Consider the following 72,089-nt stretch of genomic DNA (forward strand, 5'->3'; position numbering starts at 1 on the left):
TGAGAAAGAAGAGGTTAGACACAGCATCTGACTCTCCGGGTCAGATGCGCGCTTGCTGAGCGCAAGATGGCGGAGTGCTCCTCAGTGCTCTGACTACGTCCCCCCACTGACCCCACTTAATGAAACTCTGCTCTCATGGTTTTTGGGTCCTGACCTGGGTGCATTTTGCCATTTTGAGATGGTTTACATCGATGCCCAAGACCGAGTCCGCCATTTTGTGGATTCTTGTCCTTTCCTTTGGTCCATTGGATTCCATCCTGCCGACCTTCAGTCATTTCTCTTTTGCTGGACTGCCTTATCTCTTTCTCCCCCTCAGGTCTCCCTCTCTCCTCTCACAATCAATCAATCAATCAATCACGGCATTTGTAGAGCACGCTACTCACCCGGGAGGGTCTCAAGGCGCTGGGGGAGAGGGGAAAGTTACTGCTCGAACAGCCAGGTCTTGAGCTGCTTCCTGAAGGAGAGATGGTCTTGGGTTCGCCGTAGGTGGGTGGGGAGGGAGTTCCAAGTCTTGGCCGCCAGGTAGGAGAAGGATCTTCCTCCGGCGGTGGCTCTGCGGATGCGTGGTACGGTGGCGAGGGCGTGGCTGGTCGATCGCAGCTGGCGGGTGGGCGTGTAGAAGGTCAGGCGGTCGTTGAGGTACTTGGGCCCCAGGTCATGGAGAGCCTTGTGTGCGTGGGTGAGGAGTCTGAACGTGATTCTCATGCTGACGGGGAGCCAGTGCAGGTCTCTCAGGTGTCCAGTGATGTGGCTGTGTCGAGGGATGTCCAGGATGAGTCGTGCGGAGGCGTTCTGGATGCGTTGGAGTCTTTTTTGAAGTTTGGCTGTGGTTCCGGCGTAGAGGGTGTTCCCGTAGTCCAATCAGCTGGGGACGAGTGCCTGGGTGACGGTCTTCCTGGTTTCGGTGGGGATCCATCTGAAGATCTTGCGGAGCATGCGCAGGGTGTTGAAGCATGAAGATGAGACGGCGTTGACTTTTCTGGTCATCAACAGGGAGGAGTCCAGGATGAAGCCCAGGTTGTGTGCGTGGTCCGTTGGTTTGGGAGCGGTGCCCAGGGCCGGGGGCCACCAGGAGTCGTCCCAGGCGGAGGGTGATGATCCCAGGATGAGGACTTCCGTCTTCTCTGAGTTCAGTTTAAGGCGGCTGTTCTTCATCCAGTCGGCAACGTCTTTCATCCCTTCGTGTAGGTTGGCTCTGGCGGTGGTGGGGTCGTTGGTTAGAGAGAGGATCAGCTGGGTGTCGTCGGCGTAGGAGATGATGTTGAGGTTGTGTTGGCGTGCGATGGCTGCGAGGGGGCTCATGTAGATGTTGAAGAGGGTTGGACTGAGTGAAGATCCTTGTGGTACGCCGCAGATGACTTCGATGGCCTCGGATCTGAACGGAGGGAGGCGGACTCGCTGGGTTCTTCCGGCGAGGAACGAGATGATCCACTCCAGTGCTTTCTCTTGGATTCCGATGTTGCTGAGGCGTTGAACTAGGGTGCGGTGGCAGACAGTGTTGAACGCCGCAGAGAGGTCCAGGAGGATGAGGGCCAATGTTTCCCCGTTGTCGATCAGGGTTCTGATGTCGTCGGTGGCTGCGATTAGGGCAGTCTCGGTGCTGTGGTTGGCCCGGAACCCGGACTGCGAGGGGTCGAGGGATCCGTTCGTCTCGAGGAAGGCGGCAAGCTGTCTGTTGACGGTCTTCTCGATGACTTTGGCCGGAAAAGGAAGGAGCGAGATCGGACGGTAGTTCTTGAGGTCGGTGGGGTCCGCCGTTGGTTTCTTCAGGATGACGGTCAGCTCGGCGTGCTTCCAGCTCTCCGGGAAGGTGGCGGTGTGGAAGGAGGAGGTGATGATGTCTCGGAGATGGGGTGCGATGATGGCGTCGGCTTTGTTGAAGACGTGGTGTGGGCATGGGTCGGTTGGTGATCCGGAGTGGATGGAGTTCATCGTGCGGGTGGTGTCTTCTGTGCTGATCGGGGTCCAGTTGCAGCGGGTGGTGGTGCCGGGCGTTGGTTCGGCGGTAGGGTGCGTGGTCTGTGCGTCGAAGCTGTTGTGTATGTCGACGATCTTGCGGTGGAAGAACGAGGCGAGTGAGTTGCAGAGGTCTTGCGAGGGAGTGATGTCGTTATTTCCGGTGCTGGGGTTGGAGAACTCTTTGATGATGCTGAAGAGTTCCTTGCTGTCGTGGGCGTTGTTGTCCAGTCGTTCTTTGAGTGCCGTCTTCTTGGTTGCGCGGATCAGCTGGTGGGGTTTGCGGGTGGCGTGCTGGAGGGCGGTCCTGTTGTCTGTGGTGTGGTCGAGCCGCCAGGCTTTCTCGAGGGTGCGGCAGTTCTTCTTGGATTCCTTGCGTTCATTGGTGAACCAGGGGGTTTTCTTGCTGCCGGGTCTGCTGGTAGGGTTCTTTAGTGGTGCGAGGTCATCGGCGCAGGCGGTCAGCCACTTGGTGAGGTTGCTGGCTGCTTCGTTGGGGTCCGTTGTGTGGTGGGGGTGTTCTGGTTGAGGGAGGCGGTGAGCTGTTCGGCGGTGATCTTGCTCCAGCTTCGGCGGGGAACCTGTTGCGGGTGGTGGTGAGCCGTAGTTCTTCTGAAGCTGAAGTGGACGCAGCTGTGGTCGGTCCAGTGGAGTCCGGTGGCGTGGCTGACGGAGATGTGCTTGCTGGATGAGAAGACGGGGTCAAGCGTGTGGCCGGCGTAGTGGGTGGGGGTGTTCACCAGTTGCTCGAGTCCGCGGTTGGCGAGGTCGTCCAGCAGGGCGGTGGTGTTTCGGTCGTTGTTGTTCTCCAGGTGGAAGTTGAGGTCCCTTAGGAGGATGTAGTCGGCGGAGGGCAGGGCGTGCGGGCTGATGAAGTCTGCGATGTCTTCGCTGAATTGCGTGCGTGGTCCCGGTGGTCGGTAGATGAGGGTGCCTCGGAGGGTGGTCTTGGGGTCGGTGTGTATCTGGAAGTGCAGGTGTTCGGCGGCGGTGAAGGTTTCGTCGGAGTTGGTCGAGATGCGGATGGTGTTCTTGTGTATGATGGCGATGCCTCCTCCCGTCTGGTTGATGCGGTCCTTCCGGGGGATCTTGTATCCGTCCGGGATGGCTATGGCGATGTTGGGCGCTGAGGAGGCGTTCATCCAGGTTTCGGTGAGAAAGGCGACGTCCGGTGCTGTCGCGTCGAGCAGGTCCCAGAGTTCCACGGCGTGCCTGTGAACGGAGTGGGTGTTGAGCAGGATGCACTTCAGGTGGTTGCTGCTGGTGCTCGACTTGGTGGGGGTGGTGCAGGTCCGGTAGCAGGTGAATCGGCAGGCTTGGCAGGCGAAGGGTCCGTGGGTGCGTCTCGGGGTTGCTGGGTAGCAGGCAGGGTTCTGGCCGGTATTGAGTGCGTAGAGAGTGGCGGCATCGTAGGTCTGTCGGGTATTCTTGCATCGGCGGCTGGGGCCAGGGGTTCTGGCGCTGGGAGCGGTCCAGGCGCGGACGGGCGCAGACGGGCTTGCCTTTGGTGCACATTCGGCGTGCCCGCTGCGTGTGAATGCTGCGCGGGGGTGACATAAGAGGGCAGCCGGGAGGAGGGTCGGCGGCGGGTCGGCCAATGGGCTGTTGGGGGGCGGGGCCGCAGGGAGGCAGCGGCGGGAAACTCTGGTGCTCTGGCGCGGGCGAGCGGCTCAGCGGCGGCTGGGTCGCCCGGGCGAAGGCAGGCAGGCAGGCAAGTGAAGGCAGCAGGAGGAGCGTGGGGGCGACCAGGCCACAGGAGTGGCACAGTGGATGCTCCAATCACCAATCTTAGCCTCCGACTCTTCTCCCCCACCTACCGCTCTTTACCCCTTTTGATTTCTTTTAATTTCCCCGTCAACTCTGTAAATATGTGATATATACTTGTCGAGCCTAATCGCTAGTAAAATGTAATCCTGAGCAAATCTACTATTTGTATATATATGTATATGGAGATAACTCTAACCACTAGTATATGTAGTAGACCCTTGTACTCACTACCATTCCTAGTTTATCCATTTGTATCTCTTCCTTGAGTAACTTTACAACTTGTACATTTGCAATTTTCTCTGTTTGGATCTCTTCCTTTTGTGACTTTACAACGTGTACATTTGCATTTTTTTCTGTTTGTATCTTTTATGTAACTCATGTAATCCTAAATCCTTATGTATCGCAACTGGTTGCTTTGTAAAGCACTCTGACACCTTCGGGTAATGTTCGCGCTATATAAAATCGCATTAAATAAATAAATAAATAAGTAAGCCAGGCCTCCTCGCACAGGCAGACTGTTCTCTGCTGGGAGCTGGGCAGTCCAATCGAGTTTCGGTCACTGCTTCATATCCCCAGACCCGGCACAATAACATCTGCTTAGTTTCAATTAACAGCACATCTGGCGTCCGACATGCTCCAGTCGCCTGACAAGGTTATCTATTCCAGGGTTTCCAACCCGATAGGGACAGGTACAAATATGGCGGCTGCGTGTGTACTGTCTGGATCACAGACCGACAAGAACAACAGAGAGGCCAAGGCCTACACTCAGAGAAGACTGGAGAGTGGAAATATCATGTTCAATGCGTCATGCGGATTTGAGAGCAGTTCACGTCAATCTGTAATTTAAAGTCATAGGGTATTACTAGATTAACAGGTGTTAATACCACGTTGTAGCATGGGAAGGCCGGGCCTGCTAGCTGAGAAGAGTGTGCAATAAGTACATGTAGAAAGATTTACGTCAGCATTCCTTCAGCTTGGTATTCGCTAATAACGGTCAATTTGCGGTATTATCACGAATACCAGTTGAGATAAAACAGTTATTGAATTATGCTATTGAAGCAAACTGACCACGAAAAAAATGAGAAAAAAAAGAAATAATCATGTTGATATGAGGTGCCTTTGAAAAACTAAAAAACTATTATGCATCATGCACACAGCTGTGCCTGAGTCTGAGGGGTCTCTAAAAACTAGCAGCATCCTTCTCTAAGGGATGTTTCGTGCACCTACATACACTGTCTTGCTCATCTCTATTCCAGAACAGCTCCCTGGGAGTAAAGACAAAACTTTTCTGGAAACATCGAGATTTAAGATGAAAAAAGCTCTCAAACATTCCTTATTTTTGAAATGCAGTTATGGGGTGGACTTTAGGACAATTACGCCCTACGAGGTATTTTAAAAGAGCTGAAACCCCTGCTGTTAAAGCTCAACTTCCAGCGTGAAAGACCTTTTCCTCTTTTCTGCATCTTCCTGCACTGGACTCTGGACTGGATAATATTAGAGCCTGCTCTTTGACCTGTATTGGATAATTCCATTCTATGCTATAGTTTCAGAAAGGTGTGCTGTATTTTCAAAACAAAAAAGCTTGAACCCACTGCATTCATTTCAAAGTCCATATTCGGTTAATTTATACAACTGTGACGTATACTTTGATCATATTTTAAAATGTATTCTGTCACTTTAGATATTACAGGAGAGATTACAGAACGCCCTCTTCTGATTGGACAGTTCTGTTCCTATGCAAAGCGCTCTGTCCCCCCCCCACCCCCAATTCGGTTTTGTCCCTGCTGTATGAAAAATGAATAACCAAATAAATACAAAAGAAAGAAACAGCAGAACGGATACTTCAGTGCAGGATGCACAACAAAGAAAACTATGTAAACATGTGGAAAACAATTTAGTTTAGCTAAAATGTTTATTAACAAACCATATAATCTATTTTGTAACTTGCATATTCGTTGGTGGAATGCTACCTTTTAGAGATAACAAGGCACAAATGATTTCATTTTGCAAGACTGGGTAGACCCTTACATTATAAAAAAAATAACATTATTTAACCAATCTACAAAAGTCACATAATCACATTCCAACATCAAAGCAATTACAATTACAAACATGATCCTATACCAAAAAGTGTTGGATAAATGTTTCTATGTGGATTTTTTTGCAGATCGCATTAGTTGCCCCTCTTTCTTTTCAGAATGACAGATGAACCCCAAGACCCTATCGAGGAGCCAGCAGAGGTTGGGGGCCTGTATTAACCTGGCGCCCTGGTCCACAACAACATGGGGCAGGACATGCTGGTGGGGAGAGAGGACAGGAAGTGACATGGGAGAACAGCAGAACGACTAACACCTGAGATCAGAGAGTCAGTTATGTGTTTTAGGTTGGGTCACTTACTAAATCTGAAAGTTGTTAGGTTCTTGTTGGTCTTTGTGAGCCTTGTGAAAGCTGGTCACTTTAAAAATTTGCAACTGAAAATACCACATTGTGTTTTATTTAATTGCCATGGCCTGAGACATCACACGAACTGCTTTGAACCTAGAGTAGAATAGGCTGCACTGATGATTGTGACGCCATAGCACGTCTCAAGAATTGTGGCACTATCATGGCATAATTTTCTACAAATACTTTTTAATGTTTTTAAAACAGTGTGAGCATCAAACAATTTGCTTATAGGTTTGCTTTCAAAAGCGAGAATCCACTATAAAAAAAGATTCCTTGTGTGGGTGATTCAGTACAATACCTTTCACCACCTTTGGAAATCCCCTGTCCATAGCACAACAGACATGGTTTCATATAACTTTGTAACCCACTAATGAGAACACTGTAGCTCAGAGGTTTTACAACAACATTGTTTCCTAAATACGCTCAAGAACAAATATTGTATACAATACTAGTGTCTAACATAAACAAGGCTTGGGGCGCCAATCTGTCTCACCTGCGAAAGGCCGGCCTAATTGCTTTTCCAAAGCATGTTTACTGTGGCATTTTAGCGAATGCCAAAATTGGCAACAGTGCACCACGAGACACTCTCACCCAGGCCTCGGATGCATGCACGCGCAGGCAGGCCCTCAATGGCAGAATGGACTTTAGCAGGGGCGGCTCTAGGCTCATGGCGGCCCTGGGCAGGGAGTGTAGGTAGGGGGCCCCGGAAGAGGGGGTCTGGGCAGGGTGGAGCGAGGAGGCCAGTGAAGGGGGGGGGGGGTCAGGGTGTTTAGAAGTGGAATAGAGCCGCAGGCCGCCAAATCCACGCAAATATATATCCATCCTCAAAGGGTTATTATATTAAGGATATATATTGGTGCGGTGGCCCCTGGGGTTTGGTGGCCCTGTGCAGGTGCACAGCTTGCACATGCCTAAGGCCACTCCTGACTTGTGATGCAGCAGCGGCCAGTCTTTAATTTTTAATTGCCTGTTTCAACATGACCGATGGCTATTTTATGACGGCAAACTAAAAGTGAAACAAGTGTGCCAGACTGCAAAAAAACACGATAGAGAGCAGCCCGGGACCACTTTTCAAGAGTCGGGTTCTTGTTAAAAAAAACAAAAATAAAACCAGAGAGCAGGATGAGGAAGTCCTGGGGAGCAGAGCACGAGCAGGGAGTGGTGTGAAGATGTCATGGAAAGCGGAACAGAGAAGCAACATGGCGGAGTTTTAGAAAGCAAAAAGAGAGAGCAGGGGCATGGATGCCAGGGGGAGGAACAAGTGGGTGATGAGGAGAGCAAGGGAGGACATGCAGTCCCATACTGTGTTGAAAGGGAGAGAAGAAAATGTTCCCACAATACAGGAGTAGAAGGATACAGCTCATCAAATCTGAATCCGAAAGCTGAAATGTTGCGGGTGGGAAAACATAATGAGGAAAGTCATTAAAACAAGAGCAGACCCAAGACTGAAAACATAAACAATCCAATGATGGGCCGGGGGTGACACAAAGTCACTCTAGGGCCCTCATAACACGTTGTGTTTTTTTTTACCCTTAATGTTAATTCCAGACAAAATAATGCACCTCAAAATTACAAGTGTGCCAGGACTCAGAAATTTTGTGTCCCAGCACTTGGGATTCGATAATTCCCTGACCAAAGACGCTAGTCCTGGGAGAATTGCTTCAGGGCAGGTGCTGAGACCAACAGCACCGCCCGGGCCCACCCAGGCGTGCTTGCCCACTACAGAAGAATGGCGGAAGCTTACAGTGTTCCCAACCGACAAGCAAATGCATGACTCGAGCCACTGCAGCCTACCCCTCCACGGACAGTCCTGCATACACTTTCCACCCCCACAGAACAGGCGTAAAACAGAGGTGGCCTTCACGCCGAAATGATGAAAAACTACACCGTAAAACAACCAGTAGAGCTGGGTGTCTACAGTTATTCTCAATTTCTGGGCAAAAAAAGCAGTAATGGGTGGACTTCGCATTGGAGATACCAACTGGTAAATTTAATTCTGGCCTACCAGTATCTCCGCTGCAAAGTCCAGCCACGTCCTAATGAGGCCTGACGTGTATGTAATGTATTGAAAACAATAGTTCTGGGACAGTCAGCTGTCTTCAGTGAGACCTAAAAAGGAGAGTGGTATCTTTAAGAAAAATACTTTGCCCCAGCTATGTAACTACTTCTGATAAGAGGAACACCTGGCTACCAACAAAACCGGAGGGTTTCTTCACTTGCAGCATGTGCAACATCTTCCCCTATGGCAGAAATAGGACTAACAGCTTTATGTACAACACAACTCAATAGTATATTATCAGACATTTCGTTAACTGTTACACAACACATGTTATTTATGTACTGGGTTGCAAATGTGGGTTAATCTACGTGGGGAGCATGACACGTTGCCTTAAAAATAGAATTCAGGAACATCGCAGGGCAATACAGTATAGAGATACCAGATGTCCCATGACTGACCACAACAGAACCACACACCCAGACGACACTGATTTCTGGTTCCATGGCATTGACCATATCCCCGTTGGAAAAAGGGGTGGAAACAGAGAATTAGTATTAAGGCAGCTGGAGTCAAAATGGATTTGCCGTTTGAGGGCAATGATAGAAGGTCAAAACACTGAGGGTGAATTACACTACTTTCTGGGAACGTAAAGATGTAGCTGTTCCATTTGGTTCTTTCACTCAAACATTTAGAAGATCTACATGCTATCAATATTTAGGCAATTTTTGCTTGCTGCGAACTGAGTACTGCTTATTTTGCAGGTCTGTGCAATTATGTTGTTGGGTATATGACTAACCCTCTTGCCAGCTTTGTTCCGCTTACTGAATAATATTGTCCCTTCCCTTCCTAGTGATACATATGAATTTTGGTGTATAATCATATAACTCTGCTATAATTTATGCATTCCTACCATTTCAATATGGCGTTACTGTCCATTGATACATCAAAGGTAACTCACTGAGCATATTCATTTGTCTCCATAGAATGTACTGTGTTATTCACACCATGAGTCACACGAGGTTGGGGGAATTATTTGTCCCAATAACATGTGACCGCTTATTCACACCTATATTTATCAATTGAAATTCCTATAATTTTCGGTAGTACATGGTTTCAGTGCCTTCCCTTTCTATCAGATATATATGCGCGTTGAACATTACCGGAGTGTGCTATTTTCGAGTTGAGACTTTGATTAATTACTCATAATGCTATGAAATATCCTAATGTAATTTGGCCTTCGTAACACACTAGCCCTTTCAATCGTTTAAAGATGGCACTATATTGGGCACACATGCCTACGTGACCGACACAGTCATGATTAGGCTTACATCAATTTCTTTACGCACGCCCAACATTTTCAACATTGTGCTATTATTGCTTTGGGATTTGGATTTCACCATGTTTTGAGCAATGCGTTACTTCAGTACCTTTTGGTCTTTTATTTACACAAGCGCATATAACTTTTCAGAGATGGCGCGTCTCATCGAAATTGATGCCCACGTGACCGACATAGTCCCGGAAGATGCTTACGTCAGTTGTCTCACTTTTCCCAGCTTCCCTTTATAAAACTGCCGGCATGGCGCATTGGGGAAACTTGATTTTGGGTGATCCTGCCCACGCAGGGAATCCCGAGGACTCGAGTGTGTTTTATTTGGAATCAGGAGGCTTTCCTCCCCTTCTGTTCCATGCCTGTTACTTGCATGGTTTATTGGGTTAACTACATAAATAGATACCCTGGCAGGTCCTCACCTAATTGTCCCCAAGCGCCATGCTCGGGCTATGAGAACTTTGGTTTCTCTCCGTGTCCCCAAAGGAGTCTAGCTACCTTATCTTGGCCTCACCCCACTAGAGGAGGTATATGGCCACCATTTTTAGAGCCTATTACGGGATGCATGTTCTAAGATTTAAAAAGCATGTTATGCATTATTTACGTGCCAAGTATTTATTTATTTTTCCAATTACGCATGTTGCACTTGTTTAGTTTAATCATTCATATGGAGTGCAGGTTTATTGGCATTATGGTTGTGCTTTTGTCATGCGCTTCCTCATGTGTAAGGTCTACTCAAGGGATACATTGCTCCAAGATTTAATATTCATATATTCCCCTATTTCGGTACCTTGTGTTTATTGATTAACCTTCTTGCACATGTTGCACTTGTTTAGTTAAATCACCCGTATGGTGTGCCGGTTCACTGACTTTTGTATTGGGCACTTGTCACGTGTGCTTCTATGTTTCCCTCCCATATATATGTAAGGGGGGATCAACTTCAAGCTCGTTATTTCCACAATTGGTTCGTATTAATTATCAGGGGTGTATTTGTGTTGTGCCATAATTGACTCTTGCGGCCATATACTATCGCACATTGATGTATACACCAATTCAGCTGCACTTTGTAGCTTTGGTGCTTTCATCTTTTTGGAATTTGGCGACGATTACCATGTACAGTTTATAAATATAATGTGTGGTGACCACCATATTTGCATTATGTTTGAAGTTTTTTAAACATTCGGTAAATTGGGTGTGCTTGTACCTAATAGTTCTGTTATTTATATAGATCTTGAGGTGGGACAGGAACCTTCCTTACACCCTGATATTGGGCTGACAATCCTGGTGCTGTTACTGTGACCTTTACCAACATACGAGAATATACTATTTAATAGTTGGAGGTGAGAATTTTCTCTATTTGATATGGAAATAGGATGGGGGCATTACCTTGCCCCTTTGTATTACTCATGGCCTTCTGTAGGTCTTGCTTATACTTTGCTATCCACCGTCACCTTACCGTGGGTCTTTCTTGTACACATGGATTTCCAGCACAATACGTATTGCTCTAATATTCACAATGCAATGTGGTTTTAGCATGCACTGCATCATTTTGGATTTTTATATGTGTTTCTCCTTTGTGCTACTGTGTGTGTTTATCCCTTGTATTTTAAAATTCAAATAATTCACCATGTATGGGCTGTGGGCTGTCTATTGACATACTACAGATATTGTGACCTTTTCAATGTAGTACGTCATGTATGTTTTCTCTATGTTTTCAGAGTGTGATCCTTATGGGACATATATGGTTTAGGATGTCTTGTGTATTTTTATGTACGTATATGTGATGTCAGTTTTACATGTTTTTATGTGTGATGATTTATACTGTGTTTTATGTGATATTTTCAGCACTGACGAAGTTCCTACTTTGGAAAGGAAGGAAACGTGTTGTCTGATGGCTGATTTTAAAGCTTATGATCTATAATGTTCAATAAAAGAAGATGATGAACTGACACTGGCAGTATTGAATCTATTTCTGGTGCACCTTCCTTTTGGTTTATATCTGGCAGTCAGCTGTCTTTAGTGAGGCCGATAAACACCTCTACACGTCGCTGGCATTGAGAGAGACATGGTAAACACTACTGCTCATTCTATAAGTAAGCATCCCCGCCCTCTAATAGATATTGTCCCTTCTCTTTGCAAGACAGTAGCAGACAAGGCAGGGTAGAAGAAATGAGGACCCTCTTTGGGGCAGCCACTGAGCTCCATCACTTGCTCAAGACTGAGGCTGCGGATTCGGGCTTGCGGTCTCCTGACCTGCCCTGTGTACAGCCTTCTGATCCAACAAGCTAATTCATTTTCCGCATAACAAATGTAAACGGAAGCAATGCGTTCGATTACACGATGTTAAAAATAATAGTGTCCCTGTATATCCTGTATGAAGGAGTGAACTTTAGGCAGGTTTGGAAAATTCCATTTGAATTAGGGGTGGACAAAAGAGCATACTACAATAAAGACATTAATAGCCAATTATTCTACCAAAGTTTGAACGCTGAGCCAAATAGAGGCAGTTTCACATTAAAGTTTCAAGCTCGATAAACATGTTGTTAAACTCTAATATATGCTTCCATACTCTTTCACTCTAACGTTCCCTTATCTCTTTCCTTGTCAGCATAACGCTTGTTTAAAGACTAAACAAAATATCACCAAGTTTGATTTTCATTTGCAAAAACAGATTTCTGAGTGAGATTTATTTAGTCTTTACTATCAATTAATTAAGAACGTTTTTTTCCGTTCTGGGTTGAACATGTGCATTTAGATGCATGCGAATATTTGCTCTTGGCAAACTTGGCTGAATAATCATTATCAGGCAAACTATGCTGAATTTGATTCCTCTACTCAAATATAGTTGGACTCAGCCCAAGGTAACCCAAGGAAAAACTAAACGTGTGCATTGTTGTAGTACACAAATGTAAGTACTTGTATTTATAATTACACCTTTGCCTTGGCAAAGCCATGCTAAGGAAAAAAATCAATATTGGAACTTATATTAAGAATGCACACGTTTAGTTTTTTCCTTAGGTTGCCTGAGGCTGAGTTGCATTGCATATTGTCTTTGGATTTATTTTCTTCCAAGAACATTAAATATCTAAAATTACAAAACATGATGAAAAAGATATTTTCGAAATCAGAATATATCAGTCCTATTCAGTATCGACGCCATGCAAATGCAATCATTTTGTTTATTCACTGTGACGTTTTGCACGAAGTGGCTGAAGTAACCAGTTAGGTGGAAGGCGGACGCAGACCTCTCTTTACTTACCCGTTTCCCTTCCCAGAAGAACATGTTTAGCGCCAATACAGACTTTCAAATGCTACATACAACATGATGTCTTTGAAGTTGAAAAGGATGTTTTTGCGACGGGTTAGACTTTCTTTATGTATTTCACTAGGTGGCGCTGCAGGATGGTTGATCAGTAGATCGCCTCGCTTGCCTCATACTCTGTATTAAAATCTGTTAGAAATGTGCATCATATGTCCAAGAGTTGACATTGTGATTGACGGTCAGTGACCAAGTGATTGCTTAAAATTTTTGTTGCTTGTCAAGTGGTCTGCGTTGCATTTATTCTGTCCATAGTGCACAATGTGATGCCTCACTACCCAGTTGTATGTTTCATTAATGTTATAAATTCGTTTAACCACTTGCCTGCTAAGTCTACCCCTACTGCTAAGCTCTTATTTGGATGTTGGGATAGTTCGTGCTTAAACCTTCATCATTTTTTTCCCCACAGAAAGGTATTCAAGACCAATGGGCATCCTTTTTTCCAACAAGTGGGAATTCTAAACGTACCCTGAGCTTCTAGATTTCCCTGGAAGAAAACTGGGAAAACTGCCAAAATATAGTAAAATGTAGTTTTTTTGTGTGGAAAAATGGCAAAAAATGCTGTTCAAGAAAGCTTATGTTATTTTTGAGCTCAGGGCCGGACTGGCCGCAGCGGGCACCGGGCAATTCCCCGGTGGGCCGCACGGGAGGGAGCCGGTTTTGGGCCCCTGGGGGCCGTTTTTGTTGCAGGGCCGTTTTTTGCAGCATAATCGGCCGTGTAACAAAATCGGCCGAAAACCGGCCCTGGCAAAGAGCTCGGCGGCACTCACAACCCCTGGGGAGGGGGGCCGGCAGAGCACTTTTCCACCAGGACCGGTTTTGGTTCCCAGTCCGGCCCTGTTTGAGCTGGTATCAATGAAAGGCTGGCTGTGCTAGGATTACCATCTTCCCAGTTTCACGAACTTGCACAGTTGCATGAAAAACATTTTTTACACCAGTTTTTGCATTTTTCCAAAAACCCATTTTTCATTTTTTTTGTGGTTCGAAGCTTCCTGCAGTTTGTGAAGGAAAGAGGCGATAAAACCTCAAAACCTATACATTTCTGCAAAGTAGACAAAATTATGTATTCAGTATGCAGTGATTTCTGTATATCCCTCAAGGTTATTCCAAAGAAAGTAATCAAACAAAAACAAAATGATGAAAATGAGTATCAAAAAATAACCTTTGTTTCCAATGCTTTCCTGTGCAATTTTTTGTCACAATGGCAGATTTACAAAAGCAATAAACTGTTACATCTGATGACTATTCTGGTTGTGGAGATACATAGGGTTTGTAGGTTATCCAAAAATATACACTGCTAATAGGCAAAAACTGAATATATGATTTTTCAATTTGTAACAACCATACTGCAATTTATATGGTAAAATATAGTGAACATAAAATAGGTGTGACTAAAACATGTTTCATGATCATTGTATGCGCACTTAGTACAGACTGGTAGTTAGTATATAGACCCCCGGGTTCTTCTGTTTGTTGACATTTTGAGATTAGGGACTAAACCTGTGGCAGGTCTTTAACCCCTTCCGTGCGGGGCACGTTCAGCAGACTTCGAGTGCATTACCTCGGTAGTGCTGCACACGTCCTCTGAACGTTCCGGCCCCGCCCGCACAATAGAACGTTCCGCACCAGCGCGGAACGTTCGGCGCAGCGGAGGGGTTAAATTCCCTAAGAACCCCTTTGTTTGTTATTATAGATCCATGCAAATCACAACAACTTGGACTCCCCCAAGTGTCTAGTTTTTGTAGATGACTGAGTGGGAGTTTTCCCTGTGTGGCGGTTGAGCTAGGGCCCAAATTCCACAACTACCCATATTGTAAACAAAAAAAGTGGATTTTAGTGGCTGAAATGTGATATCTCTCAGTCGTGTTTAGGCATTTAATTTCAGAAGACATGTGAGAATGCAAATTAGTAGAACAATTGTTATTTCCAATGGGATTTCTCTGCATTTTTGGCTTGCATTGTAATCCAGTATACAAGAAAGACATTTTGTAAATGGCCTCAGATTTACAATAATATGGGTAACCCCAAATTCAGAGGTGTACAAATAACTACTGTTTCTAAACTCTGTATCTTGTGTACATTTCAGATGAACCCAATAACCACCCCAGAGGCGCCATCTGGCTACCTCTCTGGGTGTTCGTTTTCGCTTTCTTGCCCTTTCAGACACTTCCGTACCGGACATTGAATCTGTGCTGTGAGCCACTTTTTTGATAGAGTACAGTTTTTTTCATAGAGTACGTTCTTGATAGAGTCCGGTTACACACGTAGAAACACCATGTCATGCTAAACTGCTCAGTACGCATAGACTCACACCTCAATAATACTGTATAAACGCTATCACCACGATGTATTTATGCTTTAGGGTCTTTCCAGGCCGTCTGTGTTTCCGTGTTCTGGTCCTAATAAACAGGGTTGCAGCACGATGATAGCGCCCTGTGGAAATAGGGTCAGTCTTTGACAACCTGCCAGTCACAATATGAATATCATTTCTCACATGCTGGGAGGTTTCGCTTTGAGCAACGTAATTGAGACTGTCCAGCAGAGAACAAACGCTAAGGTTTTTTTTTTGTTCTTTTTTTCCCCTGTTTTCTTTCTTTTTGTCTACATTTCTAACCGGACTCTTATCTATCCTAGGAATACTACACAACAAGTGTGCTAGTCATTCGCCCCACCACATTTATTCTTTGGCAAAGTAGGTGTATATATGTGGGATTTGACACAAGATAGGGTGGTAATCTCTGAAGATTCTCTAACGAGATGTCTTGATTGTGGCTCTCCTTGTTCTTCTCTTTTCCTCTTCCACATATAATAGAGCGCGGCCTCCTGTACCTGAGCTGTGTTCCAGGCGAGGTGAGGCCTATTCCTCCTATCCCAAGGGGGAGCAAGACAAACTTATTTATGTTTGAGAAATACTAAGTTATTTCTAGTTAGAGGTTGTAAATGTATTTAGACCTCGAATCATCGGTCTGCTTGCGCCAAATAATGATTTTTGTCTGTGACTCATTGTATCATTACCATGCACGATCTTCTCTATTCTAGGTATATTCACACCTTGTAGATACAGAGGATACACACTCGAAAGGTGAGATTGTATTTATTCCAATCTGCACGTTGCTAAAACATTTCTTGAAAAAGAAAGTTGAAAAAAATATTTTTGTTTGCACTGAGTACACAGTAAACACCGATGCAGTAGCAACACAACAAGAAGGTCCTGATGAAAGCCAGGGACAAATAGTCCCGCAGGCTGAAACATGTTTTGAAACATGTTGACTGTATAAGACAGGCGGTGATGTATGAAACTGCCTGGATGCACTGTTTTTAATGAGGATTATAACCAGATACTTCAATAAATTCTTTCTCTGCTATAAATCCTTTTTTAATCTGCACTTACACCTTTGCACTGCATGCAACATTCCTATCATAACATCTTTTTGTAGGACCACTTTTGGTAGGGTCTTTTTGCACTTGATCTATCCCTTTCATTGTGGTCTCTTCTGAAGACCCCCTTTATGATATAATCCACAGCTGAATCCTCATTGATCAAGAGCAGAAGTGGATGGAAGGCTGGATACCCAGATGATAAGATTGATCAAGTTTGCGATTTTGATGGGAATCCAACTACTTATAAGGGTTGTGTTTCTATTCTATAGTTTTTTTGGGTAGTTATTGGTTCATGATCATTGTATGCGCACATAGTACAGACTGGTAGTTAGTATATAGACCCCGGGTTCTACTGTTTTTTGACATTTGCATGGATCTCACAGCATTTCTGTACCCAGAAACGTTTGCAAACCTCAACATTTGGCTAAAAACACTTTTGTGAAATCTGCGGGGATCTACACATTTCTTACAACTCAGCATTCCCACGCGACTCCCTACTGGCTAGTGGGCATTCTGCCTCCCCAGTGGTCAGATTGGGTCAATGCCCCTATTTGGAACCCCAGGGGGTAGAAAGATTGTATTGCCTCCTTTGGCGTGAGGGCAAGGCTCCTGCCATGGTGAGCTGACACCAACCTTATTAAAAAAAGGGCTCTCTGAACTTTCTACTACCCCCGTCACCCTCCCATGAGGCAGAGTGGGGCAAACCTCCTCCATGCTGCCACTGGGGGAGGGGCTGAACGACTTTATTTCCCACTTTTGGGGTGGCCCTACATCATGGCAGTCACCACTGCTTTTTTAGGTCAAAGCCTACCGGACAGCACAGCTGTCTGGTTTGCTAAAACATCCTGGAGACATTCATAAAGTTTCTCTGCAAAAGAATTCTGCCCTTTGCTTATGATTGGCTTTGTGGTTTGTAACTCACATTTTCTGGTTTTCTAATTGCGGACTTTATTTGTTTTAGGCTGTCCAGGTTCAGTTTGTTCCTCCCAAAGAGTAAGGCCTTTTCACACTGCCTCTCCTTATACTCTTCCATGAGTGCTCCTTCCTGTAAACATGTCTGTAAATCTTGTTCTTATCTTGTCACATTTGATGTGCATTCAAAGACAGAGGTTAAATGTCTGGTTCTGTCTTCTGAGGGAGATTGGTGTTTGCTTTTCTTTCTCGGACTACAAAGTGGAAACATTTATGTGACAATCTTGCTGGATACTGGGGGTAGAGGAAATGGGTTTGTTCTAGCACACAACAAGATTTAAATGAACTGTGCAAGTTTTTCAGAATATATGAGAATTATCAAAGCATAGCTGAACCACATTTTTTATTATTTCTGAAGTTTGGTGGGAACAAATGCTTTAATATGATCAAAACAAATCAATTACCGTCGATGATGCAATTTCCACACATTTTCATTTGTGCGCTGTACAGTTTTATTAGTAAAACTGTATGTCTGTCCAGACATAATGGTCATTTAAATCAAAAATGCATACCACACCATGCATACGCCACTCTAGACCAATGTACTCTACTCTGCACCACTCCACTCCACTCAATACCACACAACTGCACTCTGTGGCACTGCACTCTAGTCTCTTCTGTGCCACTCTACACCTCTACACCACAGAACTCTTCGCCACTTCATTCAACACCATTCCAGTCTAGGCCACTCCACTCTATTATGTACAACTCCACTCTATGCCACTCTACTCTGCAGCACCACACTCTATGCCACTGCATCCTATGCCACTACACGCTATGCCAATCCACTCTATAACACTTCACTCTACGCCTCTGAACTCTATGCCAATCCACTGTACGTCACTCTAACATACTCTGCACCACTGCACTCTATGCCACTCTACTCTACGCCACCGCACTCCACCCGGCACCACTGCACTCTATGTCATTTCATTCTATCTGCATCACTCCACTCCACACCACTTCACTCTACTCTGAAACAATCTACTCTAAATCACTGTGCTCTACACCACTGTACTTCACTCTGTGTCAACTGCACTCTGTACACTCTACTCTACGCCACTTTAGTCTATGCCACTCTACACCACTGCATTCTACGACACTCTTCTCTGAGAAACTGCACTGTCCGCCACTAAACTCTCTGCCACTTTTCTTTGCAACACTGCAATCTCTGCCACTGAATTCTACACCACTCCACGGTGCACTACTGCACTCTACACCACTGCACATCTGCAGCGCTCCACTCTACGCCACTGCACTCTATGCCATTCCTCTCTGCACACTATACTCCACTCTGCACCACTCAACGCCACTCTACTCTACACCAGTGCACTCTATGCCACTCTATTCTAATTCACTCTACCCTACTCTGCCCCACTGTACTCTGCACCACTCCACATTTCGTGACTGCACTCTCTGGCACTGCACTCTGCTATGCACCACTCTAATCAGTGCACTGCATTCTACATTGCTCCATTGGACATCACTGAATTCTACGACCCTGCACTCTACACCACTATATTCTGCAGAACTCTATGCCAATGTATTCTAGACTTGTCCACTCTAATCTACACAACTGCACTCCATTGAGCACCATTCAATGCCACTGCACTCTATGCTGCTGAACTCTACGCCACTCTACTCTGCATGCCTGCATTCTATGCCAATGCACTCTACACCACTCTACTCTGCTTCACTCCCCTCTATGCCACTGCACTCTGCAACACTCCACTCTGTTCCACTGAACTCTGTGGCATCATACTCCACTCTGCACCACTCTATGCTAATCTAATCTACACCACTCTACTCTTCACCACTCTACGTGACTGTCTTCTATGACACTGTATTCTGCACCACTACACTCTATACTACTCTACTCTACTCTGCAGCACCCTGCTGTGCACCACTGCAATTATGCCACTGCATTCTACTATGTAACACTCTAATCTACGCCACTGCATTCTACGACACTGCATTGTAAACCGCTGAATTCTATGCTCCTGCACTCCACACCATTGCACTCTTCACCACTACACTCTGCATTACTCTAGGCCGATGCACTTGGCACCAGTCCACACTACTCTACTCCACTCCACTGAATGCCTCTCTAAGTGACTCCATTCAATGCCACTCCAATACACAACACTCTATGCCACTCCACTCTATGATACTCCATGCCACTCTCCTCTATGCCACTAACATTTAGCCATGTTGAACAGCAGCCACGCTGGTGTACAGCATGGCTAAAACACTTTGGCAAAGACAATAGCTCTTGCATAGGCGAGATCTATTGTCTTTGCTATTGCTTGTTTAATGAATTTTGCTTTCCTGGTGGCTAGCGGACTTTCTGCCCCCAAGGGGAGCAGATTGGTGGTAAACATCTCATCCACCCCCTGAGGAGGAGGGGAGAGCAGAAAGACTGATTTTCTGCTCATGGAGAGGAAAGAGCATACGCCCCTTGACCTCAGGCCCCTACCCTTCTTTTACAAATTGCCCCCAGGTTATGCAATACCAGGGGCCCAAAATGGGCTCAGGGAGTGGGGCACATTCCCAATAGTTGTTAAAAAATCATGGTGGGCTGCCATTTTCTTTATTTCTGCAACCCTGCAGTAGTCCTGCAGGACAGAATGCCCATTTTTTTTAACTGTTTTGTTCGTGGGGGTGAGGGGTTGGGTCCTTCTGGGACCCGACCTGAACATGGGCTATGGGGGCAGGATATCCCTATCCTGGCCCCTTATATATATTTTTAACATTTTCAGGACAGGGGATAATGTCTCTAAGTCCTGTAATGGCTGCCAGCAACATTTTTCTTCATTTTTTTTTTTTTGTTTGAATATGTTTATTATATTTTGTCATTATACAACAGTACACATATGCAAGCATAGCTAGTGAAAGACGCTGTCACTTAAGTCATGAAGTCCCAGAGTATGCGGATCATCCCCCCCCCACACAGAAGCATGGCGGTAAGGAGCAAACTATAGCGGTGCACAGGTAGACCGCATAACAAAGTGGGAATGCAATAGCTGTTGTGTATTACATTTACGTCCAGTAATGACAGTGCCCAGTAGCGGCGTAAAGGAACTGCTGCATTGTGTCAGCATACCTGAGACTCGTTTCGTATAGCGCTCAAAGCATACCATGACCGGAGAAACAGAGCTAGCATTGACATTGGCAACATATTACACATTTCAAAATTGCATCAGTAAACTAGTAACTATACAAAACAATTCCAGATACATAGGAAACCATAAACCAGGTGGTGTCTGTCATCAGTCATGGGTGTGTGTGTGGAGCTGGCGGTGCGGTGAGGAGTGTCATTCAAATGTGTCATAACAACAGAAATGTAATAGTCGTAGGAATCAGCACCCGTGCAGCGGGGTGTGAGGGAAGCGCCGCGGAGAAGGGGGGGGGGGCAGGGAGGAGGGAGAAAGAGGAGGGGGGGGGGAAGGCTGGGAGCAAGAGGAACATTGGATGCGTCACAGGCGAATATGATGTAAACACTCATTCAATACCATTCCGCAGGCACTGCCGGTGGTAGGCCACCAGGACACCATCCCACTCCAGCGCAATAGGGTACATCCGGAGACCCGCCGTCTCCTCCCGGTGCAATGCCACACTCTCAGCACTCGCCCAAGCATCCAGTGAGCGACGCCACTGCACCGCCTGGGGGGGCAGACCATGCTTCCAACGCCTGGTAATGAGACGTTTCGCCGTTATCAGGCCCAGATCCCAAAATCTCGCTTGGACTTTAGTCTGCTTCGTCCTTTTAAACAGCCCCAGCAGGCAAGCTTCCCATGTGTGTGGTAAGGTACCTCCCGTCGCCCCCGCCAAGACAGACGACACTGCAGTCCAATACGGCTGTAGTAGAGTGCAGGACCAGAGGACATGCAGGAACTGCGCGTCCACTAGACCACATTTAGGGCATCCTGTCGTGGTGAGTCCAAAGTAGCGATTAATTTTGTCCGGGGACAGATACGCTCGATGGATCACATAGTACTGTAGGATCCTGAAGCGCGCATTACGTGGGACATGTAGAGCTCCGGCTAGCACCCCCGCCCACTCCTTGTCTGTCCAGTCCCGTCCTCTATCAGCCACCCATTTGTCACGTAGGCGCTGAGGGGAGAATTGAGTGTGCGTGTGCAACGCCTGGGCAATCCAATGTACAAGGTGAGAGCCATGTCCCATCACGTGTAAGTATTGAATGAGCAGGTGTGTTGGTGGTTCCTCCGTCAGCGGTCCCCAGGCGTTCGTCAGTGTGTGTAGCAGCTTCGCATATGTCAGGAACTGTCCTGCCGGCAGTCCAGTGCTAACTGTCAGTGCCTCGAAAGGGAGCAACGCACCCTCCTCGAATAGAGCGCCCAAGCTCTCTAAATCTGCCGCTCCCCAGCTGTCCAGCAGAGGCGCCGCAAGCATCTCGGAACCCCAAGGCGTGCCCAGCAATGGCAGGTTAGGCGCGTAGGGTGTCACCGCAGCAGTGAGTTTCAGGCTTCTCAAGAAGCACCTTCTCGCCACCTCAAGGTGGAGTGGGGTCTGAACAGGCGGCCTAGCCAAAGGATGAAACAACGCATGCACCTGCGGGACCGTCAGGATAGTCGTCATCGTGGCCGTATCGCACAAGTTGCGCCCACTCAGCCAGTAGGCTACCCATTGCAGCTGTGCTGCCAGGTAATACAACTCGTGATTGGGAACCGACAGCCCGCCACTATCTGTCGCGGCATATAGGGTTTTTAAAGCTACCCTGGGGCGACCTTTGTTCCAAATCAGTCGCCTGTGTATAGTCTCTAGCTCGCGAAAGGTGCGAACCGGCACATATACCGGCAGGTTTGCATAATAGTACAGTAGCCGAGGCAAAACAACCGCTTTCGCCAGGGCAATACGGCTGGGCACACTCAGCGGGAGAGTATTCCAGAAGGAGACCTGCGCCGTAATCGAAGAAATCGCTCTCGTAAGGTTGCCTTCCAGGAGGTCCGCGGGGTTGCGGTACACATAAACTCCTAGATAACGGAACACTGTGGGGTACCAGAGGAGCCGCTCGCCCATTACCATGACGTCGCACTCCGGTACATCTGCTGCAAAAGAGTACACCCCCGACTTTGCCCAATTGACGCGCAACCCTGACATTTCACCAAAGCTGCTGAAAATGTCCGTGAGCGCTCGGGGGAAGCAGGTCAGGTCCCTGACATAGAGTAATAGATCATCGGCATAAAGCGACACCGAGTGCATCCCATCCATCAATGGGATCCCCCAATTCTCACCAGAAGCGCGCAATTGCGCCGCCAGTGGCTCCATCATGAGTGCAAAAATCAGGGGGGAGAGGGGACATCCCTGCCTCGTGCCCCTGCGGACACGAACCCGATCTGAGAAAAGCTTGCCCGTTCGAACCCGCACCACTGGTGCAGAGCAACATTTTTCTTCATGCTGCTGGCAGCCAATCAGAGTGAAAGCCTAAGGGGAGAAAAGCTCCCTAGGACAATCAAAATGCCTTATTTTTTTTAATTGTGTTTGAGGGACTCCCTTGAGCCCAACTATCAAGATATACAAATATTTTTGTACCTTAAGATCTCCAAAACTACTGCACTGATTTACACCAAATCACAAAAAGCAGTGCTTTTGGTCCAAGATCTAGCTTCCTGCCAAATTTACTGTAGTTCGGTTCAGCAGTATTTGCGATAGTGCTGCCTAAAAATCATCTATGGAAAATGAAAGGGGAAAATTGGTTTTGATACGCTTCTTTTTTCTCGGCCCCCACTTGACAGATCACCCTGAAACTTTTCAGGAAGGAAGTGAGGTGGATTTGCTTTTTTTCCAAATGTTTTGTGAAGATTTGTGAAACGGCCCCATAATTATTAGCAAACCAGAAAACGCTCAGGGACTTATTTATGAACCCTTGCGTCACTTTTGCACCGCTGGTGCGTCACTTTTTGTGACGCACCAGTGGCGTAAAAAATGTGCCATGTTGCGTCATATTTACAAAGTGACGCATCTAGGTAGATGCGTCACTTTGGAAACCCCTTCGCCACATTATACCTGCGCCACGCATAATGTATGCAAGGTGGGCGTTCTGACTTAAGTAAGCCTCGTTGAAGTGACGCAGTGAAACCTACGAGATTTTCTGCGTCACTTCTAGGATGCAAATGCGTCAATATCTTACGCCTGCCTCAAAGCAGGTGTAAGACTGACGCAGGCACATTTGAAATGGGATTTGCCAATGTGAAATGACCCATTGATGGAGTTGTGAGACTTTCATGACACACTCCAGCAATGCATAATTTTTGCGCCTAAAGATACGTCAGAAATACTGACGTATCTGTAACGCCTTGCGACATGATACGTCATACTGTAAATATGACGCATCCAGCATGTCGCAAGGAGGGCGCAATGAAAAGTGACTCATCGCTGTTTTCATACAGCGATGTGTCACTTTTCATAAATGAGGCCCTCAGTCTAAGTAAAAGAAGTCCAGATTAAAACTACCCATATATATAATTTTAGTTAAATCAAAATGTCTTAGCTAGCGCCAGACCCTAAAAAGGAACTGGGTTGACCAAAGTAGACTGTACAAGTTCCAAAAAAGCTATTTATTCTGAAAATTTCAGTGGCAGGAGCTGGAGTCAATAGCCTTTCTTTTCTGAGGCACTTTTATTTGCTGATGAAAACTATTTCTCTCTGGTGTATTCACTGCTTGTGCGGTTCCAGGTCGTCTGTTTACAACGTTGTGTGTAGACTGCTGCTTCCCTGCTCTGCCACCTGTTAATTTCCAGAGCAGGGGTGGTTTGCAGTTTTATGAGTCTGAAATACATTAAGTGAATACAAAGACTCGAGACCTGATAATGGGCCCTCATTTCATCCTTGGAGAGTGTATTGCTCCTGTGGTATTCTCATCGACTATTTGGGAGCGAGTGGTCATTGTGAATGAGGCAGATGCGGTAGCTTCATTTTGCTGCAGATTGAAATAGCATATTTTCTTGTATAGCGAACACTGAAAAAGACATTGTCTAGAGGTAATCTCATATATTTTTTTCAAATAATGGAAGTGAAGCACATGGACACAAACTGGTTTGTCAGGGATCACAGACATTCTGATCTTGGCCTTTCCACGCGATATATTGTATGATCTCAGTGGGGGAAAAAAAGTAGGGGAACTGTGGGTGGAGCATCAGGGGGCAGGAATAATCTGAGGATTGGTCAGTGGGCGGAGTCAGAAGTGTGGCTAGAAAGAGCAAAACAACCCGATTTTTACTATGTTTGGCATTTCACTGAGTTACAGCTTATAACGTTATTCAATGCAACCAATAGATACACGTTTATCCAAGTGCACTGCTGCATTTTTCATCAGCCTAGCGCCAACGCAGGCACCCTTACAGTACACCATGGTGCAAGGGTGCCTCCGTTGCATGCAGGATTGTTTTTGTGCAGGAAGGGGCACCTTCCTGCACAAAAACAATCCAGAGAGGCTTTTTCCTCTTTTGTTGTGTGCTGCACATATAGATAAAGGAAAAACAGGGATAAATTAAGATATTTCTCCTTGTTATGCCTCCCTTGGGGAGGCGGAAGATTTTGATGCAGTCCCAGGTTTACTTTCCATTGCGTAAAAAAACGGAGAGTTGAGTGGGAACACCCACTGCAATGCCTCCCTTGTGCAGAGTAACGCAAAGCAGCAATTTGCGCTGTATTGCATTACTCCATATTTATGAAACCATTCAAAGCCATGCAAAGTGGTTAAGCGTGGCTTCATAAATATGACTTGCAGATTTGTGTTGTGCATTTACTACTTTCCCTGGTGCAAGCATGACCTTCAAGGCTTTTCAAAACCAAAGATCAGCTGTGCTGTATGCATTCATTTAGTTTATGGTCAATGGTTAAAACCACCCGTGTGGTAGAAATATTTCAGTTTTGTTGCATCAAATGAATGGTGAATAGGTCCATGGAGCAATAAAGACCCGATGGGGGGATGGGCAGGCTGCAGCCCCCCACCCCCTCACATGATTCTTTTGGGTTAAATGGAATATAATATGTTTGCTCTAGCTGACAGTTTACATAATATCACCAAAACCGCATAATACCAGAGGCGAGAGGAGACTTGATGTAAACTCAGAGCTTTAAGTAGAAGGGTGGGTAGGCCATCTCAGAATGTGGGCAAAAAGACTCAGCATTTATATACTGTCACAGCTAGCTGAAGGCTGTTTTTGGGCTCGTGTTATAAGGGCTGGTATAAAAATAAAGCTGCCCGGCAGAGAACCGTTTTTTGTTTCCGTAGTGGACATCTATGGTTACTTGGTTGCTTTATTGTACGTTCATAAAAACCATCACAAAAAAATACAAATCACTTAGTACCGTCTGAAATACTATTCTTGGTATTTTCAATTATTAAAATAATGAATTATGAATTAAAACACTAAATAATTCTATCATAAATGATCCATTGCGCAAAAGCTTCCTAAAACATTCCTCGACTCGCTGTCCTTTGAATGCTGATCAAAGATCTTCTTTTTCGAACAGGGGAAGTGTGGAATAAATAAGTGATCCAAACTGATGACCAATTCCATTTCTTCAATACGTGGTTAATAGCCTAATGGCTGTGCAATTAAAGCAAGGACATAATGCCGTTTTCCTTTGTGGCATCAACACACAACTGGCAAATTCCCTTTTGTGCTCAGACAAATTTGGGTAGAATGGCACAGGTCCAGCATCTTTTAGGAAAACAACTAATAAGACATTAAACATTTTCCGCAGTTATTTTTAAAAAAGCGCCAAGGTTTGGTCTCTGTCTACCAGGAATTACGAATTGTTTGTGGCAGCGTCTGTCTGGGTGAGCACGAAAATGATGGGCAGATGGGTTCAAGGGCGGGGCTGCCAATGTGTTCTGATGTGACCATTGTATTGGTCACAGTGGGGCAGGTATGTGGCCTCCTCACTAAATGAGGCGCATCCGCGGCCGGTAGTGGGAGTACCGGCCGGGCCGTGACGTGGGGAGGGGCAGGGTGGGCAATAGTAATGTATGGAATCCGGACCTTAACAGGTAAGTAAACATAAAAATAAATCAACCGAATTTCGTTGCGCGCACTGCATCGTATTTGGTGATGCAGTGCGCGCAACGAAATTCATTTTTAAAATGTTTATGTTTACTAACCTGTTAAGGTCCGCATTTCATACATTACTACCCCCCACCCTGCCCCTCCCCCTCCCCACGTCACCGCCCAGCCAGTACTCCCACTACCGGCCGCGGCTGATGAGGCGTAAATCACTGCAGCAGCCGGGCCGTTTTTTGGTGCTGATTGATTGCTCCTCCAGTGCAACACGGTTCCTACAGTGTTGCTGGGCAGGCCCCTGCCCCCAGATACAGAGGGGGAGTGGGAGGAGGTTCTGTCAACTACAGAGGCCTTCCTCGACGTGCACCACACAGGGCTGGGGGTCCTGTATTATTTTTTGTGTTTGGAGCATTACTGCCGTCCTGGGACGCAGTTTTGAAATGAAGAAGTAGGGGTATGAGAAGTGCTGGAATACCTTGGCAAAAAAAAATTCAATGCAACTGCCCTGGGTTGTGTATGTGCTCATCTGACAAAAACATCTCCCAGATTCTGGAAATACTTTGCAGCCCAAATCAGCATATGTTTTTGATTCTGCGGATACTGGTTCACGGAGCCGACATCACAAGACCACGCACACTGAAATGAACTTCTTTACCTTCAGAAAACAAAGTTCACTTTTTGAGAACCTTTTACGCCCACACCTCTCTCCTCCCAGAAAACCCTTAAGGTGATTCTTTAGCAGAATTGTGGATGCATGTATATCGTTTCATATATTTTGTACAATGTACTCACTGAACAAAATGTTACAGTTAAGAATGTTATGATTAATCGGCACTATGAAAACTAAGAAAAACCAGTTGTGACCGGCATGGCTCACAGGTCTGGGGCGGGCGCTGGGTTTAGGGGACAGGCGAGTGGTGATAAGGGAAGGGGGGGTCGAGCAAAGGTTTAAATAATTTTAATAAAACATACCTTTCCCGGGTCCCGCGTCTTCCCTGCTCGGTCTGCTCCTGCTTTCCTGTCTCCGGCAGGGACAAGAAGCAGGCAGACTCCGTACCCCTCCCCTAAGCCAATCACAACGCTGCAATGGCAGAGTTGTGATTATTTGGGGCGGCACCCAGCCAGGTGCCTATGGGGAGGCCATTTTCTCCATGTAGGCTGCATGCAGCCTACATGAAGAAAAGGCACAGGGTGCATGACTGGTTTGGTCGGCCCTAGAGCAAACAGTCAGCACCCCCAGTTTATTTATTTATTTATTTATTTATTATTTATAAAGTTTTATACAGCGCTAGCTAGACCCGTGGGTATCAGAGCGCTTTACATACAGAAATTGCATAAACATCGCAGGACATGATGATGCATAAAGATATAGGCAAAGACATAATACTTATGTATTCAGTGAGGGGACAAAGACGCAGGTGGTTGACATAGTCAGATTATCATCATCCTTGAAGGTCAGAGTGAGGGGGGAGTCCATTAGGTTATTGATGCCTAGGTTGGTTGGCATGGTCGGTAAAGTATTGGTTGAGGAGAAGGATTTTCAGGTCCTTTTTGTAGTTTGGGAAGGAGGGGTTGCATCTGAAGTCAGTAGGGAGTGCGTTCCACATCCTGGGTACGTTGCCAGAGAAAGACCGGCACTGGGTCGTTTTCTTTTTCAGTTTCAGAGGGATGAGAAGAAGTGCGTTTTTGCTTCTCAGAGTTCTGGATTTTCCTGCTTTTACTAGTTTGTTGTTTAGGTAGTTGGGGGATTGGGCATGACGGGCCTTGTGTGTGATGCAGGCCAGTTTGTCAATACATCTACCTTCCATGGGAACACAGTTGAGAGCGTTTAGGGTTGGTGAGATGTGTTCAAAGCTTTTTACATCAGTTATGAATTGAGCTGCCATGTTAAGGACTGACCTTAGTGAGGCTAGGTGAGCTTTTGGTGACCCTGTTAGGGTGTCATTTCCATAGTCCACTTTAGAAAGGACTAGGGATTGTACAATTGTCTTGGGATCATCTTGAGGAATGAAAGGTTTAATTTTCTTGAGGTGTTTAGAGAGTAAAGGACACTTTTGCAGAGTTCTTGATGTGGTCCTTCATTGACAGGTTCTTGTCCACTGTAATGTCTAGTGACTTTACCGGGTCAGATAGGACGAGGGAGCACTTTAGAGCATCAAGCTCCTTGAGCCAGTTTTGAATTGGACGGTGGTTACTTTTCTGAGAGAACAAAATTAATTCCATTTTGTCCGGGTTCCGTTTTAAGTGGTTTGCGTTCAACCAGGTTTGGATCTTAGTTAGCGTGACATTGAGGTGTCGGACGTCATTGGGTGATTTGATTTTGTAGTATATTTGTGTGTCATCTGTATATAGGTCGTATTGAACCCCTGCTTGTTTCAGAATAATTGTAAGGGGTTACATGAAGAGATTGAAGAGGGATGGTGAGATGATCGATCTTTGCGGGACTCCAAGTTTGACTCATGTTGGTACAGAGAGGCAGGAGTTGATTTTAATCTGTTGCAAACTGTGCTGAAGGAAGGACGTGAACCATTCTAGTACTGTGCCATTAATGCCAAAGCACCTCTTCAGAGTCTCAAGTAAAGGTCAATGGTTTATTGTGTCAAATGCCGCTGATAAGTCAATAAAGATGAGGAGACAGGCTTCACATTCATCTAAGGCTCTTGGATATCATTTGTAATGTTGAGCATCGCTGCTTCAGTGCTACAGCCTTTCCTGAAACCCGACTGAAAGGTGTCGAGGAGGTTGAAGTCATCAATATGTTTGTTAAGTTGGAGAACGCACTTCTCCAATGTTTTAGCTAGGAACGGAAGGTTGGAGTTAGGTCTGAGGTAGCCGAGCTCCTTGGGGTCGGCCCCTGGTTTCTTGAGTATAGGTGTGATTTGTCCTAGCTGAAGGGAGACTGGGACACAACCTGATGTGAGAGAGGAGTTGATGATCTTTGTCCAGAAAGGGGTAATGATGTGGTTGAGTTTTTTACTATTGTGGATGGGAGGTGGTCCGTAGTGTGTGACAAAGGCTTTAAGCTTGCAATTATATTGAAGACTTTGATTTCGGACATGAGCTTGAAGTTCGACCAATTAGCGCCATTTTTCAGTTGGAAGCGGGCCTGGCTGTCCGTGGTATGATTTCGATCTGTTTGGCCAAGGGTGGCTAAAGGGGGGCAAGTTGTGAGGGGGGGAGGATTTGAGGTTTGGATGAAGGATTGCTCAATTTTTGTGACTTTGTCTGTGAAGAAGCTGGTAATTTCCTTGCATCAAACCTTGGTGGCTATTATTTCTTGTGGGGGTGTGCCGTTTGTTTGACTTTTGACAATGTTGAAGAGTTCTCTAGATCTTTTCTTCACCTGGTCTAGTTGGCTGCAGGGCCAGACAGGAAACCAAAACTGGCCCTGGCAAACTGCTCGGCTGCTCCCCCCCCTGGGGGCAAGAGGGGGTGCAGCTGAGCAGTTTGCATGTGCCGGTTTCGGACGATTTTGTTACAGGAGGCCGATATTGCTGACCCCCGGTAACAAAAACGGCCCCCAGGGGCCGAAAACCAGTCCCCACCCTGGCGGCCTACCTGGGTAATGCCCTATGCCCGCCACGGCCAGTCCGGCCCAGGTTGGCTGCAGAAAAAAAGTTGTCTTTTCTCTAAAAATGTGTTTTTGAATGCCAACCGGGTTGATCTAAGTTGCGAAAGGTTAAGAGTTGAAGGGTTTAGTCTCCAAGTCATTTCTGATTGTCTGAGTTGTCTTCTTTTGTTGTTCAGATCCATGTTGAACCAAGATTTAGATTTGATAGATCTCAAATGTTTAAGTTTGAGTGGTGCTACTCGATCTAACACCTCTGTCATTGTGGAATTAAAGTGGGCTGTAAGGGCATCAGCCGTTAAATTGGAGGGCTGGGGTAGTAGATGGGCATGAATCCCGGATTCCAGTTTGGTTATGGGGACTCCTTTGATGTCCCTGGTCCAGTGCTTAGGTTTGCCAGGTCGTATAGGTTGGTTTCTGACATGTGTGTCAATATTGAACAGTATTGGGTGGTGGTCAGACCAGTCAATGGGAGAAATCAACCTCAAAGAAACCAGTTCGTGGGTCATTCACTCCTCCCGTGCCATCGAGCAGACCCGCACACCTGCCCACCCCCAACCATACCCTTCTGCTTTGCAGTGAAATGTTTTACCATTTTATGTTTCTGCTTCTCGCAGTGTGAGAAAGCATTCGGGCGATGCTCCTCCACTCTAGCGAAGGAGCCGCCCCTGAGAAAAACTGAAATTGTACTGGTGTGATCAATACTTCCATGCTCCATGCTTCTTCTTGTAAGAGTACGATAGAGAGTGCATTATAGTTTTAGTAACACCCATAACCACATATGGACATTTTTTACTTTTTATAAGTTAATCAAAACTTTCTTTAAAGCTGTTTGTTCAGTGAATTTTTGGAGTAGGGGTGAGCAGTGAACTTCGATCCGCTGGCTGAGCAAAGTTGTTTCCACTCCGCGCTCCAAGTTTAGAGGTAGGTGCAGCGGATACTGCTGCAGGTGAGACTGCTAACAGTGGTGGTGGGATAGAGGTGGATGCTACAGGTACTCGACCGGAAGTTAGTCATATCTTTGAGCAATAGTGAAATCCATGGAGACTGTGCTTTAGCTTGGTGTTACAAGGCGAAGGCAGTATACCTATCTTTAAAAAAACATCTCCTAAACACATCACACAAGGAGATTGGTTGTGTGAAGGAAGGCTAGAGAGCACAACGACTGAGTGCAGAAACTACTCACCTGTCACCTTGTTGTTTCATGAAAGATTAGTTCATTTTCTACTTTCATTAGGTTTTCAGTGGGGGTCAGAAAAGGGAGTGGAGGTCTCCGAAAAGTCATGGCATAACTTGAAATTCTTTCCAAGTGGTATAGCCTATACAATTAAGGAATCAATAGGGCTTAAAACACACTCTGCACTCGCATTTCTACTACCACACCAGTATTTTAGGGGAGAGAGGAACTCCGTGGAATTTCACAGATTTTTTATGCAACTCCGCGGAATTCCAAAACTCCGCGAGCTCTACCCACCCCTCATTTGGAGTGGTATTACAATATACAGTGTATTGGGCTTATCATTTTTCAAATGTTAAAATCTTAGTGCATGGATCGTAAAACAACAAAGGTCCACCTTACCCTAAATGTAAACAGATATGTAAAATATATATGAATACTTGTGAGTCTTAGTGCATGTGTGGGGAAGATAAGTCTGTCAAGACGTTTGACTCCTCATCTCCTTAGTCCCCATGGTAGCAACAACAGCCAAAGTAACATTGATTATCTAATTTCTGAATTTATTAAAGCAATCGTACTTTAGTCATATTTATATCATACCGCAAACACATCTCTAGCTGTGCCGGGAAATATCCTTCTGCCATGTTTGGTGTAATTGTGTGAAGAGGTTTTGCCTGCAGCAGACAGCAAATATTAACATGGGGACTCTGTATACACCCACCTAACGGATTTGGCACCCCATTATAATCCTGCCGCTCTCCCCCAAGGCATGCTATACAAAAATGAGCAGAATAAGTCTAAATTGGTTGAGCATGTAGCGATATCTAGCTTTCTATCAATTTAGAGAGAATATATATATAAGGTGTAACTGTGTAATATTGGTCTATATTGCCATTGAGGGTTTATAGTGACATTTGCCAACCACAAGATTGAAGGCCGATATGGCAGTACCGGACCTTGTTACATATTACTCGTTATGTATTTGTTATATCACATGATTGATTAACTGATTTCAATCCTGTTTAGAAGAATTTGGAGCATGCGTCATCCTTTTAATATTCGTTGTTTCCATGAGACTGTAGATATGTCTGTGAATGTTCTGAGGAATATGTGTTTATATTGGGGATTATCTGCTAATATTTAAAATGTGATTTCTGCCACAATGTGTTTCATTATAAGACAAATTTTGAATGCAAAGAATTTAATGAAATATAATTAAATTAAATACCTTGGTCCCGATTTACAAAGGTAAACTTACTCTTCTGTGTAAGTTTACAATTTTATGAATATTTTCTTCACAACAGCCTACCTTTTTATGTGTGGAGTCTCCTTCGAGAGAGGGGAGACTCCACAGTTGTAAAGATACTAATCGTAAAATTCTTCTGTGGATTGCAAAAAAACACAAACTTACACAAAAGTGTACATTTAGCTTTGCAAATCAGGCTCATTATTTCTAAAATGCGTTTTTCTTTTGTTGTACATTGACATTGTAAAGTAGATGTAAAAATACATATATAGGGGCGTATTACCAAGCAATAGCGATAATTATCGCTATTGATTGGTTAGAGACAAAAATGTACCGCTGAGCTGTGGCGATTTTTATCGCAGATAAACCTTGGTATTACCAAGGTTTAACGCAAATGCGATAAAAAACAGCCGCAAAGCATGAATATCGCTGAAAAGTCCGCGATATTCATGCATTACCGAGTGAATGCTCTTAGCCATGTTATCCACCTCCCATTGGATAACATGGCTAAGGACTGCTCAGGGCAGGTGTTAGCTTTTGGAGATATTCCCGCTTAGCGCGAATATCTCCAAAAGTTGGTAATAGGAGATAGCGATGTTAGCGACTGTTTCCAGTCGCTAACATCTTGGCACGCCCACTTTGCATGTCATTAGTGATAAATATCACTGACATGCAAAGTGGGGCCCAAGATGGTCGCTATCTCCTACTAGCTGTCGCTAACTGGTGTTAGTGACAGCTAGGTAATAGGGAGATAACTTTATCTCCGCTTTCTTGGCTTTTAAAGCCAAAAAAGCGGAGATATACTCCCTTGATAATATGCCCCATAGAGAGAGAACAAAACTAAAGTGCAGTGTAGGACAGTACCTTCTTGCCATCAGAGTTCTGCATTTACAATGTTTCCTTTCACACATTGGTGACGATTCTTTGGTGAATGCTTGCATCAAGTATAGGTCTGTAAGGGGGAGCATGTAGGGTGTGCACATTAATGCTCTAAAACAGCACTAGGATTTTGTTTTACCAGCGCTGAAAGACAGTATGCTGTGTTAACCATCCATTTAAAGTTTTATTTGTGCAGTGAAGCTAAACATCCAGCAAGTTAATTCAGCACTGTGAATGAGGAAAATGTTCACTGTTCTGACATCTTTTATAAGAAATACGAGCTTTGAAACCACTTGGAGCCTTTCAATAAGAAGGCTGAACCATGTAATGTGTTTGTGTGTGTCTGAGTTTGTTAGTGTGTGTTTGTAGATCGCTTAGAGAAACACAGTTAAATACAGTTTTGGTTATGAATCAGAAACTGAAAAACACTGAAATATTCCAGTTATGGTGAGCTTGGCAATCCATTACTCACAAAACAGCCATTCAGCCCACCAAATGCAACACTTATTACCTTACACTTGATGTAACACGTGCAGTCACAAATGCCATACATGATTATGATCTTAAGGGTTGGATTACATATCATGGATTCAAAGGCACCGTATATATATTATATATATTCATATTTACACACACACACACACACCCAAACACACACACACACACACACACACACACACACACACACACACACACACACACACACACACACACACACACACACCTTACCCAGTGGCAGTCACCACTGGGCAGTTATTACTTTGTGTTGCTAATGACTTTACTGCCGTACAACAAAGTTTCATGAAATACGTGCTCTTTTTTGCCGAGCTTGTGCATGGAAAGTTTCGGGGTCAAGTGGGGGCTAATAAAAAGGTAGGGTTCCATAACACATTGGGAATCTCACCGGGAGGTTTATTTTCCACGCTCGCGATCGGCAACTTGATGTTGCTGATCGCCAACGAGGAAATGGTCTCACTGGGATGTCATTTTGTTCGCACATTTTGCTCGCACACGGTCACCAACTTGCCATTGAGGCCCGCGAGCAAACAAAAAATGACTGCTGCACTACGCTACGCGTGTTTGCACTGTGCTATGTGCAATTCGTGTAGTGCGGAGTAGCGCAAACTTCGCAAACTACACGAGCGTAGTGTAGTACTTCGCCCAGGGTTAGTCAGTAGTAAGGAGCAGAACTGATGACATCGAATAAGGCCGCCCTAGCATTGGTCAGGCCACGAGCGTGAGCCGCAATCTGATTGGATGAAAGCTGTTTTTGGATTGGTTGGCGAAAAATAATATAGTTGATTCTCATTTGCCTTTTGTGCGAGTTGCCCTTTCAGAAGAGCTCGCGGGTTTGCAGACTATTGTTTTATGTATTCAGGGTACAGAATGTATGGTGAAAAGAGAAAAATTTCTCTATTAAAGAGAAGTAAGAATTTCTTTAAAAAGAATAAGCCAGTATTAACTAGAGAGGGAATTCCTATTCCTCCGCCAAAAACCCCTGCTTCATTCATGATGATGGAAAGAGGATATCATACGTGTGTATGGATTAGAATTGGAAAGAATATACAAAAGGTGATGGTGTTTTAGCTTTTCCAGAATATCGTACGTTTAATGGGAGAATTCTTCAGAATTTGAAAATGCGGATGAATGATTTAGATTCAAGACCCAGGATGACACAGTATGCGGCATTTGAAGAATGGGAGACTGAATCATATGAGCGAGAGAAGAACAGGAGTGGAAGATACTTGGGTCGTTTTCCTAGGTATTTGTGTGAGACTCGTGAGGGTCAGATGAAGCAATGGAGAAAGGCAATGGTATCGAAAGGTTTATATCCAGTATTGATGGCTGAAGAACAGTCAGGGGGCAAGTGTAAAGAGAAAGCAAAACACATAAAAGTGACAGGTTATGGTGAATCAGATGATGAATTATGGAGGGCATTTTAACTAAAAACCCTCCACCTTATCAGGAAGGACCAAATAGAGTTACTCCAAGTGCAGCTGTATTGGGAACACCATTGATTCCACGGATTTTACATGATCCATCAGCTAATAGGGTACTTCATGATAAAGAAAAGGAAGCATTGAATAAAAACAGAGATGCATTAATACAGAAAATAAGCCAACTACATTTAAACCCTGAAGCATTGACAATACCCATAACTATAGGCCCTGCTGTCCCATTATATGGAGACAAGGTAAATTGTCCAAAACTACAAGCTGTAACAACTCCTTTGAATAATTCTAGAAAAGAAATTATAATAACTAATGACCAAGTCAGTGTGTGTGATTCAGTAATTTCATCAATGGATCTACCGATAAGAGAATCAGTAAATGAAACCCCGAAAAGAGTTACACCCAGTAGTTCAAAAGAAGGAAGGACAGTGACATCTTCAGGAGTCAAAAGTGCTACAGCGGTAACTCCAGAAGTCATAGAAGATATAGAGAGATGGGCACAGGGAATAGAAAATCACAGCTCACCCCCAAAGATTTTAGATATTTACAAACTGAAAGTAGAATTGGAAGAGATGAAAGCTGAAAATGTGGGAATAGACAGATTAAACACTTATAATGAGGAAGAGTTGTTGTTCATTTGTAGCAGTATATCCAGAAATGCGAGATTATTTCATGAGAAACTGAAAGAACTTGCCTCTGAGATGGGAATAGAAATAGGGAGATCAAAAGTGCTACAGAAACCATAGAATTTACTGACATTAGATTTAGAAAGTATGAATGTGTCTGGAAAGAAGTTACAGCTAAAAGAGTTGATGAATATCCTGCAAAAATCGGGAGATATTGACAAATGGAGGACAAGGTGGACAAAGAAAAGGGAGGAAGCTCAGGCAAAAGAAGCGTCTACGGCATATCTGTTAAAAGAGACAGGAAAAGTAGAAAGATTGTGTCCCATGAGAGAGGTACCTGGTGGAGGATATGTTCATGTTCCATGGAGTCAAAAAGATATTTTGTCATTTACAAATGACTTCCCAAAGTTGAGAGAAAAACCAGTTGAACGGTTCACAGGTTGAAAGGTTTGTGAAAGTTTCAAAGGTTTTGTTAGAAGATTTGGATGGTCTGTTTGACATGGTGGTACCTGCTGATTGATTGACAGAATGTAAGATCACAGTTGATTGGCCAAGTGACGAGTATTCAAGAAACTCGAAAACAGGAGCCCCTCAGATGAAGTGATGAAAAAATATCATCAAGTAATCACTTTCTTGAAAGGGAAAATTCCTACTAAAAAACATATTGGGTAAAGATAGATAGAACAACCCAAGAGCCAAATGAATCTGTTCATGCGTATTAGGAACGATTGCTGCAAGTATTTAAACAGTACAGTGGTTTTGAGAACATTGGAGATAAGGATATGGGTTATTTTGTGTATTGGTTTGTGTACGGTCTGAAACCAGAAATTAGTCAGATGATTCAACAGCATTTGTTGTGTTGGCAGGGAAAGCCCACCGATGACAGTCTAAAACACGCAAAGTATTGTGGGGATGATATTCAGGCAAGGCATAAAAAGCTGAAAGAGAAAATTATGTGGGCACAAGTTAAACTGGCAGAACACCAGGAACTTAAATTAAATAGTCAGACTGATGGTCAGATGAAAGAACAGAATCAGAGGGATAATGTGGCGAGTGGTGGTAAATCAAGAGGACGAATGACTTTCCTTGTAATGGGTGCGGAAAGCTTGGACATTGGAAAAACGAGTGTAAGAATATTCAGTATAATAATGGGCCAAACCAAAATTTAAATCCACAGACGCAGAATGAGGTGCTTCTGAATCAACCGCAGCAGGTTGTTAATCAGCAATGTCAGGTGCCACCTGCCCCTATGCCAAATTGTGTGAACAAGCCAAAGGACAGTGCGGATACCGGATTTCAAGGAAGTGGTAAGAAAAATTATGTGATTTCACAGTACCTTTTGCAGAATTACTATGAAAATGAGAATGAACAATGGCGGTGCTCGAGGGGGGAAGAAGAGGAGTGCGTACTTGGCGCATTCTTGCTGATAGATCAGTCAGGTCCATTTATTGATGGGAAAGTCGAAGGCAATAATATAATTTTTCTATTGGATACTGGTGCTACCTGTTCTACTGTGAGAACAGCAGACATTCCAAACCTACCCCTCTCGGGAGAAGCGATCCAAGTAGTCAGAGTGTCGAATCAACTGATTAGAACCCCAATTACAGAAACTATGGAGGTTCATATTGGAAATTTTAAAGACATGCACATATTTGTGGTCTGTGATTCAAGTCTAGTGAATTTACTAGGAAGATATTTGCTGTGTAACATGAACTGCACAATTTATTGCACACTGGATGGTGTTGCTTTTCAAACCCCTGATGAGGATATTGTATACAAGCTAATGCTTGCAAAACAAGGCACAGAGGTAGACGAGATGTATTCTTTAATGACAAAAAATGATTTACCAGAAGAACTAAAAACAACTGTGAACCCAATGGTATGGGATTTCCCTGGAAAGGAAATAGGACAAATAGCAAATGTAGACCAAGTAAAAGGAACTGTGAAGGAAGGTGCAGTATATCCCAATATTCGACAATACAAAATGAGTCCAGAAGTAAAAGCAGGAGTAGCTTCAGAGATTGACTGAATGATTAAACAGGGCATTTTAAAAGAGATAAGGAGCAGTCCGTGTAATTCACCTATAATACGACTTAAAAAGCCTAGCAGAAAGTACCGGAAGTGCAGGCTAGAGAAAGATCAATAAAATCGCAGTGCCTTGTTGTCCTGTAGTGCCAAATCCAGCGGTGATTCTGTATCAGATACCCTGGAATGCAGGCTGGTTTACAGTAATTGATTCATGCCAAGCATTTTTCTCCATTCCTTAACTTCCAGATAGCCAGTATTTATTTGCGTTTTAATTTGAGGATCATATCTTGGCATGGATCCGTGTTCCTCAAGGGTATACAAAATGTCCTTCAATTTTTAAACACATACTGAAAAAGTGTTTAGAGAAATTAGTTATGCCCAAAAATTCAGTTCTAGTGCAGTATATCAATGACTTACTTGTGCATTGAAATCCCGAGATGACTGTGTAACTGATTCCATAGCAATACAGAATCATTTGGCAGACGGAGGACATTAAGTATCTTCAGAGAAATTGCAATTTTGTCGAACAGGAGTTAAGTACTTGGGTCACCAGATAGAAAGGGAAGTGAGGAAAGTGATCCCTGAGAGAATTAAAATAATCAAGGAGATGCAGTTACCGCAGATACAAAAAGAAATCAGAATGTTTCTCGGAGTGGTGGGATACTGTAGACAGTGGATTGCAGGTTTTTCTCTACACGCAAAACCCTTGATTAAGATGACACAAAAGAGAGTAAAAGATCCCATAGTCTGGGATGATAAAAGTGGAGAAGCATTTGTCAAATTGCGAAATAGTTTCTGTGAGGCCCCTGCTCTAGGTATGCCTGACTATACAAAATAATTTGCACAGTTTTTTTGTGAGAGGGAAGGTTGTGAGCTTTCAGTCCTAACCCTGAGACATGGATTAAGTCGACGTCCAGTCGCATATTTTTCTGCTACTTTGGATCCTGTGACATCAGCATTACCTGGCTGCTTAAAAGCAGTAGCTGCTACCTGTATGAGTCTGGAGCAAAGTGAGTCAATTGTGATGGGACATCCAGTAAAAGTCTCTGCTCCACACTCAGTTCAGATACTATTAACTAGAACTCGAACACAGCATCTTACCCCTAGACGAATGACTAAGTACGAAAGAATAATTCTGGGAGCAGAGAATGTGACAGTGATCATGGCACAATGGTGAACCCACTTACCTTATTACCAGATTCACTTTGTGAAGAAGTAAGAGATGAGGTAGAGCATGATTGTTTGGATGTGACTGAATTGTGTACTAAGCCCCCTCCCGACATTCAGGTAGAGCCTCTGAAAGAGCCTGACCATGAATTGTTTGTTGATGGCTCTTGTTTATGACTTGAAGGAGGAGGACTAAGTGCAGCCTATGATGTGTGCAAAATATCTGGGGTCATTGAAGCATCCTGTTTACCGGGAGTCATGTCTGCACAAGTAGCTGAATTGATAGCTTTAATAAAAGCATGCACAATTGGTCAAAATTTGAAAGTGATCATATTTACTGACAGTCAATATGGTTACAAGGTTGTGCATGACTTTGGCCAGCTTTGGATGCAGAGGGGATTTCTGACTTCTTCAGGATCTCCCATTCAAAATGGGAAATTTGTAAAGGAACTATTGGAAGCAATACAATTGCCAAAAGAAATAGCAGTGGTCAAGTGCGCTGCTCACCAGTCTGGAAATGACTATGTAGCGGCTGGCAATCAATACGCTGACCAAATTGCTTAATACTGTGTGAGAAATAATATGGCACTAAACAAAAAGGTTGAAACATTTGGAATCAGCAGCCAACTTATGCTATTCTCAGCTTTTGAAACATGGGACGAGGTGAGAAAATTACAGGATGAGGTGGAAGTAAGTGAAAAAGAAAACTTGATAAAAGCAGGCTGTGAAAGGAGAGCAGAAGATGACGTGTTGGTGTATCCTGATGGCAGACCAGTAATGCCAGACTGTTTGCTCTCACAAATGATAAGAATGTACCATGGAAACACTCATGTAGGCAGGGACGCCATGATCAGACTATTTAGACATGATTGGTATAACCCAAGGTTTAGGGTAGCCACAGAAAGTCTTTGCCAGAGATGCTTAGTTTCTCAACAAATAAATCCAGGCAGGAAGACAGTGGTCAGTTGGGGAAAAATCGGAAAGGCAGAAGGACCATTCATAAGATTACAGGTTGACTTTATACAGTTACCACCATGCAGGGGAATGAAGTACATTCTTGTCAAAGTATGTTTGTTTTCACAATGTGTGGAGGCAGACCCCACTAGGAGATATGATAGTATAACACTTGCTAAATTATTGTTGAGGAAGTTAATTCCGCACTTTGGTTTTCCAGTAACTTTGGAATCAGATAGAGGACCTCACTTTAATAATGAAATAATTTGATTATTCTGTGAAGCATTTAACATTGAACAGAAACTGCACTGTGCATACCGCCCAGAGGCTTCTGGAGTGGTGAAGCAATTGAATGGCACAATCAAGTCAAGACTGGCAAAAGTGTGTGCATCCACATCACTGAGGGCCAGACGCATTGCCTCTTGTACTGATGGGACTCAGAAGTATTCCTGACAGAAACCCAGGATTGAGTCCCCATGAGATTCTCATGGGCAGAGCAATGAGACAAGCATTTATACCAGGACATTAATTGCTGAATATATCTGATGATCTTGTATTAGACTATTGTGTTGTGTTTCTATCTAGGACCCTATTTCGATATTCCTGATTTATGCCCTTATGTGGTTATAATAAATAATATCCTATTAAAGGCATAAGAATCATATCCATATTTAGTAATAGCCCATGCAGTCCAAATACGGCAAGGCTACTCCCATAGACTCCTAGAAAGCACAACGTATTCTTAAACAAACCAAGCCTCCAGCAGCCCGGGAATTCCCCCTGCTTCTGTATTGATTTGTCCTAGAACTCCTGGAGTCCTGAAAGAACTGCAAGTTCTTAGTGACGTCTTATGTCCAACCTTATGTCAAACAGGCACCCTCCAGGTATAAATATACCAGCATCTGCCCTAGCAAAGGACACGGTGGTTTGGAGCAGATCGGCTATCTATTTGCCCGACGCCCTGCTGTAGCGAGTGCCGAAGGAAGCCGACCCTCCCATTGACGCAATGAGAGAGACGCTGTCTTTTTCCCTGCTGAGAAATCCAGCTCCAGTGTTTCCCTGTCACCCTTGCGGGTTGCTGGGAGATGGAGTCCTGAGAGAGAGATACAAGACCTCCTACATTCTATAACCAAGGTACGGAGCTGATTAGACCCTTGGAGAATTCTTGACTCAGATTCCTTGGCAAAAACTTAACTTAACTTAAATTGCAACTTACTTACTCCTTCCCACGTATTAGGCTTAGGTCAGGTACACCGGGGTAGGCGTATCTTAGAAGCACCAGTTGAGTACGTTAGTCAATGTTTTATGTATGTATATATTTTATCCATTTTAAAGTATCATACGGCTAAGAAACCATTTCAATGCTTTTACAGTATTATTTTATAATACTCCTTTTACTGTACGCACTTTACTTCATGATAAGTATTGCAATTGTGGCAATTCATTTCTCTTGCATGAGAAAGAAGACTGCTCAATAAATAACACCTTTTATTGAAAACGCCCGTCTCTCTATTTCTCTGCACTCTGGTGAAACTAAGTACGCACGATTGACTGAGTGAAATAACCGTCTATTGTTTTCACAGGACTCTAGAGATACACTCTTTATTCTGAGGGAGCAAGGTTGTCATGTTTATGCTGTTGTCAGAAGCTAATCCCTTCTTGTCTAAATCCGGAGAGTTAACTCTTTCCTGAACATTCGAGAAAGTTTCTAGTGACCTCTGAGCTAGCTGGCAAAACTAATTAAGTCTAATATAGTCAGTAGAGACCTAGTCGACCTCAGTCCTACGTCTACACTGCTGTTTATATTATTCCAATGCGCAGAGCCTATTGGGAATATAGGAACTACACTACCATTGCAAAGGATTGACTGACCTATTGCGTTCTGTCTCTCACCAGGTTGGAGAAGACGCAGTTGCCAGGCAGCCGGATCAAGTGCATGATTTGAATCCTGGAGACTGGGTGGTAGTACAGAAACACACCAGGGAGTCGTGTTTAGCACCCAGGTGGATGATCCACTGCAGGTCATACTGGTCACGACTATAGCAGTGAAGTGTGCAGGTTTACCCAACTGGATCCATGCCAGCCACACAAAGGGTACCAGCCCCTGCTGAAAGAAGACCACAGCTGACTGAAACAGTTGAGGCTGCTGAAGGTTGTGCAGTGGAAGAATTTAGAGAAACAGATTCTAAAGTGGCTGACAAAGAACAACAGAGCACGAGTCAAGAGGAATGGATACCAGTGGTTGACATACCAGAAGTGATTATCCGAACAAGAAGCAGAACGAGATTAGAAAGACAAGAAATTAGTGAGGACCAGTTAGGCTCAGAAGAACATGCTCAGGAAGAAAGGAACAGAGCAACTGGAGACCGTAAGCAGGGCCAGACAGGGAGAGAAGAACATATCAGGTAAGCAGATCAACCAGAAAACCTGAGCAGGGACAGAGAGGTATAGAAGAAAACGTTCAGGCACCAGAAAGATCAATTGTAGTAAGTCCTGAACAGGACCAGTTAGGAGAAGAAGAACAAGTTTGGCTGGCAGAAGAACAGTATAAGAGAACAGATAGGGCAAGAAGAACAAGTTCAGGGAGGTGAAGCAACAATAACAAGACCTGGACAAGGACAGATAGAGAGTGTACCTGTGGAAGAGGAAAAACAGACTGTGCCACAAAATAACGAGAATAAAAGAGCTCTTGAGAGAGACAAAAAGGTGAAAGTGCAGTGCAAGTTAAAAGGGTCAGAAAGGGAGATAACTGGCCAGGTGGAGTCAAAAGGTTAAAATATCATTTGAGGAAAACAACTGAAAATCCTGAACAAGTGAATGAATTTATGACTCAGTCTGAGCAGTCAATTGTGAAAAACACCCAAAGAAGTCCAAGACTAAGGGGCCCATTATGATGTTGGGCGGATTGCTCCCGCCAGGCTGGTGGTAGCCACCGCCAGCCTGGCGGGGGCAATCCGCCCGACACCCTCACTCATTTTCCCCCCGCCATATTAGTATGGCGGGGGACCTCGGCGGTCTTCACTCTGGGGGCCCTCTGCGGGCCCCCATAGTGAAGGAGAGGTGGGGGGTGCACACAGGGGGTACCTGTGGTATCCCCCCCTTCATTTGCATTTACAAAGCGGCAGGCACCGCACGGTGCCTGCCGCTTTGTAAATGCAAATGCAGAAATGCATTTTTAGCATTGTGGCGGGCGGTGCAGAGAGCACCGCCCACCACAATGCTAAAAATACAGGATGTGCCCGCCACTGTGGCGGGCACATCCTAATACCCCCCACGGGACCCCCGCCCTTATGGCGGGTGGTCCCAATCCCCGACAGGATGGCGGGCGGGCAAAGTCCGCCCGCCATCCTAATGACCCCCTAAGAGTCTTGAACAATAAATTCAGGGGTCCTGAATGGACCTACATGATACTTGAGGAATTTGAGAATCTAGATTTAAATGAAGAGACAGATGAAGAAGTAGATGCAGAACAGATTGACGAAGGAGAAGTGAAGACTCCTGGAAATATTACAGAGCTGAATTCACAAGTAAAGTAAAAGAAAAGAAGAGGAATCTTCTTAGACTATAATGGCTGAAGACAGGGTTGCTGAAAGACCAAAATGAAATTGTACAAAGAAATGCTGTAGGGTTTGCATATGTGGTATTGTATTAGTGGTTATAGTATGGCTATTTCTAACAATAGCAGTCCCTTATCTTATGATAACAGACAAGAAGAATGACACAGACACTAATGAAAAGATAGCTTACATGAAAGGAGATAGAGTAGAATTAGAAGCAACAGAATAAATAGATTTACATCACACAGTAACAGATAATGACACATCTTTAAATGTTTTCACCAAATTGTTGTTCCAATATGTAGACACAATGGAGATTAGTGATTGTTAATTTTTTATGAAATTACCAGCTTCAGTAGCAGAAGGAGTCAGATACCATCATTTACCTTTACCATATGGTATTTCATGTAGCACACAGACAAGTCTATTCTATGGAACAGGAAAACTTCAATATTATTATAGTATTTTCAAAAATTCCTATTCGAAAGAATATGAATCCATTGTTCAGTAGTACAGATGCACAGTTTATGGGTGAATTTTTCTTAACCATGAAGTCAATAGATATAGCAAGGGCACATAAGAATAACCTAATGTGTTCATTACATGAAGAAGAGAAAGTGTTTTTGAATTTAGTTGAAGAAAGGAGACCGGTTTTCCAAAGAAAAGCTGCAGAACAGAAAACCAATATACCACCATGGGTTGAGAAAGAGGGAATTTATACAGCTGGCAAGGCTCATGCTGCGATGTCCCTAGACTCTGTAATGAAAGGGAAAACCTGCCTCCATGGATTAAAAACAGACTATAACAATGTATTTATTTGTTCTAGTGAAAGTGAACATAACTTCCTAATTCTGGGAGGTTGGGGACTGAAAGGGGGAACAGATTCTGTATTTCCTGTGGTTTACTATGTGTGTGAGAATAATGCTTATTATATGCTGCCTGCATGGTGGTACGGGAGTTGCTATTTCGGAATAGTATTTACGAAGATATATCATGTAAAAAGAATCACTGGAAGCAATGAAAACACTAATGAACTAACACGAAGAAAGAGAGCTCGTTTTTCAGAAATAATAGGTGACATATTTGGTGTATTGATACCTTCAGTGGGAGTCATTCTGAACTCGCATAAAATTTGTCAATTGTCAACAGGGCCCACATGGGCCAGATTCCGAGGGCACCGGGTGAAGGGGGCCTGCTATGGACCCCCAAAGGCCGATTCCGGCAGCCGTTTTGTTCTGGGTAAACTAAATCGGAACAGCTGTCCGAATCGGCAATCGTACGCGCTCATTCGGAAACCAAGTCCATAGAGATGTACGAATCGGCTCCAGAAAGGCTCGACCTGTCCGAATGCCTTTCGGAACCGATTCAGTTAGCCCTAACGGTTTCCAGGCATCGTACTTGGTCGTTCGGAACTGGGAACAAGTTGGTCGGAAACAAGGTCTCCGGATTGGATTCGGCAAACCTGAATCCCATTCGGAGCCCTTCCGACCAACATCGGAATTGATCCCAATGTCTGTACAATAATTGTTTTAATTGCTAAACTCATATTTTTTTTATCATTCTGAAATAAATGTAACTATTTAAATAGATATCCTCATGAAATAAATGAATGACATACAATAAATTAATATACTTGATCACTTTTTAAAATAATATAACAGTAAAATAGAATTTAAAGAACAAAACATAACTAGGAGATTAAAACACACAACACATAATTAAGAACTCTCTCTTTAAAAATATATTAACAAAATATACCAACATTTTGATAAACATAACATTTCAATATACAACAATTAAGCTTATGATAAAATAGCAACAAATAAAAATGTACGCATATACTTAAAGTCATTATGCATATAATTTACCTCTATCCCACTCAACATTTCAAATTAAATAAATGAATTTAAAAAGTACTTACAGTTGAGAGTCGATGTTATCGAAGAAGAAATCAAAATCTACATGCAGCAATCTAATTAACCCCCCCAAAAAAATGCTAAAATATTTTCCATCACTGAAAGTTAATGCATTGAATAAATCCATATCAATCCCTTTTAATCCTTCTGAAACCAAAAAATATTTAAAAAACTAAACACTCTAGGAAAACAGAAAAAAGACAACAATATGATTAAACTTTGGATGTAAAACAATCCCAATCATTTTCTTCGCAAAATAGAAAAACGTTGACCAGTAAAGAGAATATATAAATCTCCACCCACAAAAAAACTGTTTCCATTGGCAAACATACAGTATTCTTCATTAACCTAAACAGCAAAAATACAGTAGTCTATCTATGAAATTACAACATTAAACGTCAGAAGACGAAGCACTAAGGCCTAATGCACTTCCTTCTTTAACTATAACAGTTTCCCAAGCCCAGCTAACAACCATAACTAATCTAACTAGCACATACTAACTTGACTGCAATTCCACCGGACCTACTATAAATAATAATTTATTGTTCTATCAATAACATGATCATACACAGCAAATCACATAGTACACAATATTGTATAAAAATATTAAGAACAAGTTTAAAACAACATTGACCTCACTGGTCGAGTCAGCATTTAAAACAGGATTACAGTTTTTGTTTTCACCATAGGACAATGAAGTCAATTAAAAAACTTGTATATTAAACCAATCTATGCCTATCATTTCACCGATGTCCCGCTGAACAGCTATGCCAACGACTTGTCCTGCTTTTTAGGTTAACCTATATCACAGTATTATTTTTGCAACTTTCGGTCTCTGCCACCAGGCGTAGAGCAAATATCTAGATATTTCAAAAACCAGCCACCTTGTTGTGTGTGACCTAAATATGCGTAGAGCATTAGAAAGGCGTGAGAAAGAAAGCAGTCTGCATGCCAGAATGATCCATAGTTTCCTTATGTTTGTATACGCAGGACAGAAGAAAAAGAAATGTTCTATGGTCTCTGGGGCAAAGACACAGGACGGGCATGGGGGGATATAATAACATTTACCCAACTATTTTTCATTGCATTTACTGGGAGGATCCCTGTCCTAAATTGTATGTAAAGTGCTTGTGCCTGAGGAGGTTCAATATCATCCATATACAAATCTAACCTAAAGCAACATTTGGCATTTAAAAAAGCAGAAGTTAAAGTGCCATGTGCCCCAACATCAATGCATGACAGTTCAACAAATACCAGTACCTTTTTTTTAGCAGGGCGACTGTTTTATTTCCCAATAGACTGTGGGTCCTCCTAAATTACACCCAAGCCCAATCTAATAAGCCACTCCCTGACCTTATTGAACCAGGGCAGATGCCCTGTTTGTCTTTGGAGAGTTAATAATTCCTCTACTGCATCCTTTACGGGGATCTGGCAACTACAGGTCCAAGGTCTAACACTGAATGTTAGTACTCTGAGAACAGCCAAGTGTGTAATGAACTTTAGTCCAAGGTCAAGGTGTAGTTGTAGTATGGGTGTATTAGTTGGGAGGTTAAGGATGGCCCTTAAAAATGTGTTTTCTGAAACCTTGAGCTCAATTAGTGTGTTCCAGTTATCAGCCTCTCAGCATCTTTTTGGCACATCCTGTGCCCTCTTATATACCCTCCTTCTGCTTTTGTTGTCATCTTGTGACCCTTGCTTTACTGCCACTGTTAAGTCATTCTTAGCTAGTCTACACTCCTCATTGTACCATAAGGCAATGTTCCATTTAGGCATATTGAAATTGCATAATCTACTAAAGTAGGGCTTGATATTATTTGTTAATTGTTGAAAGCTGGCCACAACGGAACCAACACTTTTGTTAGGGTCACTTAGTACCGTGAGGGTGTGAGCCACTTCTTTATAGATCTTAGGAAGTAATTTCCCATCGGCCACAACCTACGGTCTAATTGGAGGTATTGCTCGGTGATTGTGGCTGTGCAAAACAGGGAGGCCAGATATATCCAGGAGAAGGGCATTATGATCACTATCCTCACGGTTTTGGACTCTCATATCTTTGACATAAGGCCACAGATCAAGGTCCACCATGATATAATCGATCCTACTTTTAACATTGCCCCTCTTGAACGTAAACTTAGCTTCCTTATCCGATGGTGTTCACCCGTTACATGCACGCATCCCATGCGCTATGGTAGGAGACCATACCTGCGGTCTAAACTTTGCGCATCTTTTAATAGCAGGTATCTGTAGCTTGTTAATACCCCTAGCTTGCTCTTTCCCCTGTACTAATTCTTGTATAAAATCAATGGCTCATAGATCGTATTAAAGTCACCAGCTAAAATAAGATGAAACTCTTCCCTACAGGTATCAAGGAAATTGGAGAGCGTTGTTGGGGTTCTGAGGGCCTGTGATGGCTACTAAACCTGTTATAAATATTCATTAGTCTAACATGATTATTCCCTTTTGGCCATATCATATCTATGCTTAGAATCTCCTAGGCTTGAGTTTGCAATCCAATGTTGTCTTAACCCAGATTATTAGCCCACCAGCCGGACAACCAGCTGGGGATGGCCTAGCCTCAATGCTAAATGTAGAAAACCCTACCCAATACACCTGCTCCATGTCCATAGTAATTACCAGATTGCCCCTCTTCAATTGGGTGAATGTTATACCTCATTACATTAGATTTGGAACAGGCTTCCCATGTGCCATAACCTTTTTCTTGGACAGTGGAGACAGCTAAAGGGTGATGCAGTGGTGGTTTCCTGCCATGGTGTTATAGTTCCCAGAGATTTTAACTCCCGTTTGGTCTGCAGATTCAGATCGTAAATGCCCCTGTCATAAGGCTAGCAAAAGGTTATTTTTATGTTTTCCACATTGGCCTCTAGTTTGTCGAGCCTTACCAAGATAGGTAACAAGTTGTTTAAAATTTTTTTTTTAAAAACCTTTCATTAAAAGCGTAATTAGGTAGGCCTATGGAAGCAGAAGACAAAGAAGGAGAATGTGGTACAGTTGGTACAGGTTGTGATGCTAACTTAGCACTGTTATGTTCCGCATTTAGGACCTCCAGAGAATTTTTTTGGGATCTAGTGTTGGCTACCCGTGAAGGCTTCATGTGTTTCTGTTACTTCTTCCCTTTGGCTGGGGAGCATAACATTGGAGGTACTGGGGGTTGGGACGGGTATTTCCAGGGAGGGACGATTTCAAAGAAAGTTGTTTGGCAGTAAGGCTCTCTGATTCCAAGACCCTAGCCTGCTCACTTAGTGATATATCCAAGTTCATACCTGTAGTAGGTCCCCCCTCCATGGACAACCGACGTTCTACTACTAGAATGTCTTTGTCTATAACTTTTGCCGCCCTTGATAAGAAACAGTCAAGGGTAGAGTTCTGGAGGGATTTGGATGTACTCTCCCTCTCTCCCATTTGCTTCCAGTTTTGCCATTGCGGAAACCAACACAGTCACACTTGACAAGGCTTAATACAATACAGGAAAAAGAATATCCATTAGTCATACTTGACAGTTCTCTTCGTTGGAGCAAGTCGGTGTGTCAAATCACCCAGTTCCAAGAAAAAAGGAGGCAAGTAAAAGAGAAAGAGGGCCAAGAGGGCAAGCCCAGTCTCCTCCGGGTTCCTACGGGCGTGGACGGGCCCACCCTTGGCCCGGGCTTTGCCCATGCATGACCCGGGAATGCCCATCTTCATCCTGTGCCGCTGGAGCCTGTAGATGCCTTTTTGAGCCTCTGGCACGTGCAGGAACGCCTAGGCACCTCCTAGAGCTAGTTGAGATGGGGGATGCAGTTGCCCTCTTGCCCCCGGTGAAGTGCTGCCGTTAATGGGCTCCCATGCCACGGGAGCCCGAGGATGCCTTTATGCGTCTCCGGCACGTGCATGAATGCGTAGGCGCCTCCTAGCGCTACTTGAGATGGGGCATGTAGTACTCTGCTTGCCCCTGGTGAAGTACCTCTGTTAACGTGCTCCTGCGCCACAGGAGCCCGAGGATGCCTTATACGCCTCAGGCGCGCGCAGGAATGCTTAGGCGCCTCCGGGCACTTGTTGAGATGGGGGATGTAGTCCTCTGCTTGCCTCTGGTGAAGTGCTGCCGTTAACAGGCTCACCGGAACTACTATTATTTCTTTAAAAAAAGTAAAATAAGTGCTCTGACTTGAAATAGAGAGCTGCATTTCAGAACCGCACACTGAAGAGACAAAAAGAAAATACATTCATTAGTTAAGGACAATAGTTGCAAAACTGGAATGAAAAAAGGCTTTCTTTGCATTGTAAATACGAAATATATGCCAGCGTCTAGAGATAAGAGAAAGAAAGGTAATACTCAACAAGATTCAAACAAATTTATCAAAATAACATAACATTTATGTGTATGGATTCCCATCATTCACCAAGTCTGGCGATTAGCTTCATCATTTGGGTATCCTTTTGTGTGCAATGACGTTCTTGCTCTATAGATATCAGAGCTCTCGGATGTCAAAAGGTATGGTTACCAAGATGAGCAGGATAGAGTATATGGGATCAATATATAAGTGCAGTGCAAACGTAAAGTGAAATAATGTAAAATTGATGCATGATCAGACTGTAAATTTTATTGGTGTCTGTCACGATCAAAGGTTAAAAACAGAACTCTTTACATTGTACCAAATGGAAAAACAATAAAACAATAGTTCATTTCATGAAATATACTTTAAAATGTATTAAAAGTTATTACAATATTACAAATGTTTAAACAATGTAAATGTAGTTTTTTAATATATTAAAAATGCTGCTTAATAAAAGAATAATTAATTAATTGACAGTCATTATTTTTATTAAACAATTAAACATTAGTTATGTTAAATAACATCAAGGAAATATAGCTTAATGTTTACAAAATATAGATATATGTGTTGTTAGCTATTTTAGAAATATGTGAAAGTTGCATAATAAATATTTTGTCATTTATTTCAAAATGTTATATGCAAAGTTATTTATGTTATGATATTGAAATATATAAGTATGTTTATTTAAAAAGTAATTAAATAAGTGTAATTATTTACTGTATGCCTATTTTGCATTTTTGAATTGCATTCATGTGTATGTGTTTAAAAATATTTTTGGATATTTTAGTAATTACCATATTATATACAGGCCTTTGAAATATAAATAAACACTATTACTATTATTAAACTATTTCAACATATTGCATAATAACACAAAATAAATGTTAAAAACATTTCATATTTTGGAACTTTAAACAATTTATAATATATCAATAAGCTATAGTTCAATAACATATTTATGCGGAAAAATACTAAACCTTACGAATGGGGAGTACTCATTTGCTTTTCTCACTCTGGCCCAATTAAAATTGGGGAATGTGTTGAATTTTGGGGAGATCAGATTTACTATTTTCATTCTAGGCATACTAAAATTAGTGAAAGGGTTGCATTTTAAGAGGTTACATTTACTATTCTCACATGTGCTCACCTAAATTTGGGAAAGTGTTCGATTTGTGGAAGGGCAGATTCCCTATTTTCACTCCAAAGAAATTAGGAGTAAAAAAATTGTTGGATTTTGAATGGAAAAGAATTGCTCTTCTCATTCTAACCCAACTAACACTGGGGAAAGTGTTGTTTTATTTAAACAATTTATAATCACTATTTGAAACGAATTCCACTCCCAGTGTAATTTATTTATTTTTAAAATATTTTTTAACAGTCATAAAAAATACTGATCTTTAACATTAAATTATTATTAATATAGATGAATTAATGTTCTAAAAATGTATACGACAATTTCATTTTTAACTTAAAAAAATTAGAAAAGGAAACATAAATTAAATATTTATATATACAATGTTACAACTTCAAAATATAAAATGTAAATATAGCAAAAATAAATATAATTTCTTAAAATAAAAACACGAAATAATAAATGAAATTATTTTTAATTAGCCTCTACAATATGATCAACATACAAGACGATACTTGTATCATTTTTTCAATATTAAGGGGTCGATTCCGATTCGGGAAACAAATCTGTACGACGATTCGTATTCGTTTCTGTACGAATCGTACGAATCCGCCCGAATCGCATAGTACGATCCGTTGCGAGAAAATATGTCCGAATGATTGCGAACCGTACAACAATGAAGGGTAAATTCGTACGACATCGACCCGCACAGTGAACCATACGATACGTAAAAATGCCGTCAGACCCTCCAAGTACGATCCGGACCGGGGAATGAGTATGTGATTCAGACGGTAAACGTAGTGTACGAGCTATTCGTACAGAGGGCAACACTATCACATACGCACCGTACCCCTAAAATCAAGGGGTGTACGCACGGGGTGTACGCACGGGGTGTACGCACCGTACACCTTCGACCTTGGGGTGTACGAACCGTACCCCTACGGTCCGTACACCTACGATCATGGGGTGTACGCACGAGGACATGCGCACCGAACCCCTGAAATCCAGGGGTGTACGCACCGTACCTGATGCACCGTACCCTTGCAATCATGGGGTGTACGCACCGTACATGGGGGGTCCGTTCCGTATGCATTTCGAGGTGAAACCTGCTTTTACGGACGTTTTAAGCTCCCATTGAAAAAGAGTCGTACGGAGTGTTGTCGATATGATTCGTACTTGCTGGGTGGGAAAATGCAGCTTTGATGCATACGGACATCGCGTACTGCGCGTTCCAAATGCTATTCGTACGGATTAGTGAGTTGTACGGTCTTCGGTACGATTCGTACGGAGAACTGCTTTGGGTACACATTGTACTACATCGTACGTACTGGTACGGTTCTGCATACGATTCGTACGGGAAAACAGCTCCTTACGGCTATTCGGAGGGCAATTTACCGAATCGAATCAGCCCCTAAATAGAATAATAAAAAAATTTCATTATCTTTTAAATAACATTAATAATATTATAGTAGTTAAAATACATTAGATTACAAAATACAAATGATGATCACAAATCAAAAATATAATACAATATTATGGACAAATATTAATATAAAATAATAATAAACAATAAAATAGCTAACCTATTCTGCTACCAAAAAATTACACGCATCATAAAATGATACTTCATTAAATAAAATAGCAAATTTAAAAAATCCATATATTTATTAGTAATAATTCATACATTTAGAAAACAAACAAATATATATATATCACTTCACTCTGCGTTTCTTTCGGAATTCTTCCTCCAACACGGACACGGACCATCAAATTGGTGCTTATTTTAATACTTTATTCTTGATATGTCACCATAACATTTTGGGTGATGTATATATATATATATATTACCTACTGGCGATAGCCAGTAGGTTTATATAGTTAGGATTGGCTACCATAGGAAATACGCAACATTCTATTGGGAATAACTTTGGCGCCGGTTGAGGAATTTGCGTGTAATTTTCCAAAATGTTGGCCAGCTCCACTGCGCTCCTTTCCTGAAAGTTTCGGGTGGATTCGTGAAGTGGGGGCTGAGAAAAAAGGGGGGTCCCAAAATGTGTTTTCCCCATGTTAATTTCCATAGGACGTTCTGACAAGTCTACAGCCCGAACCGCTGAACGGAATTACACCAAACTTGGCAAAATTGTAGGGACTGGTACGCTGAAGTGCCCTTGCTATATTTGGTGAAAATTGCTCTAGTGGTTTTTATGAAAATTAACTTCAAAAACACATATATATCTGGGCGGAGCCTAACCACACATCTGATCTGATTGTCTGTCAGCACTTCATCCAAGAAGTGTTAGCAGCCATCTTGGGACCAATATACATGATAGCACCTCATTAAAAAGCATTGTAGTTAATAGAGGGTTTTAGGACTTTAGTTAAATTATAAATCATTTGTTGATGGTACCATACTCATTTTAGGAATTGTGGTGTGTTCTAAGGTGATTTTACCATGTGAAAAAGCCTTCTGCTGGGATATCATGAATCACGTTTGAAAGAAAACTATTATCTCATGCTTTTCCCACAGTGGTTTGGAAGGGGATCTATAAGCTAAACTGAAAGCACATTTTCTGTAAATTCACATTATCTTTCTCAGTCATGTGAGAATGAAGTCTGACATTCTCAGTAAAACATGTACATCCAACAAGGACAGAGACTGTCAGTTGATTCCTTTGTGTTCTACTGCAGCCTCATAGAGTGTTCTAAAGAACAACTAGAGCGCTAACAGTCCTACTTATTACAAAGGTATGGCACACCTGAAGCCATCTTGATTGGAATAAAGTGGTAACTCTTAAAACATTTAATTTAAAAAGGAGCAAAATGAGGGGGTATATTTTGCCATAGAAAGTATGATTAGTGCTGCAGAAAGAAAAATTAGGGCACATTTTGAGTGACTTCTCAAATCCTCTTCAATTTCATTAAAATTTTTTGACATGCAGTCTCCCAAGATGGCCACCAGAGACAAAAGAGCCCAAATGTAGCCCAAATATCACCTGATGTAGCCCAAGTATAGTCCAATGGCAGAATGTCCCAGAGTGTTCTAAAGAACAACTAGAGCGCTAACAGTCCTACTTATTACTAAGGTATGGCACACCTGAAGCCATCTTGATTGGAATAAAGTGGTAACTCTTAAAACATTTAATTTAAAAAGGAGCAAAATAAGGGGGTATATTTTGCCATAGAAAGTATGATTAGTGCTGCAGAAAGAAAAATTAGGGCACATTTTGAGTGACTTCTCAAATCCTCTTAAATTTCATTACAAAATTCTGACATGCAGTCTCCCAAGATGGCCACCAGAGACAAAAGAGCCCAAATGTAGCCCAAATATCACCAGATGTAGCCCAAGTATAGCCCAATGACAGAATGTCCCAGAGTGTTCTAAAGAACAACTAGAGCGCTAACAGTCTTACTTATGACAAAAGTATGGCACACCAGAAGCCATCTTGATTGGAATGAAGTGGTAAGTCTGAAAACATTTAATTTAAAAAGGAACAAAATGAGGGAGTTCATTTTGCCATAGAAAGTATGATTAGTGCTTCAGAAAGAAAAATTAGGGCACATTTTGAGTGACTTCTCAAATCCTCTTCAATTTCATTAAAAAAATTCTGACATGCAGACTGAAACATGCACTTTGAATACCAGCAGCAGACTTCCCTGGTGAGCAGTAGCTTTACTACAGTGATCTAATGAGCAACTAGAGTGCTGCCATTCAGAATTTATGGCAAATGTGTGACACATCTGAATGCCTTCTTGATGGAACCAAAGTAAACAAGCATTGAAAATGCAATATATCTCGCCCTCGTTTAAGTTAAAGCCATTCTGTTTGTAATGAGGTGGCTTTTTAGCTTTGCTTTTATTAGTGTTTTTTAAACTTTCATGTAAATAACATGCATATGTATGCATTTATGTATATGTATGCATGCATTTATATGTGTATATATATATATAGATATACAGATTATATATGTTTATATATGTATGTGTATATATATATATATATATACACATACATATATATAAATGCATATGCATATATATGCATATATATATGTGTATATGTGTCCGTGTAGAGAGAGGTAGAGAGGTAGAGGTGTAGAGGTAGAGAGGTAGAGGTAGAGAGGTAGAGGTAGAAAGGTAGAGACTAGTAGAGAGAGAAGTAGAGAGAGGTAGAGAGGTAGAGAGTAGAGAGTGAGTAATAGAGAGTAGAGAGTGAGTAGTAGAGAGGAGTAGAGAGAGTAGCAGAGAGTGAGTAGTAGAGAGTAGTAGAGTGAATAGTAGAGTGAGTAGTTGGGAGTAGTAGCGAGTGAGTAGTAGAGAGTTGTAGAGAGTAAGTAGTAGAGTGAGTAGTAGAGAGCAGTAGAGAGTGAGTAGTAGAGAGTAGTAAAGAGTGAGTAGTAGAGAGTAGTAGAGAGTTAGTAGTAGAGAGTGAGTAGTAGAGAGTAATAGGAAGTGAGTAGCAGAGAGAGAGAATAGTAGAGAGTAGTAGAGAGTGAGTAGTAGAGACTAGTAGAGAGAGTAGTAGAGAGTGAGTAGTAGAGAGTAGTAGAGAGTGAGTAGTAGAGTGAGTAGTAGAGAGTGAGTAGTAGAGAGTAGTAGAGAGAGAGAGTAGTAGAGAGAGAGTAGTAGAGAGTGAGTAGTAGAGAGTAGTAGAGAGCGAGAAGTAGAGAGTGAGTAGTAGAGAGTAGTAGAGAGTGAGTAGTAAAGAGTGAGTAGTAGAGAGAGAGTAGTAGATAGTGAGTAGTAGAGAGTAGAGAGTAGTAGAGAGTGAGTAGTAGAGAGTAGTAGATAGTGAGTAGTAGGGAGTGAGTAGTAGAGAGAGAGTAGTAGAGAGTAGTAGAGAGTGAGTAGTAAAGAGTGAGTAGTAGAGAGAGAGTAGTAGAGAGTGAGTAATAGAGAGTAGAGAGTAGTAGAGAGGGAGTAGTAGAGAGTAGTAGATAGTGAGTAGTAGGGAGTGAGTAGTAGAGAGAGAGTAGTAGAGAGTAGTAGAGAGAGTAGTAGAGAGTGAGTAGTAGAGAGTAGTAGATAGTGAGTAGTAGGGAGTGAGTAGTAGAGAGGGAGTAGTAGAGAGTAGTAGAGTAGTAGAGAATGAGTAGTAGAGAGTGAGTATTAGAGAGTAGTGGAGTAGGAGAGAGTAAGTAGTAGAGAGTAGTGGAGAATATTCCAAAGTTTGGCACAGCACCACTTGCACAATAAGTCCAATCAAATCATATCACTTAGAGTCCTTATTGAAGCGCTGAATCTTGGTGTATATTCAAATGCTTTTATTTTCCTTAAGTTTATGTACCACAGCCAGCCGACACGTTTCGTTCTGTACAACAGAACTACTTCAGGGCGTTCTTATTTCCTTCAAGTTATATCAGTATCCTGTTGTCATATAACTAGATATTTCTTCCAAATGTTAGACGAGACGTAAGTACATTCTTATTCAAAGTGACTAGGTATCAATTTTACCCACACAATTCGGGCAGACTTGAGTAATTTATAGCATCCTCAAAGTCAGTCTTTCAAAACTTCCAAAGAATAGGACATGATAATCCAAATCCAAATGTTTCTCAAGAAAAGTCATTTTCAATCGTTCGGAATATAGGCGTTTGGGCAGATATGACCCAGGGACCTCCACTATGCAAGGGGAATTAGTCCCCCCTCTGCAAACGCGCCAGTGGCCTGCGTTGCAGAGAGGTGTTAAAAGGGGCATAGCCTCATTACACCTCTGTGCAATGCAGCCCCCTGGCGCATACTGGAGGTTCCAGGTGGGCTAGTTGGCCCCCAGGGACCCCCAGTATGCAAGGGGAATTAGTTCCCCCTCTTCAAACATGCACGGGGGCTGCGTTGCAGAGAGGTGTAAAAAAGGGTGTGGCCTCATTACACCTCTCTGCAATGCAGCTCCCTGGCGCATACTGGAGGCTCCTGGTGGGCTAGTTGGCCCCCAGGGACCCCCAGTATGCAAGGGGAATTAGTTCCCCCTCTGCAAACGCGCCAGGGGGCTGCGTTGCAGAGAGGTGTAACAAGGGGCATAGCCTCATTACACCTCTGCAATGCAGCCCCCTGGCGCATACTGGTGGTTCCAGGTGGGCTAGTTGGCCCCCAGGGGCCCCCAGTATGCAAGTGGAATTAGTTCCCCCTCTTCAAACATGCACGGGGGCTGCGTTGCAGAGAGGTGTAAAAAGGGGCGTGGCTTTATTACACCTCTCTGCATTGCAGTCCCCTGGCGCATACTGGAGATTCCTGGTGGGCTTTCAGGTCTTATATAGTTAGGAATTAGCATTAAAAAAAACTTGGAAATTCACTGAAAAAAACATAGGTTTCAGGCCTTATATAGTTAGGAATTAGCATTTAAAAAACCTTGCAAATTTTTAGACTTTAGACAAAGCTACATTCGGAACTTAAAAAAAGAATAGGTTTGATAGCTGAGCACCGAGGAGGAGTGGCAACTCCTACCAAGCACAAGCTTCACTCTGATTGGCTGCCAACACTCCAAACCAGGAAGTGTTAGCAGCCATCTGGTGACTCGGTAACCGAGTCACAAGAAAACAGTGAAGTAATAAAAAACAAGAAAACGGGGCAGGGTAGAAACACCCTGACCCCCTAGGCCTGCTGAGGGGGTACCACAGGAACCCTCAGGCACCAAAAAGCATTTTTTTTAAAACGCCAAAATTTGCGCTGTGTGCGCACATCCTGCAGAGAATTTTTTTTTAAAAAGAGGCGCGGGCTCCCACGCTTCATTACTGTTAAGCCCCTGGGTGGGCCAGGTCCCGGGGGCAATCCCAAATTATATAGCGGGGGCCCGCGGGGGATTCCCGCTGCCCTGGGGACCACCACTTCCCCGGGCTCTCATTTTTTAAAATTTTAAATGTGCGTGAGGTGCTCGAGACCCCCCACATGCCCCGGGGCACATAATATTCAAATCCAGGGGTCCGTTATGGACCCCCGGCCCCTGGGACCACCACTTCCCTGGCACTTTAGAAATTAAGGGAGGGGGGCCGTGCGGCCTCCCTCGGAGCCCTTGATTGCCCTGGGGACCCTCACCCCTTGTAGTGTAGTTCCTATATTCCCAATAGACTGTGCAGTGGAATAATATATCCTATAGATTTGACGTAGGACTTAGGTCGACTAGGTCTCTATCAAATATATTAAACTTAATTGTGAGTGCCAGCTAGCTCAGAGGTCAAGAGAAACTTTCTCGAATTCACAAGAAGGGATTATTTTCGTTTAACCGCGTAAACATGACAACTTTGTTTCCCCAAGAATAAACATATCTTCAAAGTCGTGGAAACAATAGATAAATATTTTACTCAGTCAATTGTGCATGCTTCGTTTCATCAGAGGTGCAGAGTAAATAGAGAGACGGGTGTTTTCAATAAAATGATTTATTGAACAGTCTTCTTTCTCATGCAGATAAAGTGAACTGCTACAATCGTAATACTGGCTGCAAAGTATAATCCGTACAGCAAGAAGAGTATTAAAAAATAATACTGTAAAAGCATTGTATGGTTTTCTAAACCATAGATAAATACATACATAAATAACAAGGGCTAAAAAGTACTCCACTGGTGCTTCTAAAATATGCCTACCCCAATGTGCCTAACCTAAGTCTAGTATGAGGGAAGAAGTAAGAGTGGTGTAGCATAAGTTTAGTTTCTTTGCCAAGAATCTATCCAAGATTTCTCTTTAGGGTCTAATCTGCTCCGTACCTTGGTTTTAGAATGAAGGCGGTCTGGTATCTCTGTCTCGGGACTCGATTTCCCAACACCCCGCGAGGGAAGCTTGAAAACACTGGAGCGGGATTCTCGCCGAGAAAAATGCTGCCTCTCGATCAGTGCGTCAGCTGGAGGGTCGGTTTCCTTCGGCACTTGCTGTAGCGAGCTGCATCGGGCAAGTAGATAGTCGAGCTGCTCCGAACCACCGTGTCTTTGCAAGAGCAAGTGAGGGCATATTTATACCTTAAAGGTGCCTAGTTTGACATAAAGTCGGGCATAATAATGCATCAAAGAACTCCAAGGGAATGGTAGTTCTTTGAAAACTCCATGAGTTATTGGACAAATCAGTATTCAAGCAACGGGATGTCCCTGACTGCTTAAGCCGTTTTCCTAAGAAATCATGGCTTTTTGGACCGGGTGGAAGTAGCCATGCCTGTATTTGGGCTGCATGGGCTATGTCTAAATATGGGTATGATTTCTATGCCTATATTAGGCAATGTGAATTGTAGCTATATAAGGACATCAATCGGTAAATTTTGCTCAGATCCTAAAACGCCATACAACACCCACTCCACTTTATTATGTTCGATATTACTAAATTCTAAGCATTTAAAACATATCTAAAGCATGATGTGTAAAAAACATCCCAAAATACATAAAATGCATTTGAAATGGTTGTACACGAAAGAAATGAGCATTTGAGCTGTACGCATTTCAAAAGCAATGTTGTCATTCAAAGCATATAGTGTGACATTGGAAATGCTATCTGAATGAATCATGAAATTACATTTATGAAATGACTCTTAAATACAGAAGAAAAAAGTCGAGACCATTCCATGACAGAATATATACATTGTTTTGGTTGGGGACAAGGTCAAATATTGTCTCTTGGAAGTATTTCAAAGAAATCTTGGGGCATATTATCAAGGACAGGCGATACATTATCGCCGCTTTTATCGGCAGGAAACTGCCGATAAAGCGGCAATAATGGCCTTGATAATATGCTCTATGAATTCCAATCGAAGCCCATGTTAGATGTTAACACATCTAACATGGGCTTCGATTGGAATTCATAGAGCATATTATCAAGGCCATTATCGCCGCTTTATCGGCAGTTTCCGGCCGATAAAAGCGTCGATAATGTATCGCCTGTCCTTGATAATATGCCCCCTTGTTCTCTATGAATAGTTCTACTTTAAGCAGAATACTTTGTGCCAAAGAAAAATTTAATTTTGGAAAAAAGTCAAATTGTAGAAAAATGGAGTTCTAAAGTTGGAAGTTTTGTCTTGAAAAGTGAAGGTCGAATACAGAGTCCCATAGAACTTCAAAAGTCATTCTCGTTGTTTGGAGAAAACATCAAATCTTCTAGGCTGGTAAAGAATTTGCCTACCACAGTAGGTGAAAGTTGGACCACTTCATTAAATAAATCGATTGCACAAAAATGTGAAGCATCGCCGTCATCGTTAGCCGCATTAGCAATGTTCGAAGGAGATGGTACCTGTGTGCCTGTCGATCCACGTATCTCACCGTCAGCAGATTGCGTCTGTGAGACCTCAATGAATGCGGTCATCAGGATTGGTAGCAGCTGGGGATAACACAATGCATGGGCCGTTACTGAACCAAGCAAAGTATCAACATCCGTTGGCAGTGCCGATGGAAGTGTTAGACAGATGTCCAACGCGCATTCTTCTCCACATAGCAGGCATCGTAGAACAGGTAAGATGCAATCTTGCCAGATTGGTCGGAATGATAGAAACCATGTGGTATTCAGAACTCTTTAACGAGCCAAGCCCAGAATCTGTATCATGCGCTCACGACACTTCATTGCCAGGAGAGTGTTCTCTATGGTAATCTGGGTGTCGCTGGTGACTGGACTTGCCATATAAAAGCAGAAGGAACAAGAATAGTATTCCTGCTACGAGTCACAAAATAAGAGGCAGGCCACGGAACACAAAATTTGGAAATCTGCAGAGGACTGCTTCAAATGGTGCTAACAGTCTGAAAAAACTTTCTTAAATACATGTATAATACCACTGGTATCAGACATGTTCAAGATTCGACCTAACATTTCTATGAAATGTACAGGGCAGTTTATCGATAAAAGGGCCTGTATCTCTGCAGAGGACCTTGCAACTTGTAGTTCCTACGTCTCTTTGGACGAGGTCAGTAGCACAGTTTTTTGTATAAGAATGGCTTTCATTCTGCTTAAAGTGTCAATTCGTATAGAAGAGATGTTCAGTGAAGGCCATAACGGTGACTCCCCGTCTGTCTTAGTTTTCGGAAACAATACTTGCATACAACAAGTGACCCTGGCTGACACAGTTACTAGATAGGCTATTCCTGGCAACATGCCACAGCAGCTGTGACCATTCAACATAATATAGCTTCCGTTAGAAAGCTGCCTGAAAATTGGATCTATCACTGCAGCTGGAGAACCTTACAGGTGGCAGGATAAGTTGGTCGAAGAACCGTCACAGGCTCCATGTAAATTAATACCCTGACATAAAGGTGTATCACTTAGTGCACTTTTGCATTGTGTACCACTAAGAAATACTTATTTTCCCCCACTCCAACATCTGTGTGTATATGGTAATTCCCAGGTTGACTTAAGGTATTCTTTACACAACCTTTCATATACGCCAGCTGATATATGTTTCAAACAATCTTGAAAATTGAAAATTGTGACAGGCAGAGTGATTATTCTGTGTATTAGCCATTCTGTTGCAAGTTTTTCTGAAACAGTTAATGGTAATCTTTCCAGTTTCTCAATGCTCAGCACCGTATAGTCATCACCTCTTTGTGCCAAAGTGATTTGTTTATCAGTAAGGTTAAATACAGAAAACAATGACATGGTGTTGATTAGACGCCATGGCACATATCCAGAACGAAGATTTTGCAACGTCCAGCCTAAAAGCATTATAGAACGTAATTGTGACTGTCCATGCTGTAGCATGAGCAAGTCCTGTTCCATTATGTCTATGGCAGAGGATACTATGCTGTCCAAAGAATAAATTCTGGATGACAGAGTCGTTAACACATTGTCAACTACAGAGAGAGCTTTCTCTAAATTAATATGATCAATTTCTCATATTCGTTCTGCAGTCTCTGCTTGTGTCGTTTTCCATGCTTCATTATAAATGGCATATATACCCACGTATATAAAACGTTTATGACGCCATTTCGCAGGACCTTGTAAGAAGTCCCTTAAATCAAAGCCATTTTTAAGTAAAGATAAGTGTTGTTTTACCTCTGTTAGTGTGGACTTTTGTAGCCACTCAAGGCACAGTTTTCCTACACTGTATGTTGTTACTATCCCTGGATGTTGTCTCTGGACATATCTTGGATCTGGCCTAGTTAATGTAAACCCTTGTGTCTTATTCAGGAATCTATCTTGACAGTTGTTTGTGTCTGTTGGCCAGATTAACCATATTTTCCAATCAGGATCGGTTCTGTTTTTAAGTAAAATTGTTTTTATGTCGACCCCTCCTTCTGTAGTGTTCTTATTATCAGGTGTAGGTGTAGGTATGGATGGTTTGTTCAAATCTTTTATCTTGGCTAGGCCAAGACAGGAAGTCTGTTGCACAGTGTCGTTCAAAAACATTATTTGTTCAGGGATAATGCAGGCTTGAAATAAAGCTTCTATTCCCTGCACCTGCCAGTCTTTTGTGCCCTAGACAGTTTTTGTCTCAATGTTTCCTTTCCAAAAGTCAAAACCTAATGAAGACAGCTGAGCATAAAAGGCCGCACAATAAATTTGTCTAGTATCAGTCAACATACTTTTCGTTCCTGTCTTATTAACATTTTTAAAGTAAAATGTTTCTGGATTTCAGACATTAAAACCTGAGAAGTATGGACATTTTTCATAGAATGTTTTTGAGCTACCCTTTGGTGGCGTTGGACAGTGTTCCCATTGATAAAAAGTAGAAACATTTCTAGGGTTTGCAGATTTGTGCAAATAATGATGACCATAGTGATTATAACAGTACATTTGTTCATAATGTGATGAACCTTCTAAGTATTCATGTTTTGTAAATTTTGTAGACATCTCTAAGACTGACATCATATTATTAACAGTCTCAAAGTCCCAATCATCAGAAAATGTGCTGGGTGAAACAAAGTCACTCAAGGAAACCTTGAATTGATGTGGAATCTTCAACAGCTCTGCAGGGCCAAAGATGTCATAATCAGTTCTATCCCATGCTTTACCAACATTTATAGGAACGACTGTGATGTTCACTGATGTCAAGTCTCGTTGTTCACGATGAGATGATTTGTGTGGCTTGAGGAGCAAGCTGATGTTCTTACTTGCTTTGTCCATTTTACTATATCTTCCATTTATCAGCATTCCCAAACTTAATACAAGAATTAGCCAAAGTAGGAGATAAAGTACACCTAGCACAATCAAAAATTCAACCTACGGTGAAACCAGATAAGTTTTTTCAAGTTGCAGAAAAAGTTCTGTTACTTGTTCTTTAAAAGTTTTATTTGCTGGCGTTGTTTCAGGCTCACTGGGATCCTCTTAAAATGTATCAAAGTTAAGTAAATAGCCAGAAGCAGTTCTGTCAATGGTAGGAATTGCTTCAGGATTACTTGAAATCACTGGAGTTACCGGAACCTTTGTCATATTAGTATAGTGTCTTGATGAACTGTTATTTGGGTCTCAAGAGGCACAAATTCCATGGCTTTATTGCATAGTCCTTCTTTTCTCACCGCAGATTCCTCAAAGGTGATAAAGTCTCTCAGTTTGAACCTCTTGGATAGTAGCAAGATTTGGTCGTCTGCTACATCTTTGGAGTGCACTAGGCCTACTACTTATGATTGGCCCCATGATGTGGTTTTACCAGGTCAATAGATATGAACCTGTTCTCCTTTCTTCCAGCCAGGGGCATCAGTAACACTGTTCTTGATCCGAGGATTGCTAGCACAGGTACTGGTTGTCTGTAAGAAGGCCCAAATTCCTTCTTATCTGCGATCTTTTCTCTGACTAGATCCCCAATCTTTGGAATCCAGGCAGGCCTTGCTGGGATGGGTGGTTCCCCTTCAGTGGTTGTTTGCTTCTGTAATGTATTGCTTTGACTTCTCCTTGTTTCATTTAAATCCTGCAAACCAGTCTTTGATATCAAAGGGTTTTTGTTCTACTACTGAAGTGTGATAATCAAGGTCCTGGACAAGCATTCTAGTACCAAAAAGGATTTTGTATGAAGTGATTCCACCCAGAGAATTTCTTGGCAGATTATTTAGACTACATTGGACACTTATTAGATGTTTGACCCATATTTCACCCGAGCCTAATACCCTAGCTGTTATAGATTGCTTTATGTGCCGTTTTTTTCTTTCCACAACAGAATTTCCCTCAGGATGGAATGGACTAGAATACCGCAATGCAACGCCCAGATTGGCCATGGCCTCCTTGTAAGCTTTAGAGCTAAACGCAGGACCCTGGTCAAATTGTAGCGTACCGACTGCATATGTGCCAATAAAGACTCGCAAACCTTTTATAACAGTTTGAGCGTCAGCCGAGCGCTGAGGCCACATCCAAATGAATCTGAGCATGAATTCACTATGACCATGATATATTTGTTGTTACCATTCCTTTGTAAGGGACCACAGTGGTCCAGGTAAACGCACGCTAATGGTTTATCTGAAATTAAAAGGGGCATCTGCGCCGGGAATTTCACTGTTGAAACCTTCATCTTTTGGCTGATTTCACATTCCAAAACATAGTTTCTGGTCTGTTTCCTCATGAGCGGCCACCAGTATCTTTGTTTTAATAACAACACTGTGGCGGAAACAGCTGCATTTGCAGAGGCGAGCCCTTCATGTGCTGCTAAAATTATTCCTAATCTATGTATCATGTTTGGAATTACTCTATCCCCCTCTCCAGGGATTTGAGCAAAAGGAACATTATTTGCATTAGTTATATATGAGTATTTGAGTGGAAAGCCTTTTGGTAACGTTTTACCGCTGTCTTTGTTTGAAGCGACAACCTGCATTATTTCGCTGTCTATTTTTGTTTTGGAACGAGTGATTGCAGCTACGGAAGCCGTTTGCACAGCTGCCTTTGCGGCTTCATTAGCCAATGAATTACCTGTAACGTGAACGCCCAGCGTTCCGCGTTTCGACAGCGGAAGACTGTCTTGATCATATATAGTTACGAACACTCATCCAACCACAATCACCAATAAACCCAACAAAAAAATTAGGTGCAAAAAACTAAAAATATATTTAATTTATGTTATTAATAAGTGAATAACAATTGATTAATTACATGATAAAGAAATACATCAAATATAACCAAAATGGAAACATTAAAAAAATATAAATACATTAACATTGCAGAACAAAAGTAAGCAGAATAAAAATTACTAAAACATTTACAAATATTTTAAAAAACTATTTACATTAAAAAACACATAAAACAGTAATTGAAATTAACCTTTTTAAAAACTATTTAAAAAATATAGCTCAAAATTACATAATAGAAAACGATAGTAAAGTAAATAATAATATAGATAGTAAATAAAAACAATAATCTTACCTTCAATATTATGTCTCACAATGTTCTGGATTCACTGATACTTTTGCCATGATATTATTGCCCAGAAAACATCTTGAGCCAATATTAATGTGGAGCACTACAGTGGGTACAGATTGAAAGAATAATTGCTAACAGCCCAACAAACTGAGCCTTAATATATGCCAATTATACACAACCACCACATACATGAAATCCTGTAGTCCAGGTAATCATGCAGGTGTGGAAACCGATTCATAATATATGACAGTGGTATGCAACGGTTACCACGCATTTTTTACAACGCGGTACCGTTACCACGCTACTTTTACCACGCAAGTCGTTACCACGACTTGCGCTGGGGGGCGCTCCAGGATAGTAAATTGTTTAATTTACTATCCAACTCCTTCCCTAGAGTCCACGGGGACTGGAGTTGGAATAGTAAATAAAAAAATTTACTATCCAGCGCCCCTCCACGCAAGTCGTGGTAACGACTTGCGTGGTAAAAGTAGCGTTGTAACGGTACGCGTTGTAAAATAAAGCGTGGTACCGTCATACATCCTATGACAGTAGAGTGTCATCTCCACAAACATGCTCCCTTGTGGCATAATATGGCTATTTGCATTGGGGAAGCAGTATATTTGGATTCCTGGTCTGATGCATGTTAGAGGGCATGATGAAAGGTTCTTTCTGACCAGTAAAATGCATGGGTACTCACAAAAGTTTTGCGGGGAACAAAATGTTTGGTTTCTGGTGTGACCGAGGGACACACATATACCAGCAGGGGCCAGTGGGGGGACTGGTAGGGTGGGTGTAGGGAAAGCAAAGCATGTACATCTACTGGATGAATTGTATTGCACAATGAGGAAACAGAAAGCCCAATAACAATCCCGGATTTTCCACTTGATCAAATTATGTGATCCTGGACAGTTGTTTTATTTTACTTTCCCTTGTTTTCTTTCATATTCACATATATGAGGACCCATAAAATACAAGACTTCAGAATGTGCACTCTGCAAAAACTTCTCCTGTGATTCATTTAATAAACTATAATGTTGTTTATGTATTATTGCAACTGATTTGCCTCTAAGTTCGTTACTGGCATTGTTGTCAGGCTGGTGGGGAAGCATGAATGTTTCTAAATTCATGTTATTAAACTATCCTGTTTAAAAAAAAAACACTGTTCAGTGCACTGAATATGATTTACTAAGGTGAACGGTTCTGCATGGTAATGAAATGCACTTTTTGAATCTTGGAGATACTTTATCATATTTTTACATTCTTGCTGTAAGATGTCTTTATAGATTAAAGTTTTCCTAAAGTTAAGCAATTCAGGACTCTCTAGTTAATTCCTCTCTTTAACTGCAATTAACATTTAATTAAACTCTTGCCTGTTTATGTAGCATATTTTTAATGTTAGTGCTATGTCGGGTAAACAGCAGCCCAGTGCTGAGGGCTGCACATCAAGGTCAGGAGGGTCGCATGCTGCCAACGGGCCATACTTTGAGTATCACTGCTCTAACGGAACCCTAACAATACCAGCATGTACAGCTTACGTTCTGCTTCAAGTGCAGACTCAGGAAGCCCATGTGGGAGCTCCCTGAATCCCTGATCCTCCATTATATGGAGACATGGTGTAGGCATAGAGGTGTAATGGCGGAACCATCCATAATTGTAGTTGAACTCTCATTCTCAAAATCCATGAAGGAATGCATTTGCTTAAGGAGGCGGGAGACCCTGGACCATGGCTTCTGTATGAAAACTGGTTGCAGATTATTGAATCACTTGACAGAGACCTTAGAGAAGCCTGTTTAAAATTCAGTCACAGTAAGATTCTCCAAAACTCATCCTAGAAAACTAAGTGCCTGATTACGAGTTTGGCGGTCTTGGAGCGGGCCTCCATGCCAGTACCCCTCTCCAAGACCACCAAACCCGTATGCAGACCCCCCGCCGTATTCCGAGTAGAATCAGGGTGGGCAGTACTGCAGACGCGGTCCCAAGATAATGCCTATAAATTGCTTGTGTAAGAGCCTTAGAAATGCGCACCGTGGGACCCCCACAGCTCATTCCAGCATTCCACTGTCTGTGCAGCCCATGCCATGCTAGAACTAGTGGTGCATACAGGCAGAGGGGCACACCATGTGCCCCCCTGCATGCACTCACAGAGGCACCAAGGGGTCCTATAGGGCCCTTTTGGTTTCCTCACTGCCACACGTTCATGGCTGAAACAACACCATCATAACTGTGGTTGTGAGGAAACTCGTAATATGCTTGGCGGTGCTGCAGGGCCACCGCCAGCATATTGCGCCTCAGACTGCTGCAAGACCCCCGAGGGATCAGGTATTCTGGTGGTAGCTGCACCACATGTTTGGCAGTAATTAGCCCATAAGAAACAGCATGCTGTCAAATTTTACAAAGATTCACTATGTTGGAAAGGCAGACTGTGACATAAGGTGCTTAAAGGGCTTGTGGAAGCCTAGCAAAGAGTAGTTTGGGATACACCACCGAGTTCCACTGACTTTCCCTTAACTTATAGCCTGGCACTACCACAGAACACCTCAGATGTGCCAGAGGCACCCTTGCATCATGGAACATGGTTAGCCATTTGCATGCCATCATCATGATGAACATTTTGAGCAATAGACATTCCCCTGATTCACTAATGGACGAGGGATGGCTAGCAGAAATATATGCTATGTTATAAGGTATATTTGTAGAGGGCGAACTAATGACCAGAGTTGTCTAGGTGATACACACACTGAGCAAAAATAACTAGTGGGGGATGGGATCGAGCCAAGCTGCAATTACTGAATAAAGAGGCAGGTTTTGAGAATTTTCCTAAACTGTAGCAAATCTGAGGCTGATCTAAGGTGAGAGGGCAGAGAGTTCCTCAGTTTGGAATGTGGCAGCAATAAAAATCCTGGCACCTCAATTCTCAAGCCGGTACTTGGGGACCTCAACTAGTTTGGCGAAAGATGATCGAAGCTCTCTTAGGGGAGAGTACCAGGAGAACCTATGTTTAGGGTACTCAGGACCAACTCCATGCAGGGCTCTGAAGGCAATACATAGGACTTTGAAACTGATCCTTTATTGCATAGGTAGCCAAAGAAGATAAACAAGCACTGCCATCTGGGAATTTTCAACAGTAATCGGTCAGGCGCATTTTGCAGCACCTGGAGTCTGGCTAGTAGCCCCTTCTGCGGGCCAAAGAAGAGGCCGTTAAAGTAGTCCAGCCTGGATGAGGGTGGACACAACTGTTTTCTGAGGTCTAATTGCATAAGATAGCACTCCATTAATTGATCATTTACAGGTTGGAAGGCAGAATACGTATTGTCCAGCACATATGGCCACACTTTTTGGGACTAGACAAGGGAGACAAATCTTAACACAGTGATGGAAGCTTACGTTGAAAAGTATGACAGTCCTCCTAAAGGGGTGCACCCCCCTCAATCTGTTTCTCAACCTGCCCATTTCCTCTGTAACACCCATCCTCACAGCACATGCCCAGCCTTTCGGCTCCCTACTCAATTTTATAGATTTTTAAGTTCATCTGGCTCACAGTTCTGAATATGGATATGTACATACATAACGTATCTCGGTTATTTGAATTCGTCCAGTTTCCGCTGGAAAATAGTAAACTGTTAGGAGAATTCACCAATGGAATTTTCCCATGTCTATAGAGAAGAAAATTCCAATGGTGAAATCTACTTTGGTTTTAACAAGCCCTTTAGAAATAAAAGGAATTTCCATTACCTTCCAACTTTAAATTATGTACATACTGCTTTGCGGAAGTCCTCGGTTCTGTGAATCCACTATTGCATAACAGAGCAGATGGAGGAGGGTTAGTATGGCATAGGAGGGAGTAAAGGTTCTATGAAAGAGAGCTGAAAATGCTAATCACTGTGGTGCAAAGTTACTTAGTTCAGCCATTGTCAGCCGGCGTTGTAATGTGATTATTCTGGATAACATACCAGGTTGGCTGTGTTTACTGCTGGGGAGCACACATATTTATTTAGGTCGAGCCTAGCGCAGCATGCATGTGCTGCTCTAGGAGATAACCTTTGGAAATCGGTCTGCACTTTTCAAGCACTTGTGCTTGTGGCGGCATCCACCTTGCGGGAGCGGACAGAAGCGCGCAGGGGCCATCTGTAATTAATGTAGCGGTGCATGCTTTACTCTCGCTCCCCTGCCTGTGCAACTTTCATCGCAAATTTGCACACGTCCTTGCACGTCCTTGGCGTTCAGGGAGAGGCTATTCATGCACACGCTCAGATTGTTCAGCTAGGAGTCGTGCGTGCCTTACTCTCGCTCCCCTGCCTGTGCGCATTACATTGTGCCATCTATATACAAACATGCACATTCCGTGTCCTCGCGACTAAATCCATCTGGTGAGCATATTTGTTTTTGCACAGTATTCTTGTTTGTTTTAACTTGGTCTTCCCTGTCTCTCTTATTGCTGTTTGTCAAATTCTTAAAACGAGCTCTTCCAATGACAGGTGGAGGTGACCGGGGTTCTACTGGGCTTCGACATTTAAGTATGTTTTCTGTGTACAGCTAAGCATGGTGGTTCTTAATTCAGCTGTCCTTTGGGTTATGAGAGTACCTTCCGCTTTTCCCTGAAGACCAGGGATTCCCAGGGACTGCTAAAGTAAGCACGGGTAGACACTGACAGACAGCTGCTCTCCCAGATCTGGAAGTGATTACTCCTTGCTTCTGGCACAGCACTGCCCTCGCCGAGCTCTTAAAGAGGCACAAGCCAAGCACAACTGCACTCGCTGTGGTTTGCACAGAGACCCTGGGGTGCATAGCTCAGAGGCAAGGGTTGCAGCCTGGTTTTACTTTCAGCTTAGAATATATATCAACCGAAGAGTGTTCTTCCAGTGTGATCTCGTTGTGCTGTGTAGCACCAAACAAAGCGCCGCTCGTCACCTTTAGCAAGCAAAGCGCCGCTTGTCACCTTTAACAGGAGCTTGACTGGTAATGCAATCCTTTGAGGTTTTAGTGAACAGCAACATGAGCCTTCACTGTTTGTCATGGAGTGCACAAGAAGTAAGTGTGCCATTTGTGCAAGACCCGTATATGGAAACAAGCAGCTGATCCTGTGACAAGTAATGGTGTGTACCTGCATGTGTTTTCCTCCGACCGTGCGCCTCTTTCAGAGTGTCACATAACGCTTTTTATTGTGGGCACTCGCATCCCAAAATTGTGCATAACCAATGATATAGGCGGTAAGCACCAGAGTACCTGTCTGCGTGGCAGTATGATATGCTTTAAAAGCACGAGGCCCAACTATGTATCAGAGTACTCATTTTCAGTGCATCATTCCTGAAGGTTGCACCTGTGCTTCCCTTACACCAGTTTCCTCTAGCACAGACTCAGGCCCACTTATTTACAGAGACTACAACGCATCCTGAAACTCAGACTGTTCAATGGGATATGTCCCCCTTTGTTCTGGCTGCGTGCCTTGTGCAACAGAGAATCTTATTCTCTGGCCCAAGGTTATATGTTGCCTTCTATCAGACTGTATAATGATGTGTCACAGAGTGTGCCCCAAATGTGATACCCCGGCACTCCAGAATGTAGGGTGCTCTATTCCAGACTCCTGCACCATTGACAAAATGAACTCTTTATACTGCACACTGCATCCCAGTCTGTTGTATACATGGAGCATATTATTTTGTACATTTTATTGTGTTTTTAATGTAACAATTTATTTTGTTCAATGTCGTAGTTGCAAGTTTAAATAATGTTATGGTTTAGGTAAACATTGTTCTCACCCTTCCCGCACATTACACAACATGGGTGAAGCTGGAAAACATACAGCAGTGCTTTCCTAATTTTCTTATCGTTTGAAGGAAATTTGGGATTTTGTGTATTTGTCGTAGGAATTGCTACTTTGACCTAATAGGTGAGCTTGCTACAGAGCTAGTACATGGACTGAAGTTTAGTGGAAACTGCCTGGTGACAGTGTGTGCAGCAACGTTAACCAGAAACTCAAAAGGGGAAATGCTAATCAGAGGATGATTAACACTGAACACCACTGGAGTGATTGGATCCTTCGCTCTGTGAGCCTCTATATGAAAACAAGTGCTCTAGATTTTGTACATTCTAGTTACGTTTACGCTTGCACCATCCTATGATCTCCCTTTTTGAGGAATATTCTTTCTGCTTCTGTTTTGTATGTCTATCTTCTCTATGTTTTGTTTGTTCCACCTGTGGAGCATTCCTGTTTTATCATGTTCTTATTGGATGATTTGTATCCCTCCACCACTTACATCCAAGGATCTATCGGGCACATGCATCATTTGAAAATGCATTCGCAAACCGTGCGATTCGCAAAATTTGCCCGTTTGCAAATGCATTTTCAGTGTTTGGGATGCATTATCTTTAAACTTATTTTCGCATTTTTAGGAATCGCAATAATTTTTGCGATTTCTAAAATAATTCGCTGAATGTAAAGAATCGAATTTTATGTCTGAAAATGAGCATGCATGAAAATTCGCAATTTGCGATATCTGTAGAAATCGCATTTTGGAATTCTTATTTTTAGAATGACTCTGACCAGATGGTATATTTTTTTTCATTCACAGAAACAGGTGAAAATGATTTCAATGGTATATAAAGGGTCCCAAAATGCATTTCACAATTTTACACAATGGCAGCAGTGATTGCAGTAGCACGTAGGAGGAGGTTAAGGGCAGCTGCTCTGAGGAGAAGGATGATAAATGAAAGAATTTTTAGAGTGTGCATTACTTTGTTAGGACAGACAGAGGCAGAAATTTATGATAAATATAGGCTCAATGGTGATTCTATTTTGGACTTAATTGCAGATTTGGACCCAATTTTACAGAGACAAACACGTAGGACCCAAGCCATTCCTGCCCATGTACAGGTATTGTGTTCCCTCCATCTCCTTGCTTCTGGATCTTTTCAGGGTGTCATAGCCATAGCTGGTGGTGTGTCCCAGAGTTCCCTTTCCAGATTTTTTAACAATTTCTTAAATGCAATGTTACAAAGGATTAGGCATTACATTAGCTTCCCAAGTTCCCAGCAGGAATTGCTGCAAACTAAGTTGGACTTTTACAACATGGCACATTTTCCACATGTCATAGGTTGCATAGATGGCACGCATGTTCCAATTTGTCCACCTTCA

The sequence above is a fragment of the Lissotriton helveticus genome, chromosome 4_1 (genome assembly GCF_964261635.1).
Source record: "Lissotriton helveticus chromosome 4_1, aLisHel1.1, whole genome shotgun sequence".
In the NCBI taxonomy this organism is placed as follows: Eukaryota; Metazoa; Chordata; class Amphibia; order Caudata; family Salamandridae; genus Lissotriton; species Lissotriton helveticus.